The sequence below is a fragment of the Neoarius graeffei genome, chromosome 13, assembly GCF_027579695.1.
Source record: "Neoarius graeffei isolate fNeoGra1 chromosome 13, fNeoGra1.pri, whole genome shotgun sequence".
In the NCBI taxonomy this organism is placed as follows: domain Eukaryota; kingdom Metazoa; phylum Chordata; class Actinopteri; order Siluriformes; family Ariidae; genus Neoarius; species Neoarius graeffei.
In genome coordinates, this window is record NC_083581.1 from 45,051,687 (window position 1) to 45,123,775 (window position 72,089).

A 72,089-nucleotide genomic window follows, 5' to 3' on the forward strand; every position below is an offset into this window, starting at 1 on the left:
GTACATGGACTGGCATTTAATGTTGTATTTGTTCCTTTCTATTTGTTTTTTGTCTGTTCATATTCTTTTTGGGGGAGTAAAGTCAGTTTAAAAATGCCGTTAAATGCATAGGCCTATGGAGCACTTGCATGTGACGTCACAGCCGATCCAGATTGTGACAGACGCCATCTTGTCGGTCAAACGCCATATTCCGCCTTCTACTTCTACTTCTGGTTCTACTTCTGCTTTTACTTCTACCTTTTCTTCTGGAAAACCCTACTATATACAATTCTACTACAACAGCTGCGGCTACAAGCTCTCCCTACCTGTGCACGTTTTTTATGTTTTTTGTGTGTATTTTTGCGTGTTGTTCGTCTGTACTGGACTTCAATATCCACTACAACCGTATGGACTTACTGGACATTGGTTTCCAGCAGAAAATGACGGTTTGTAGCGATTTCCATCGCATGCACAACATTCCGGACGAGAAAAAAAAAACATTCCGGACGAGATAGCGAGACCAGCGGGGTCTCCGTGGATTGTTATCGGAAGCAAAGCGAAGGAGGCAGTGCCGGGAGCGGAAACAAAAGCGAGGCTGCAGACAGGGCTCGAAATTAACTTTTTTCTTTGTGTCCCCCAGTGGTCCCGAATTCTGTGTTGTATTGTCCCGAATGGAAGCAATAGTGTCCCCATTTTTTTCCTCTCTGAAATAACCAGTGGTTAATATTATCATATGAAGTTACTATTATATTTGTAACTATGCGATTTTGAACCCTTTATATCATTTTTACAATAAGTCACAAGACACAAGTGACACATGTCCTATACATCATCTACTTCAAAATTACAGTTATTGCATTTTCAGTTTATTAAACTTTGGCGATCTCACTGTATGAATAGATACCTGTTTATTTAAAGGGGCCAACTAGCTCATTCAGAAAATGTTTCAACTCCCTACATCTGCAGTACACTTTAGTTGAAAATAAGACCCCTTTTATGTTCATTTCATCTACTTATACCTTGAATATCTGTTGGCACTTATAAGGCCAACTTATAATTTTCACCATTACCGTTATCCATAGCCCTGTGATGACCTGGCGACTTGTCCAGGGTGTACCCCGCCTTTCACCCGTAGTCAGCTGGGATAGGCTCCAGCTTGCCTGTGACCCTGTAGAACAGGATAAAGCGGCTACAGATAATGAAATGAGATGAGATGAGACCGTTATCCATTTTTATGAACTTTCCGTTATCCATTTTATGAACTTTCGCTGCCGAAACGTGGGTGCAAATGTTAGCAACATCAACATAGTGCCAGGTCCTAGCCTAGTTGTGCTGCTGACTGACTAAACTTTCTGAACTAGAAAGACACCAAGAAAACTCACTTATTCTGTTGAACAGTATCTTCCGTCAATATTATCCACATCATTCCTGTTGTATTTTATAACGTGTCTAACAGTGTTCATTAAGTTCATTCAGTTGCTAGCGTTGCCTGCAGACCAGGCGATGACACTTTGGATCCTGAAGGTCCCGGAGACGTTATGTCTGGGCTTTCAGTTTCTTCCCCGCGGTCGGTCCGCTTCAACCACTTAAGCATTTTTGTTCTGGTAAGAGTCGGCGCAGCGTGTGCGGTAGCAATTCCATTCCAAGTCCATATAATGCGGACTCCGGCCGAAGATTCTAGAACAGAATGCGCTGCTCTGTAGCCTACTGATGCAGGTGCATCGAAAGTGTAGCTACTATGTATTTTTCGCTGTTAACGTTTTAAAATTAAAATTGACAAATTAGGTGAATGTCTACGTATGTGTTACGGCTTTGTAAATAATATTAATGTAGAACTTTTTTTCTAGATCTATTTTTTTCCATTGTCCCAGGATTGTCCCAGATATGATAATTTTGTGTCCCGATGACATTTTTTATGGTCCCCGGGACGTCGGGACACCGTTAGTTTCGAGCGCTGGCTGCAGAGCCGGCCTGTTGACTAAGCTCAGAAAACAGCCACTCAAATCTCCACTGCCAAACCTCTACCTCTCCAATGCCAGATCCATGTAAACAAGACGGACGATTTGGAATTACAGCTGGAATTACCTTATTCTATTCTATAATCGGCTGGTCAGTGCTATACTCAATACTTAAGTGACTTACCCATCCAATGAGGATTCTTGTTTACAAGATGCCACATCTGAGTCGCTGACAAATCCTGAATTTCTGTAGCGATAACTGTCCAGAGATTTATAAGCACGCAGTGCTTCACCACTGAACAGCGAGGGAAAGTTAATGAGGTAATTATACACGTCCGGGTATTCCGCTGACAGTTCAAAATCCGGTCCGGTAAGCCATAAGGGTCACAAATCTGTAGATCGTTTATTTTAGACATATATCTAGTTATCTGTTCATTAGAAAAATGAGCCGTGTAGTCCGTCGGTTGAAATTGATCGATTCTGTACACGAGTGCAGCAGTATTCAGCGGTGTTTTTGACCGACAAGATGGCGGTTGTGTACTTTCCGGTCACGTGACTGCAAGATCTCTATAATATGTCGTTTTACAAATGAAAAATGAATTCAGCACCCAAACATTTAGCAAACAAGGCCATTTGCTAACTCCATTAATCATTTTAGTACATTTCATTCCTTAGAAAGCTGAGAAACTGGGTTCAGCTGAGACGTTTACAGGCCCAAAGTTCAATGACCTCTAGAGGTCAACAGAGGTCAGATAGAGCTCGGCATATTGCAGATTTGAATTCGGCACACCCAAATTGACAAAATAAGACTGTTTGCCGACTTTGTCTCAAAAATGCCTTTAACTCCTTAAATAAGCACTTTTTTGAATTTTGGTACCAGTCTAATACTTGGTTGGGGCTCCTTCACCATGAATTACTGTATCAATGCGGTGTGGCATGGAGGTGATCAGTCTGTGGCACTGCTGAGGTGTTATTGAAGCCCAGGTTGCTTTGATAGTGGCCTTCAGCGTATCTGTATTTTTGGGTCGGGTGTTTCTCATCTTCCTCTTGACAATACCCCATAGATTCTCTATGGGGTTCAGGTCAGGCAAGTTGGCTGGCCAATCAAACACAGTAATATCATGGTCAGCAAACCATTTGGTAGTAGTTTTAGCACTGTGGGTAGGTGCTAAGTCCTGCTGGAAAAGGAAATTAGCATCTCCAAAAAGCTTGTCAGCAGATGGAAGCATGAAGTGCTCTAAAATCTCCTGGTAGATGGCTGTGTTGACTTTGGACTTGATAAAATACAGTGGATCAACACCAGCAGATGACATGGCACCCCAAATCATCACAGACTGTGGAAACTTCACACTGGGCTTCAAACACCTTGGATTCTGTGCCTCTCCACTCTTCCTCCAGACTCTAGAACCATGATTTCCAAATTAAATGCAAAATGACCTTTCATCTGAAAAGAGGACTTTGGACCACTGAGCAACAGTCCATTTCTTTCTCTCCTTAGCCCAGATAAGACGCTTCTGACATTGTCTCTGGCTCAGGAGTAGCATTAGGAATGCGAAAGTTATATCCCCTTTCTTGAAGATGTCTGTTCATGATGGGTCTTTCAGTCCACTCCTTGTGAAGCTCTCCCAAGTTCTTGAATCAACTTTTCTTGACAATCCTCTCAAGACTGTGGCCATCCCTGTTGCTTGTGCACCTTTTCCAGCCACCCTTTTCAGCAATGACCTTTTGTGGCTTACCCTCCTTGTGGAGGGCATCAGTGATCACCTTCTGGACAACAGTCATGTCAGCAGTCTTCCCCATGATTGTGGTTGTGTGTACTGAACTAGACCGAGAGATACACTGTGTTCATACTGTTTTTTACTCAAACTCGAAATGAAATATTCTAATATTTTGAGATGTTTTTTTTGTTTTTTTACTGTATGCCATCCTGATTAAAATTAAAATAGAAAAATGCTTGAAACATTTTAGTTTATGTGTAATGAGTCTATAATATATAACATTTCACTTTCTTAAATAACTGATGGAAAATATTGAACTTTTTCACAATATTCTAATTTTTTGAGTTGCACTAGTACATACGTACCAAATTTGGTATGCATAGCTGAAACTATATGCCAATCCAGGGACTCCATGACATTAGGGGGGCGCTATGAAGTCCCGGGGCCACGCCCGGGGCCAAACGTCTGTGGCTGAGAAGCAGTTACAATGACTGATGTGTGTATCAAATTTCATGAGTTTTCATGCATGGGAAATGCCTCAAAAAAAAAAACCCAGCATGACAGAAAAAAAAAAAATCCTTCGAAAAACAATAGGGTCTTTGCACCGAACGGTGCTCGGGCCCTAATAAATATTGTTGAAGAGGATACTGTGCTTGATTTAATTTAGTGTAAATGCTTTGTCTTATTTTAAGACAGAAAACGTAAAAACAATTCTTGAATTCAGACTATTCATCTTGTTTAGTTGTTCCTGTTTTAAGATCTTTTCTTTCAAAATTAGAAAGAAACAACAGTCAAAGAAGCACTTACAGGCTAATTTTGAGTTTATTTAACTTAATGAAAAGCTTGAAATGAGTGTTTAACCACTTGTTTTAAGATATTTCTCACTTGTCTAATGCCTATATATTTTTTCTTATTTCAAGAGATCTTACTAAGTGTAATTATCTTACTGCACTGGCAGATTATTTCACTTGATTATAGTCTAAATGTTCTCAAATTTTTACATTTTTCCTTAAATTAGGATGGCTAGTTTTTGCAGTGTTGTACTTCTATCTTTGTGGGGATACTCACTGATGCATTCCCTAGCCCCTTACCATAACCATCACAACTAAATGTCTAACCCTTACCCTAACCTAAGCCCTCAAACTAAGTCTTACCCCTCAAATAGCCCTCTAAAGAAGTGGGGACCAACCAAAATATCTTCACTTCCCAAAAATGTCAACTCTGATTAAAAAAAAAAAAAAGTATTCCAGACATCAATATGTAACAAGTACAAGCATGTGCACGCGCACACACACTTCATATTAGTGATCACTCTAAGCTATCTTTAATTTACTTGAACTATACTGTGATGTTTTCTAAACAATCAGTAATAAACACCTCTCCTCTAACAGCATGTCCTCAAGTGATTTTTTTTTTTACTCTTGTACCACTGGAATTTACAGAGTACAATGTTTTTGTGAAGGAGTGTGTGTCCGTGTGAAGGAGTAGGTGTCCCTTGTAGAGAATGGAGTCCCATAATTCTATGCACAGGACAAAGAGTTCCAGACACATGCACACAATCCGTGGCTTGAGGTTTGTTTTTACACTGCAGTATTTCTCTCTCCATGCTGTCCCTCGGTGTGTGAATGTGCTCCTTCATGTCTCTGTGTTGGTTCTCTTCTCCAGCTCCCACTGTGCAGCAACACGACTGCCATAGATCACAAACCCCCAGGACACCAACACTACCACCAACATAATCTAACACAGAGAGAGAGAGAGAGAGAGAGAGAGAGAGAGAGAAAGAGTTACAGCCTGTTACACTTGAACACTCCTCACACGCACCTTACACTCCTTGCGTGCATGCCCACACACACTTTGTTCGCTCGCCTGCCCACACACGCTTCTTTTGCCTGTTTGCCCCCACCACTACCACCACACACACTTTACACCTTCTCATACAGCACAGTGAACCAGTCTGCACTGATCTGAGGGTGGTGAAAGAAAGAAAGTAAACAAACAAACCAAACTTATAGACAGCTTGATATACACTGCAAAACTTGAAAACTTAATTTGAAGAGAAAAATTCCTTAATCCGAGTGAAATTACCTTGCTGCTTTGACAGATAATTTTACTTGACAAGGCACCTTAGAATAAGTTGGTTACAATCGAGAACTAGATTTAATCTCAGAGCTGGTGTCTTGTATTCTTTTAATAGGAAATGCTAGATCGTTTCAACTACATTCAATATATTCTAACTTGCTAAAATGTCATTTTTTGCAGTATAAACAAAGGAAACAGATAGATAGATAGATAGATAGATAGATAGATAGATAGATAGATAGATAGATAGATAGATAATCTCCCATAACCCGGTACAGAAAGCATGAACAGGACGGTACATTACAATAATGTTACGTTTTCTAAATATTCAGGGGTTTCATACTTAACATCTTGTACACCACACGTACAGTACAGTGGTGCTTGAAAGTTTGCGAACCCTTTAGAATTTTCTATATTTCTGCATAAATATGACCTAAAACATCATCGGATTTTCACACAAGTCCTAGAAGTAGATAAAGAGAACCCAGTTAAACAAATGAGACAAAAAAAATATTATACTTGGTCTTTACTCAACTGAGGAAAATGATCCAATATTACATATCAGTGAGTGGCAAAAGTATATGAACCTTTGCTTTCAGCATCTGGTGTGACCCCCTTGTGCAGCAATAACTGCAACTAAACGTTTCCGGTAACTGTTGATCAGTCCTGCACACCGGCTTGGAGGAATTTTAGCCTATTCCTCCGTACAGAACAGCTTCAACTCTGGGATGTTGGTGGGTTTCCTCACATAAACTGCTCGCTTCAGGTCCTTCCACAACATTTCCATAGAATTAAGGTCAGGACTTTGACTTGGCCATTCCAAAACATTAACTTTATTCTTCTTTAATCATTCTTTGGTAGAACAACTTGTGTGCTTAGGGTCGTTGTCTTGCTGCATAACCCACCTTCTCTTGAGATTCAGTTCATGGACAGATGTCCTGACATTTTCCTTTAGAATTCACTGGTATAATTCAGAATTCATTGTTCCATCAATGATGGCAAGCCGTCCTGGCCCAGATGCAGCAAAACAGGCCCAAACCATGATACTACCACCACCATGTTTCACAGATGGAATAAGGTTCTTATGCTGGAATGCAGTGTTTTCCTTTCTCCAAACATAATGTTTCTCAATTCAACCAAAAAGTTCTATTTTGGTCTCATCCATCCACAAAACATTTTTCCAATAGCCTTCTGGCTTGTCCACATGATCTTTAGCAAACTGCAGACGAGCAGCAATGTTCTTTTTGGAGAGCAGTGGCTTCCTCCTTGCAGCCCTGCCATGCACACCATTGTTGTTCAGTGTTCTGATGGTGGACTCATGAACATTAACATTAGCCAATGTGAGAGAGGCCTTCAGTTGCTTAGAAGTTACCCTGGGGTCCTTTGTGACTTCACCGACTATTACACGCCTTGCTCTTGGAGTGATCTTTGTTGGTCGATGATCGACCACTCCTGGAGAGGGTAACAATGGTCTTGAATTTCCTCCATTTGTACACAATCTGTCTGACTGTGTATTGGTGGAGTCCAAACTCTTTAGAGATTGTTTTGTAACCTTTTCCAGCCTGATGAGCATCAACAACACTTTTTCTGAGGTCCTCAGAAATCTCCTTTGTTCGTGCTATAATACACTTCCACAAACGTGTTGTGAAGATCAGACTCTGATAGAGCCCTGTTCTTTAAATAATACAGGGTGCCCACTCACACCTGATTGTCATCCCATTGACTGTAAACACCTGACTCTAATTTTACCTTCAAACTAACTGCTAATCTAAGAGGTTCACATACTTTTGCGACTCAGAGATATGTAATATTGGATCATTTCCCTCAATAAATAAGTGGCCAAGTATAATATTTTTGTCTCATTTGTTTAACTGGGTTCTCTTTATCTACTTTTAGGACTTGTGTGAAAATCTGATGTTGTTTTAGGTCATATTTATGCAGAAATATAGAAAATTGTAAAGGATTCATAAACTTTCAAGCACCACTGTATCACTGTCATGTATTCTTTGATTATCATATCCCGTCACATTGTATTAACATTATATTCATGATATTTTCAATCGAAATTGATCTAAAAGCCTGGAACTCCAATTACGGAATATACCTCAGCGTGACATCACAAAGAAATCCCGTGTGGTGGATAAAATTGTTGAGAAAACTGATAGATATTGAACCGTTCATGTAGAAAGGCTTTCCTGTAGTTGTAAGCTATAAGTTGTATAAGTAAGTTATAAGTTGTAAGTTGTAAGATTCAGATTTGCATTTTATGTGCAATGAATGTAAAATGTGGTTTCACGCTGATTGTGAAAACATGGGTCATAAAACAGAAGCACACATCAAGAAAGATAAGAACTTGAAATGTATACAATGTCAGCTAAAGAAACGAAGAGGTAGAGGTAGGGGAAGAGACAAGAAATTGTCAAATAGATGAATACGGTAAATAGTTAAGTTACATGTTTTGACAATAAAACAATATATTTTATTTTTCTTCTAACTTTATTAGTGTGCTTGCTCAAGCACACAGCAGCCTTGGCAAGCACACTATTGTTCTTCTTAAGTTTACTTATTCTGCCTTATTCCAACACGTTTTTTGGATCCGCTACTCCTCCTAGGGCATTAGAGATAGAGACACCATTCCAACCCTGAGACGTCTGGCCCGAAGTGGTGTAGTGTGCTTGTATACAGCTTTTGGATCAACGCGCCCATTCTCTTGTTCTTGTCATTTTTCTTTTGGCTTTTTCCCATAGAGAATGAATAGGGCTCATGAATTGAATCGACCTAGCTGTTAGCATGTTACCCATTACGATATCATGCCTACTGTTAGCTCGCGAGTTGTTAGCATGTTCACCATTAGCATGTTATCATGAGAGCTGTTAACATGTTAAGATTAGCATGGTAGCATGCAGAGTTCACATGTTTGCTGTTAGCGAGTTCTCCTGAGCATGTTAGCATGTTTAATGTTAGCATGTTAACTGTTAGCATGTCACCCTCAGCGTGTTAGCATGCTAAAAGTTAACATACTAGCCATTAGCATGTTAGCCAGTTAGCTGTTAACATGATAACTGTCAGCATATTAACCTTAAAGTGTTAGAATTTTAACAAATAGCATGTTAATCATTAGCATGTTAGAATGCTAGCTGTTAGCATGTTATCTATTAGCATGTTAGCATTAACATGTTAACATGCTAGCTTTTAGCATGTTAGTATGCTAACTGTTAGCATGTTAGTATGTTAACTGTTAGCATGTTAGCATTAACATGTTGGCATGCTAACATGATAGCTGTTCTGCTACAGCTCAGCAAGCACACTGCATTTTCTCTGCGGAAATGCAGTCTAGTTTATCATATGTGATGGGACGGGTTCAGCTATAAAGATGGGATGACTAATGTAAGAACTGATTAATAAAATGGTGGACGTCTCTGTGAAACTGGAACAAAAAAAGGCAAGATTATACATTACATAAATAAAGGTCACAAAAATGGTATTGTGGGACGGAACACTTGTTATACGTGGGATGGAACAGTATATAAAAACCCGGAAGGCAAATGCATACAATGTTATTTACCAGCTGGGAGGTCCATATCATGAAATACCGTGACCGAGGTCTTAAAAGTACTGAGCGAGGCCCTCTGGGCCGAGGTCAGTATTCAAGGCCGAGGTCACGATATTTCACCATACGGACCAACCTTAAGCTGGTAAATATTTTTTTCTTTACCAAATTCTAAACAGAAAACGAGAGCGCCCGAAAGGGAAAACCGAGCCGAGCCACCATTTTGAATCCTCATTCATGGCTGTAATGCAAATGGCTTCCTCCTCGGTATACAAGTGCACTTCCATGGCAGGAAAAAAAAACTAAATTTTGCCTCCTATGTAGTCCCCTATTTATACAAATAAGAGTCATTCAGGATTCAGCCATGTTTTTGCTCGGCGTTAGCAAGTTAGAAGTTTTTAGCTTTCTCATGAAATGTTTTATTTTGTCTTCCTCAGGGTAGTAAAACTCACTTTCGCTGTGAACACTGTCATTATCGCTATCCATGCTGTAAAATTAATGCTATTTTGAATCCTCATTCATGGCTGTAATGCAAATGGCTTCCTCCTCGGTATACAAGTGCACGTCCATGGCAGGAAAAAAAAAAAAAACCTACATTTTGCCGACTAAGTAGTCTCCTATTTATACAAAATTGAATTATTCAGGATTCAGCCATGTTTTTGCTCGGCGTTAGCAACGGTTACAGGTTTTTATTTTATTTCTTCTTCCTCAGGGTAGTAAAACTCGCTTTCGCTGTGAACACGCTGTAAAATTAATGCTATTCTCCTGAGAAATGCTGGCAAAAATTTATAAGATTTGATACTTATAAATCTTGTCTCGTCTTCTTCCGCTTTATCCAGGACCAGATCACAGAGGCGGCAGTCTAAGCATGGAAGCCCAAACTTCCCTTTCCCCAGACACCTCGGCCAGCTCTTCGGGAAGAACACCGAGGCGTTCCCAGGCCAGCCGAGAGACATAGTCCCTCCAGCGTGTCCTGGGTCTTCCCCGGGGGACATGCCTGGAACACCTCCCCAGGGAGGCGTCCAGGAGGCATCCAAAAAAGATGCCCGAGCCACCTCAGCTGATTCCTCTCGATGTGGAGGAGCAGCGGCTCTACTCTGAGCTCCTCCCAAGTGACTGTGCTTCTCACCCTAAGGGAGTGCCCAGCCACCCTGCGAAGGAAACTCATTTCGGCCGCTTGTATCCGCGATCTTGTTCTTTCGGTCATTAACCAAAGCTCATGACCATAGGTGAGAGTCGGAACATAGATCGACTGGTAAATTGAGAGCTTCGCCTTTTGGCTCAGCTCCTTCACCACGATGGACCGGTAAAGCGACCGCATCACTGTGGAGGCTGCACCGATCCGTCTGTCGATCTCATGCTCCATCCTTCCCTCACTTGTGAACAAGATCCCGAGATACTTAAACTCCTCCACTTGAGGCAGGACTTCACCAACCTGGAGAGGCCAAGCCACCCTTTTCCAATCGAGAACCATGGCCTCGGACTTGGAGGTGCTGATTCTCATCCCAGCTGCTTCACACTCGACTGCAAACCGCCCCAGTGCATGCTGAAGGTCCTGGTTTGAAGAAGCCAACAGGACATCATCATCCGCAAAAAGCAGAGATGAAATCCTGTGGTTCCCAAACAGGATTCCTTCTGGCCCCTGGCTGCGCCTAGAAATTCTCATCTCATCTGTAGCCGCTTTTATCCTGTTCTACAGGGTCGCAGGCAAGCTGGAGCCTATCCCAGCTGACTACGGGCGAAATGCAGGGTACACCCTAGACAAGTCGCCAGGTCATCACAGGGCTGACACATAGACACAGACAACCATTCACACTCACATTCACACCTACGGTCAATTTAGAGTCACCAGTTAACCTAACCTGCATGTCTTTGGACTGTGGGGGAAACCGGAGCACCCGGAGGAAACCCACGCGGACACGGGGAGAACATGCAAACTCCGCACAGAAAGGCCCTCGCCGGCCATGGGGCTCAAACCTGGACCTTCTTGCTGTGAGGCGACAGCGCTAACCACGACACCACCGTGCCGCCCGCCTAGAAATTCTGTCCATAAAAATTATGAACAGAACCGGTGACAAAGGGCAGCCCTGCCAGAGTCCAACATGCACTGGGAACAGGTCTGACTTACTGCCGGAAATGCGAACCAGACTCTTGCTCCATTCGTACAGGGACTGGACAGCCCTTAGCAAAGAGCCCCAAACCCCATACTCCCGAAGCACCCCCAATAGAATACCACGGGGGACACGGTCGAATGCCTTCTCCAGATCCACAAAGCACATGGGGACTGGTTGGGCAAACTCCCATGAACCCTCGAGCACCCTATGAAGGGTATAGAGCTGGTCCAGTGTTCCGCGACCAGGACGAAAACCGCATTGTTCCTCCTGGATCCGAGGTTCGACTATTGGTCGAATTCTCCTCTCCAGTACCCTGGAGTAAACCTTCCCTGGGAGGCTGAGAAGTGTGATTCCCCTATAATTTGAGCACACTCTCTGGTCCCCTTTCTTAAAAAGAGGGACTACCACCCCAGTCTGCCACTCCAGAGGCACTGTCCCTGACCGCCACGCGATGTTGCAGAGGCGTGTCAACCAAGACAGCCCCACAGCATCCAGAGACTTGAGATACTCAGGGCAGCTCTCATCCACCCCTGGTGCCTTGCCACCGAGGAGCTTGCAAACCACCTCAGTGACTTCGGCTTGGGTAATGGATGAGTCCACCTCTGAGTCATCAGCCTCAGTCTCCTCAATGGAAGACATGATGGTGGGATTGAGGAGATCCTCAAAGTATTCCTTCCACCGCCTGACAATGTCCCCAGTCGAGGTCAACAGCTCCCCACCCGCACTGTAAACAGTGTTGGCAGAGTACTGCTTCCCCCTCCTGAGGCACCGGACAGTTTGCCAGAATTTCTTCAAGGCCGACCGATAGTCCTTCTCCATGGCCTCCCCGAACTCCTCCCAGTTCCGAGTTTTTGCCTCCGCAACTGCCCGAGCTGCAGCACGCCTGGCCTGCCGATACCCGTCAGCTGCCTCAGGAGTCCCGGAGGTCAACATGGCCCGATAGGACTCCTTCTTCAGCTTGACGGCATCCCTTACTTCTGGTGTCCACCACCAGGTTCGGGGATTGCCGCCACGACAGGCACCGGAGACCTTGCGGCCACAGCTCCGAACAGCTGCATCCACAATGGAGGTAGAGAACATGGTCCACTCAGACTCAATGTCCCCCGCCTCCCTCGGAAGCTGGGAAAAGCTCTCCCGGAGGTGGGAGTTAAAGACCTCCCCAACAGAGTGCTCGGCCAGACGTTCCCAGCAGACCCTCACCATACGTTTGGGCCTGCCAGGTCTGTCCAGCTTCCTCCTCCGCCAGCGGATCCAACTCACCACCAGGTGGTGATCAGTTGACAGCTCAGCCCCTCTCTTCACCCGAGTGTCCAAGACATAGGGCCGGAGATCAGATGAAACGACAACAAAGTCTATCATCGACCTCCGACCTAAGGTGTCCTGGTGCCACGTACACCACTCGGGTTCAGATCGGGGAGGCCGTTCCTCCCAACCACGCCCCTCCAGGTGTCACTGTCGTCGCCCACGTGAGCACTGAAGTCCCCCAGTAGCACAATGGAATCCCCAGTCTGAGCACCCCTCAGTACCTCTCCCAGGGACTCCAAGAAGGCCGGATACTCTATACTGCTATTCGGCCCGTAGGCACAAGCAACAGTAAGAGCCCTCTCCCCAATCTGAAGGCGCAGAGAGGCAACCCTCTCGTTCACTGGGGTAAACTCCAACACATGGCGGCTGAGCTGGGGAGCTATAAGCAAGCCCATACCAGCCCGCCACTGCTCACCATGGGCGACTCCAGAGAAGTGGAGAGTCCAGCCCCTCTCGAGGAGCTGGGTTCCAGAGCCTAAGCTGTGCGTGGAGGTGAGCCCGACTATCTCTATTCGGTACCGCTCAACCTCCCGCACAAGCTCAGGCTCTTTCCCCCCCAGCGAAGTGACATTCCATGTCCCAACAGCTAGCCACTGTGTCCGGGGATCAGGTTGTCGAGGCCCCTGCCTTCGACTGCCACCCAATCCACACTGCACCAGTCCCCTACTGCTACCTCTGTGGGTGGTGAACCCACAGAAGGTCGGGCCCACGTCACCTCTTCGGGCTGAGCCCGGCCGGGCCCCATGGGCAACCCCGGGCCTGGCTCCAGGGTGGGGCCCCGGCTGCGCCATACCGGGCAACGTCACGGTCCTTGATTGTTTCTCCATAAGGGTTTTGGTGAACTGCTCTTGGTCTGGCCTGTCACCTAGGACCTGTCTGCCTTGGGAAACCCTGACAGGGGCATAATGCCCCCGACAACATAGCTCCTAGGATCATTCAAGCACACAAACCCCTCCACCACAATAAGGTGGCAGTTCTAGGAGGGGTACTTATAAATAAATCTTATTAAAAAAACCCAAAAAAAACCCCAATAAAACGTTTGGACAGTAAACCTGTTGGTACAGTTAAACGCAGCACATGAATGAGGCATCTTTATTCTCGGCTACTGTCTAGACGCTATACCAGAGACGGTCGAAGAATCTCCACTTTGCCACATCCAATATGGCGGCGAGGATGACGTATGATTCTACGCAGAAGGCGGCGTCTACGTTTATATGTCTACGCGGACCCCAGTTACGGACCTCTGGCGACTCGCTCGTTCACAACAAACAGCATGGGTGCATTTTTTTGTCAACATTTTTTTTATAAGATTTATTTATAAGTATTATTAAAAAAAATTTGACAAAAAAAATGCACCCATGTTGTTTGTTGTGAAAGAGCGAGTCGCCAGAGGTCCGTAACTGGGGTCCGCGTAGACATATAAACGTAGACGCCGCCTTCTGCGTAGAATCATACGTCATCCTCGCCGCCATATTGCATGTGGCAAAGTGGAGATTCTTCGACCGTCTCTGGTATAGCGTCTAGACAGTAGCCGAGAATAAAGATGCCTCATTCATGTGCTGCGTTTAACTGTACCAACAGGTTTACCGTCCAAACGAGATCACATGGGATTACCTTTCACAGGTGAGACTGGAAAAATACTTTTCATTGTATTTGGTCATTATAACGTAATTTTACGAACAGATTTTTCTGACTTTGTGGCTAATATGAAGTCTCGCGCATAATAGCCGCTCGGTGAAACCTGTCTCCAAACAATGAAGTATTTCCTTCGTAACTACGCTGATTGTTGTTAGTTGCTTAGCTAACTTTTCACATACTATGTAGGTTTCCCAAAAATAAAGACATGAAAAAGCAGTGGGAGACAGCTGTGCGATGGGAAGGGTTTTCTGCTACTCCGTCATCCATGCTCTGCAGTGAACACTTCAGAACGGAGGATTTTGACAGAACAGGTCAGACAGTCAGGATCAGAGAGGGAGCTGTTCCTTCAGTCTTCAGTTTCCCAGCTCATCTAGGTCACACCTCCCATGGAATATTGACGGGTATTTCGCAGACTATTTATAACCATCACATTAAAAGTTATATATGTTGTTTTGATGCCTGTTTGTTTCCCAGATATATACGTGTGTGTCTTAATGGGTGAATAAAAGGCATCGAGTTAAATATTATTGTAGAAAGGGGCTTTATGAAGTTCAGTACATTTACTTGCATTGGTTTACGGGGAAGATTTGCCACATCCAATATGGCGGACACGCTGACGTATCCCAGCAACGGGCCACCAGCTCAAAGCGGCGTCTATATGTCTATGGGGGTCTGTACCGTAGGATACGGACCCGTTCGCCAGCCAATCAGAGCGCAGGATTTGATGAAAACCGCACCGCGAAAAAAATAAGAAAATACATCACACCACATTAAAATACGTGATGGTACAGTTCCGTACCGGGTTATAGCATACATACATACAACCCCTGGCAAAAAGTATGGAATCACCAGTCTTGAATGAGCACTCATTCAGACGTTTTATTCTGTAGAACAGGGCTTCCCAAAGCGTGGTGCACGCACCCCCGGGGGTGCGCGAGCTGCCACTAGGGGGTGCGCGAGCTGCCACTAGGGGGTGCGCGAGATAAAAAATGTAATGGCGATTTTTAACTCCTTCTACGCTCTAATGGTTCTGCAGTAGTTTGTGGCTTCATTCATTCATTCATTCACGATGCTCAACTGGTTGAAATCGTCAAAACTAAATGCGCCACCACAAATCAGGGATGAAGGCGGAGACTGGGAGATGTTGAGAAAGATTTGAGGCTGAGACTGTCTTCAATTACCCCAAACATCGGAGAGCTCTGTGCCAAGATGCAGGCCCATCCGTCGCATTAATATTGGTATGTATTTGGCCAAATGACATTGATCTTGCTAAAAATATATACTGCTACTGAAAATAGGACCTATATAGCCTACTGACCCACCCACCGTCTGCCTGTCTGTCTCTCTCGCTGCAGACTGAGCCGCCAGCGCTGCACTTCACAATCAGATGGATCCTCTTCTTTATCTGTTCCTGATATGCTCCTTAATTGTTGTATCTCTTTAAAATGCATATGTTCATAATTATCATTGCTATTTTTACTGTTATTATATGTTAACTTTTTTGCAAATTAAATTCATTCTCAATTCATTTTCATAACCTTGTAATGACAGGGTTGTGTTGCTAGTGTTTTAAACGCGGATGAAAATCATATATTTTCCCCATATCTGGCTGGTAGACTACATGCCTCAATGTGATCTCCCTTTGTAATGAATTTGCGCATTTACCGTGTTGCAACGTTTTAAAACTGTTACATTTCAATCAAATTCTAACTAATTCAAATACGAGAGCGCATAATATGTTAATGTGATTCGATGTTCTCATTCGAGCACGACATGCTGCCTTTAGCTTCGGTCACAACCGGCCGTACGTGCTCCTACGGCCGGTCTACGCGCAAGAAATGCACGGAGGGCGCGCGTATGATGTGCTGATTTTCGAGCCGCAGACCGGCCGCAGAAGTTCTTTGTCATGTCAAACAAACTCTACGGGCGCTTATGTTTTTTTCCAGGTTGCAAGACAAACTTACGGCCAATGCGCGTCTTTCTCCATGAACAAAAAAAAAACGCAGCGATTTGGGAAACACCAAAAATCGCACGGCCAAAAAATCGTACGTCCGGTTGTGACCTAGGCTTTTGTAAGAAAGCTTTGGTGTTTTTTTTTTTTTTACTTTTGTGGTTTCCTGCAGGTGTTGCAAATGATGTTTGTTATCATTTTAGCACGATTAAAGATGCTGCCTTTATAAGAAAGCGTGTGTTTTTTGAAACTGGGGGACTGGGGGTGCGTCAACCTGGTTGGAGTATAGAAGGGGGTGCGCGGCCAAAAAAGTTTGGGAACCGCTGCTGTAGAACAAACTGAGATCACAAACATGATACAATAATAAAGTCATTCCAAAGTGCAACTTCTTGGCCTTCAGAAACACTAAAATAAATGAAGAAAATACATTGTGATAGTCAGCAAATGTTACTTTTATAGACCAAGCACAGGGAAAAAAAAATATGGAATCACTCAATTCTGAGGAAAAAAATATGGAATCACTCAATTTTCAGGTAGAAAATAAGGACTCACCCAGTCAATTTCCTTTCCCTAAATTGACACCTGCCTCAGATTAGATCTGCTCGTTAGTCTGCAGTTAGAAACAGCGCAGTTATCACACCTTGGAGGGCTGCTGGACCAAGTGGATTGGCAAGAATCATGGCTCCAACAAGAGAGATGTCTCTTGAAACAAAAGAGAGGATTGTCAAACTTCTTAAAGAAGGTAACTCTTCACGCATGGTTGCCAAAGATGTGGGCTGTTCACAGTCAGCTGTATCCAAGATATGGACCAAGTACAAACAGCATGGGAAGGTTTTTAAAGCCAAGCGTACTGGTAGACCAAGGAAGACATCAAAGCGTCAAGACAAAAAACTTAAGGCCATATGTCTTGAAAACCGAAAAAGTACAACAAAACAAATGAAGTATAAATGGGAGAAAACTGGAGTCAATGTACAAGTATGTGACTGAACTGTGAGAAATCGCCTAAAGGAAATGGGATTTTCATATAGGAAAGCTAAAAGAAAACCATCATTGACACCTAAACAGAAAAGAACAGGACTACAATGGGCTAAGGAGAAGCAATCATGGACTGTGGATGACTGGATGAACGTTATCTTCAGTGATGAATCACGAATCTTCATTGGACAAGGTGATGATGCTGGAACTTTTGTTTGGTGCCGTTCCAGTGAGATTTATGAAGAGGACTGCCTGAAGAAAACATCCAAATTTCTACAATCCTTGATGATATGGGGCTGCATGTCAGGCAAAGGCACTGGGGAGATGGCTGTGGTTACTTCTTCCATAAATGCACAGGTTTACATTGACATTTTGGACAGTTTTCTTATTCCTTCAATTGAAAAGATGTTTGGGGATGATGAAATAATTTTCCAAGATGACAATGCATCATGCCATAGAGCAAAAACTGTGAAAGCATTCCTTGGTGAAAGACACATCCAGTCAATGTCATGGCCTGCAAATAGTCCAGATCTCAACCCAATAGAAAACTTGTGGTGGAAATTGAAAAAAATGGTCCACGACAAGGCTCCGGCCTGCAAAGCTGATCTGGCAACTGCAATCAAAGAGAGTTGGCACCAGATTGATGAATACTGTTTGTCACTCATCAAGTCCATGCCTAAGAGACTGCAAGCCGTTATAAAAGCCAGAGGTGGTGCAACTAAGTACTAGTGATGTGTTTTGAATGTTATTTTGTTTGTCTGTTTTTCATGATTCCATATTTTTTTCCCTGTGCTTGGTCTATAAAAGTAACATTTACTGACTTCCACAATGCTTTTTCTTCATTTCTTTTAGTGTTTCTGAAGGCCAAGAAGGTGCACTTTGGAATGACCATTATTGTATCATGTTTGTGATCTGAGTTTGTTCGACAGAATAAAACGTGTGAATGAGTGCTCATCCAAGACTGGTGATTCCATACTTTTTGCCAGGGGTTGTACATACAGAGTGAGAAACACAGACTAAAAAGATGGAGACAAAAAGACAGACAAAACATGAAGTACAGATACAGACAGATAGAAAAAGACAGAAAAAAGTCAGAAATATAGAAAGCTTTTCTAATTATATAAATTAAGATAAAATTGACAGTATGCTATTATTATTATTATCGAAAGTAGCGTTTCAAGCTAGCAGGAAAAGTTAGCTAAGCTAGCACAGTTAGCGTAACTGCTACTATAATACTCACTATTGACTGAATTCTGTCCAGAGAGCGCTGACTTACACACATCGTCTCTAAAACTACACACGTCACTTTAATAACAAATTTAACATAAATAAATCTCTGTTGAATATCTCCAGCTACAATAATGCAATCAGCGTCGCCATGACAACAGGCGGAAGTAAGCTGAACGACAAGCGGAAGTTTTGCGCCCCCACGTGGACGCGTGGCGCATGACACTGTTCTGGAAAAAAAAAATGAAGAAGCCGCTGCAAAATTATCAGTTTTTCTGGTTTTACTATTTATAGGTATGTGTTTGAGGAACATTAACATTTGTTTTGTTACAGAAGCTACTGATATTTCCCCAAATTCCACATTAAAATACTGTCAGAGCATTTGATTGCAGAAAATGACAACTGGTCAAAATAGCAAAAAATAAATAAATAGATGTGTTTTCAGACCTTGAATAATGCATAGAAATCAAGATCATATTCAGTTTTTAACCACACAATAATGTTTGAACTGAGGATGAGTTCAGAAATCAATATTTGGGGGAATAACCATGGCATTTAATCATAGCTTTCATGTGTCTTGGCATGCTCTCCACTACTCTTTCACATTGCAAAAATTAAATTAGCTCAGCTTTGTTTGATGGCTTGTGACCATCCGTCTTCCTCGTGATCATATTCCAGAGGTTTTCAATGGGGTTCAGGTCTGGAGATTGGTCTGGCCATAACAGAGTCTTGATCTTGTGGTCCTCCAGCCACATCTTGATTGACCTGGTTGTGTGGCATAGAGCATTGTCCTGCTGGAAAACCCAATCTTCTTTGCTTCTCATTGATGAAGGGCTTTTTTTCTCACGTTGCATGACTTCAACCCTGCCTGGAGGAGCCTCTTTCAAACCATTCTTGCCATGCACTTAACCCCAGCTGCCATTTGCCATTCTTTTTGTAGGTCACTTGATGTCATTTTACGGTTGCTGAGTGACACTCAAAGGCGTTGATGATCATCCCAGTCAGTAGAGAGTCATTTTCATCCTCTGCCAGTCTGTAACTTTGTTGTTTACAATGTCTGCTGCTTGACCTTGTTCTGATGAACTGCCATCTTTGAAATTTTGAGGATGGAAGCAACCTGACACTCACTGTATCCCTCTGCCAGTAAAGCCAGAATTGAACCCTTCTTTTTCTCACTCACAACTTTTCTTTTTAACTCTTTTGGCATTCTGAATAGATATTTTTGTATTCCAATTAAATTTAAGTTACTACTAGCACTGTTTTTGCTATCCAAACTGGTCCTACTGCAAGAGAATAGTGATGACCACAGCAGTGGTTTTGATACTTTTCCTCGTTAAATAAGATTTGGTTCAAGTGATCACCTAATCAGTACCTCATTAAGTGAAATGAGGTGTGCTTGTGTTGGAATTCCAGCACAGACACTGGAATGAAATAGCTGCCATACATAGAGATGCTGATTTAAGAAAAAATGAAGTGGTCTCTTAATTTTTTTCTGGCGCTGTATATATAAATTAAATATTTTGTAAAAACTTTCCCAAACATTAAATACTTTAAATCTCAGTTAAAGCATTTTCTAAGGTCACTACTTTTTCAAATGAAGGAATAAATAAATAATAAGGACCATCACAAAAGTCGAATAAAATAAATGTATCAAATTTTAATTTAATTAAAATCATGAAATTAAACAAAACCAGATGAATCATACTTGTGAAAATACAGTTAACTGTAGTGTTTGTAAAAATCTAGAATTTAATGTAGAATGTATAACACTGATTACAAGTTGTGACGCTTTGAAAAAAAACGTAAATAAAAACAGAATGCAATGATTTGCAAATTTTTTCGAACCTACAATATATTCAATTGACTACAATATAAAGACAAGATATTTAATGTTCAAACGAAAATATATATATATTTGGGGTTTTTTTTGTACAACTCCATTTCCAAAAAAAATGTTGGGACATTGTGCAAACTCCAAATAAAAACAGAATGAGATGATATACAAATCGTGGAAACCCTATACTTCATTGAAAATAGTACGAAGGCAACATGAGAGATGTTGAAACTGAGAAATTTTATTGTTTATATATATATATATATATATATATATATATATAGGTTGGCGCGGCGGTGTAGTGGTTAGCACTGTCGCCTCACAGCAAGAAGGTCCTGGGTTTGAGCCCAGCTGGGTTCTGTGTGGAGTTTGCATGCTTTCCCCGTGTCCGCGTGGGTTTCCTCCAGGTGCTCTGGTTTCCCCCAAAGGTATGCAGGTTAGGCTAATTGGTGGCTCTAAATTGACCGTAGGTGTGAATGTGAGTGTGAATGGTTGTTTGTGTCTATGTGTCAGCCCTGCGATGACCTGGCAACCTGTCCAGGTTGTACCCTGCCTCTTGCCTATAGTCAGCTGGGATAGGCTCCAGCTTGCCTGTGACCCTGTAGAACAGGATACGTGGCTACAGATGATGGATATATATATATATATATATATATATATATATATATATATATATATATATATATATATATAAAATTAGATGTCAGCCACTCATTTCAAAAAAGCGGGGCAGGGGCATGTTTACCACTGTGTTGCATCACCTCTTAACAACACTCTAAACGTTTAGGAACTGAGGAGACCAAATTGAAATAAAAATATTGTCCCATTATTGCCTGATATACAGTTTTAGTTGCTCAACAGTTTGGGCTCTGAATTTTGCATTTCATAATGCACCAAATGTTTTCAATAGGATACAGGTCTGGACTATAGGCAGGCCACTTTTGCAACCAGACTCTTTTAGTATGGAGTCATGCAGTTTTAATATATGCAGAAAGTGGTTTGGCATTGTCTTGCTGAAATAAGCAAGGCCTTCCCTGGAAAAGATGCCATCTGGATGGCAGCATGTTGCTCCAAAACCTGTATATATCATTCAGTATTAATGGTGCTTTCCCAGATGTGCAAGCTACCCATGCCATGTGCTCTAATGCCCCCCATTCCATCACAGATACAGGCTTTTGAACTGTGCACTGATAGCAAGCTGGATGGTCCCTCTCCTGTTTAGCTGGGAGGATATGGTGTCCATGATTTCCAAAACGAATTTCAGATTTTGATTTGTCAGACCTTGGGACAGTTTTCCATTTCGCCTCAGTCCATTGTAAAAGAGTTCAGGCCCAGAGAAGGTGTCGGTGTTTCTGGATATTGTTTATATATGGTTTTAACTTGCATTTGTGAATGCAGAGACAAACTGTGTTCACAGATGATGGTTTTCTGACATGTTCCTGAGCCCATACAGTGATTTCCATGACAGAATTGTGTCTGTTTTTAATGTATTGTCGCCTGACGGCCTGAAGATCACAGGCATCCAATGGTGGTTTTCAGCCTTATCTCTTGAAATTTCTCTGTATTTTCTGAATTTTTTTTAATGATATTATGTATCATAGATGATGTGATCCCCAAATTCTTTGCAATTTTACATTGAGGAATGTTATTCCTAAATTATTGCACTATTTACCCACACAGTCTTTCACAGAGCAGTGAACCCCTCCCCATCTTTACTTCTGAGAGACTCAGTGTCTTTGGGATGCTCTTTATATACCCAATCATGTTACTGACCTGTTACCAATTAACCAAATTAGTTTTTTATATGTATGGGGTGGCACGGTGGTGTAGTGGTTAGCGCTGTCGCCTCACAGCAAGAAGGTCTGGGTTCAAGCCCCGTGGCCGGCGAGGGCCTTTCTGTGCGGAGTTTGCATGTTCTCCCCATGTCTGCATGGGTTTCCTCCGGGTGCTCCGGTTTCCCCCACAGTCCAAAGACATGCAGGTTAGGTTAACTGGTGACTCTAAATTGACCGTGAGTGTGAATGGTTGTCTGTGTCTATGTGTCAGCCCTGTGATGACCTGGCGACTTGTCCAGAGTGTACCCCGCCTTTCGCCCGTAGACAGCTGGGATAGGCTCCAGCTTGCCTGCGACCCTGTAGAACAGGATAAAGCGGCTAGAAATAATGAGATGAGATTACACAACTTCCCCAGTATTTTGTTGCCCCTGTCCCAACTTTTTTGAAATGTGTTGCTGGCATTCAATCATAATGTGAACTTGTCGATCACAACAGACTTTTCCACTTTGTGTCAGTCCATCTCAGATGAGCTTGGGCCCAGAGAATTTAGGAGCATTTCTGTATGTTGTTGATATTTGGTCTTCACTTTGCATGGTAGATGCAGCAATGAAAATGTGTTTTCCGACAATGTTTTTTTGAAGTGCTCCCAAGCCCATGTAGTAATATTCTTTTGTTCACTCATATCAGTTTTTATTGCAGTGCCACCTGAGGGAAAGTCATGGGCATTCAATGCTGGTTTTTGGCCTTGATCCTCAAATACAGAGATTTTGCTGGATTCTCTTAATTTTTTGATGATATTATGGATTGTTGATGGTGAAACCCCTAAATTCCTTGCAGCTGTACGTTGAGAAATGTTGTTCTTTAACTTTTGGACTATTTGCCCACGCGGTTTTACACAAATTCATGAAAATCTCTCCTCCTTGCTTATGAATGACTGAGCCTTTCCAGTTACCCTGTTTGCCTGCTGAATGTTCCAAACAGGTGGTTTTTTGACCATTCCACAACTTTCCCTGGTTTTCATTGTCTGTCTCCCAACTCTTTTGGAATGTGTTGCAGGTATCAAATTCATTATCAGAATCAGAATTAGAATCAGAATCAGAATCAACTTATGCCAAGTGTGTTCTCACATACAAGGAATTTGCTTTGGTGATTGGTGCTTGAACCAAATGTTTAATGGTTAGAGTATGGTTCTAAGACTATATTTCCAAAAAACAAAGTTTATCAGTTTCAACATTAAATATCTTGTCTTTGTATTGTATTCAGTTGAATAGGATTTGCAAATTACATTACAGGCATTTAGCAGACACTCTTATCCAGAGCAATGTACAACATACCCAGAGCAGCCTGGGGAGCAGTTAGGGGTTAGGTGCCTAACTGACAACCTCTCATCTCATCTCATTATCTCTAGCCGCTTTATCCTGTTCTACAGGGTTGCAGGCAAGCTGGAGCCTATCCCAGCTGACTACGGGCAAAAGGCGGGGTACACCCTGGACAAGTCGCCAGGTCATCACAGGGCTGACACCTAGACACAGACAATCATTCACACTCACATTCACACCTATGGCCAATTTAGAGTCACCAGTTAACCTAACCTGCATGTCTTTGGACTGTGGGGGAAACCGGAGCACCTGGAGGAAACCCACGCGGACACGGGGAGAACATGCAAACTCCGCACAGAAAGGCCCTCGTTGGCCACAGGGCTCGAACCCGGACCTTCTTGCTGTGAGGCGACAGCACTAACCACTACACCACCGTGCTGCCCAACTGACAACCTTTTGGTCCCAAAGCTGCTTCTCTCACCATTAGGCCATAGCTTCCCCATGCAAATCATTTCATTCTATTTTTATTTATGTTTTACCCAGTGTCCCAACTTTTTTAGAATTGAGGTTGTATCAGTAACAGCAATTAAATCTCAGTTTTTCAAAAACAAAATGCCTGGATTCAAGATGCAATAAATAATAGCCTATTGGCAATCACAGAAATAAAATAATCTAACATTAAATATCATTCCATTTAGAGCAACAACAATTATAAATCATAAAAACTGCCAGGGCCAGTTATTGTTTGTTGTTGTTGTTTGGTTGTTTTTAAAATTATTTTATTCTGTTTTTTTAACAAAAAATGAATAGAGCAAGAGTTTCAAGACATTCAGTACAGTACTAGTTAAAAGTTTGGACACACCTTCTAATTCGGTGGTTATGGGGAAGCTATGACCTAAAAGTTAGAGAGACCTGGCTTGGTCCTGGTTCCTGCTGGTTTGAGCTCCTGGACCCACAGGAAAAGTGTGTGGGAGTGAATGAATAGCATTTTCTCATGGCTGAAGTGCCCTTGAAGAAGACACCTAACCCCCAACTACTCCTTGGGTATGTGTGCTCACATCTCCAGATGGGTTAAATGCAGAGAAAGAATTTCACTGTGCTCTAATGTACATGTGATGAATAAAGGCTTAAAAATAATACATTCTTTTATTAATTAAAAGACACCTCATGTCTTTAAATGCTTAAAAATAATAAATTCTTTACTTTTATTAATTAAAATACACTTTATGTCTTAAAGTAACGATGGATGTCGTTTCTCTTTACTTAGTTGAATGGTTCTTGACATAATATGGATTACTACAATTGTGGAATAGGGTTACTTGTTGTATTTTTATTATTTACTGTTTGATCTCAAACACATTAAGAAGGCAAGAAATTGCACTAATTAACTTTTGACGAGGCACACCTGTAAATGGTGGCTACTTTGAATAATCTAAGATATGAAACATTATTTTGATTTTTTAAAAAACTTTTGTTTACCACATAATTTCATATTATGTTCCATGTTATTTCATAGTTTTGATGTCTTCAGCATTGTTCTGCAATGTAGAAAATAGTCACAATACAGAAAAAAACTGTGAATCGGTAGGTGAAATTCATGGTGTAACAATTTAAAGTATACTTAGTTTTATTTTATTTTGTTTTATTGCACCGCCTGGCCGCTAGGGCGCGCATGCGCGTTTCGTTCCTTCTGATATCCGGTTTTCTTCTGCTAATTCCTCCATGTTTTTTCCTCTGTGGCAGAACTGGACAACAAGCGAAACGATGGCATTAATAAAGTTATTAACTTGATATGATGGTCCTGGGATAAATATAATGTTTAGATCTTGATGGATGTGTGTAATAGCACGGCTTTAATAGCTTTACTGTAGCAGGAGCTCGCGCAGCAGCAGTCGTCTGAGGTAGGAAAGCTAACATGCTAGTTGACAATTTGCCTGTCTAATTTTTATCGCCATGTTTCTGTTTTTAATGCCTAAAACGTCACCCGTTTTCTCCTAATTAAAGTCGTTTCTCCAAACAGATTGAACTGATTAATGAAAAGTGAGCTAAAATATTAGAAAGAGGCCGATTGGTCAGCTGTAGATCAGGGGAGTAAACAGGCTGGATCTGGCTTATTTGTCTCTACATAATAAAAATGTTGTGTGTCTCAGTCGCATCTTTATAGAGCTCATGTTGGTGTAAAAAACAAACAACCTTTAATATCCAGTGAGAATTATACTGGTGTCTAGTAGTAACAGTGAAGCTGAATGTGTTAAAACTAAGACGGGAATATTCTCACAGTCTTATATTTTCACAGAATTTAACACAATATCAAAGTTACAGCTAAGTGCAAAAAAAATGCCCACAGAAGACAAATTGGACAACACTTACAAGTATTAGAAATACATTTACGAAAGATGCACGTGACCCATTTATTCCAGTTCCATATTTATATCCAGTGGAACTTCCTGTTTGAGGTGGTTATTGTGTGACTATTTAAACTCTGTGTGCCTGACTGGCAGAGTAGTGCATATGCATTTTCTCAACATACCCAAACTACTGAGTTCTTGGCTATTGGGTGTAAAGAAAACAAATGACACAAGGAGATTGTTTCTGAAAATGTTATCTGGAAGCTTAACTATAACATAGTCTGGGGAAAAGACTGCTCATTCTGCATGTGTAGTGTTACAGAAGTGCTGATAATATGCAAAGTGACATGGTGTGTAATTTGATCTTAAAGATGATGGCGCCCACAAAGATGAAGCTGCGTGTGAGGCGTCCCGAGACGTCCCCGGACTCAAAATGTCCGATCTGCCTGGACCGCTTTGTGAATGTGGCGTCTGTGGAACGCTGCTTGCACCGTTTCTGCTTCCGCTGCATCCGCGAGTGGGCCAAGAACAAAGCAGAGTGCCCACTATGCAAGCAGCCTTTCCGCTCCATCTTCCACTCGGTGAGGGCTGAGAATGACTTCAAAGAGTTTGTGGTGCTGGAGGACAATGCACAGAGTGCGACCACATCAGCGTCAGTTACAATGACTGCAACAGCAGCAGCCCCTGCTAACCAAAATGACACTGAAAGCACAGGGCCACGAACTCGGCGTTCCAGAGCAACAAGGACCAGGCAGAGGCGGAGTCAGAGAGGACAAGATCCTACCCCTTCTGCTTCCTCGATGGATGGCGTGGGACTGGATCATGTGACATTGATGCAGCGAGATCAAGCTTGCCTGCAGCAGCAGCTGCTGCCATGGTTACGCCAAGAGCAAGTCATGGGAACCAATCCCAGTGAGCTCCGCCCCTTCCTGCTGGCACGCACTGACCACATCCTGCATGAGTTGGTGAGCTTTGCACGTTCCATCGAGGCCATGCAGTTTCCCCAGGCCCAAAGCTATGAGGACGACACTGGCTCCCAGTCCTCTATAATCAACATCTCGGAGGTCGGTTTTTCTCTCATACACACACTTGGAGTGGAGCTGTTATTACATTTAACATTATAATGTAAAGTTATGTACACTGTAAACATAAAGGGACAAAAGATGGATGGATTGATGCCTCGATCTTGGGGGTTGAGTGAATGCATGGGTGAGAGAATGGATGGATAGAGTGATAAATCATTGGTGGGTGGATGGAATGGTGGCTAGATGATAGCTATGGACAATGAATTAATGTTAGGGGTTGGGTGGATGGATACATCAGGACAAATGGACAGGTCCTGTGTGAATGGTGGATGAATAGAACAGTGGATGAATGGATAGCTGGGTGTTGGGGTTAGGTGGCAGGATGGTTGGATAAATCACTGGGAGACTGAAGAATGAATGGAGTGGTAGGTTGCTTCTGTGTAAACTGTGGATAGATAGAGAGGTGAATGATGGATGTTACGGGTGGATGGATTTTTTACGCACTGTGTTATGCTATCATTACAGGATGAAGATACCGAGGAAGCAGATGTTGCTGAGGACACCACCCAGGACTGCGTACCCATGGGTCCCATGGCAACTAGCAGTGAAATCTCTCTCAGCCAGTCTGCTTGGGATGACGAGACTCCAGGCCCCTCCTACTCCACTCTCAGCCATCCACAGTCGGAGGAAGTGGAGCCTGAGGGGAACCAATTAGGAGGAACCATCTCTGCCACAGAACAGCATGAACACAATGATGAAGAAGAGTGTATCATTGTTGGTTATGTGAAGCCGATGGCTGAGCGAACTCCTGAACTCGTGCAGCTCTCATCTGACTCTACTGAGGAGGAGGAGGGGAACAAGGTGTCTGCCACGGAGACAGTAATGAAGGCGGAGACGTCACTGCCATCTCAGGAGCAAGCTCCAATCTCTCCGAAGCCGTATCCCTCCACTTCACACACAGAGAGAGGAGGGAACGTGGAGCAGTTTCAAGAGCATGATGCTGGGAAGCACTCGCATCACAGGAGGAAGGAACACACTCCAAGGCGTGGCTTTAGGAAACCATCACACTCGCTTTCAGGGTCACATTCTCAGACGAGTAGTGAGAGTTCTCCCCAGAGTGGACATTCTGTAAAAATCAGAAGATCCCATCCAAGATTGAGCTGTCGAGAACCAAGGAGGCAGGGTCACCACTTATTAGGGCGGAGCCCCACCATTTTTGCCAAAAGAGACGGCTCCTCTTCGGAGGAACTCATTCCAACTCGACCCATTTCTACACGAGAAAAATCATCCAAGTCTTTCTCCCCATGGGATTCAGCCAGTCATGACAGTGAGCGCAAAAAGAAGAGGAGGAAGAGGAGGAGAGAGAGAGAAACTGAGAGGAGTAGATCTCCTCATTGGGAGTCACGGCATCGCCACAGTGACCGCGAGCTCTGGCTTCATAGCAGCAGTAGCAGCAGTGATGCGGATTCACGTCGGGAAAAACCTGCTGGGAAACGTAAATACAAAACACGGCACCTAGAGAGAACGGCCCACCGGCGAAGCAGCAGAAAATTGAGGGAGAGGGAACGAGAGAGGGAGCGAAGCCCAAGCGTGGAAATCATCTTTGAGCGCCGGGTCTCCAACACACACTCGAGGGGCAGGAGGCACAAAAAGAAGAGTCGCAGAAAAGAGAGAGTGCAGAACTCCCCTACTGTTATCACTATAGATAGTGACAGCAGCAGTGATCACACCGCTGGCTGTCAGAACCATCACACGGAGACTAACAGTCACACTGCTGACTATCAGCACCAGCTTATGGATGATGACCACAATGACGGTGCTAATGATCACATCATTGACTATCAAGACAACACTGCTGACGACAATGAGCCCGTTTCAGACTGCAGCGATCACACCATTGATTATCAGGAACGTCTTGCTGAGTTTAGCGATCGTTCCATCGATGATAAAGACTGCAATACAGATGGTAGAAACTGCACCAATGGTTATAAAAATCATGTTAACGATCAGAACTGTGGAACAGTGTTTAATGACCATATGGCTGAATCTAAAGACTGCGTTGCAGGTTTTAGCAGTCAAACCTCTGATTATGAAGACAAAATTATGGAGGTTGGCGATAACACCACAGACAACAAACATGGTGTTCAGAAGACTAGTGATCAGACCACACATCAAGACCATGCAGCAAATGTTGGCATTCATGCTGCTGGTTATAAACATGGTGTTACGGAAGTTAACGTTAACCGTGGTGACTATAAAGATCATGTTAAAGTGGTAAGTGGTTATCCGGCTGACTCTAAATGCCATGATGCAGAAGTTAAAGATCGCACCACTGACTATCAGGAATCCCTTTTAGATGTTGACGACAGTCCAGATGATTTTCAGGATTCCGTTACGGATATCAGGAACCGAGGTGAGCCGAATGCGAGTGTTTTAGACATGCTGAACCTGGAGCACTGCTTGGTGGATGTGGTGCAGCCAGTCAGGAGAGACAATGACAACAGCCGCAGGGCAACGTCCCCATTCTCAGACACCCGGCTGCTGGAACTAGAGGACAGTCTGTTGGGGGAGGGGCAAGGGACGCTTGGGAATGTTACCGTGGACCAACAGGAGGTGGGGCTTGTGGCTCACAGGGATCAGGCAGAGGTGGAGATGGAGCACACTGATCTTATGAGGGACTCGTGGGTTGGTGCAGAGATGAGCCCTGATGTATAGAACTACACCCATGCATACATTTTCATATGCGCCTTTATCGACTCATGTTAATTAGCAAAACTGTTTTTTTCGTAATTGTCTTTTTCATGTGTTTTTTTTTTTTTTGTTAAAAGTTAAGCCAAGTGTGCAGGAAACATTTAGATTTTTTATTATTGTCACTATTTTATTTATAATGCCTGTGATGAAGTGAGTAAAAAAGAACTTGCTGTGCCACAAGACACATGTATACACACATCTACATTACTGTCTTAAACTCAGGGAACTTGTGGCAAATGTCCACTTCCTTAATAACCACCATGCCTCTTACACTGTGTGTGGGGGTGGGAAAGACTGTCTGCCTCTTCATCAGTACAGTGGGAAAAAGAATAAAACAAATGGTGCAAACAATAAAAAAAATCAAACCAAATGAGTTTCTGACTGATGGAAGTGTCTTTGAGACCTCAGGTGTTGTTGGAGTCTGAGAAAGAGTTATGTACAATGTGAGTTAAAGGGGCTAGCTCATCCTTCCAGGAACCCTCTTCACTGTTTTTGTTTACATACATTGCATTTTGAAAGCGTATGACAGCTTCTCTGTACAGCAAAACCTCCAGAAATTCACTGTTAGTAATCGCTTTGAAAATATGCCTTATCTTTTAGTTTCCTTTCCTTCACAGCCGCCTGCAAGATGGCTGAGGCCAGTTCTGAGTTGTTACCATGGAATCACCATATGAAAATGGAATGGATTGGTCGAAAGAATTTAAAATATAGATACTTTGACAAAATATCTCCAATTTCAGGTTAGAATTTAAGATCTATGGCCTAGGATGTCACTGGGAATATTTTTGCAATATTGCTAATGTTGAAAATGGTGACTTGCTTCTTGGTGCAGAGGATTCTGGGAAGGTTGAGCCTGCTCCTTTAATGAAGATCTTATTACATCTAATGTCCAGTCTAGCTGAGCTGAGCCGCTGTCATACCTCAGTATTATGTAACTGCATTACATTCTGGAACTTTGACACCAGTGTTTGCACCAGTGTCTTCACTGCTTTTATATTTTTAGGTGCAAACAGCCAAACCTGATTTAGGTTGTTGAAACATGTTCTCCTGTTAATTGCCATCATAACTGTGCAAACACTATGTCCTTCTGGGACATCAGAGAAACACGCAGTGTTTCTCCGTGCGGCAGACCCGACATATGCGCGTCTAACCTGTAATTAACAAGGGAGAAAAACAAGACCGCACCCACCAGGGGACACCAAAATAACTTTAAAGATGTAGGAAGGCCCCTGTGATGACCTGGCGACTTGTCCAGGGTGTACCCCGCCTTTCGCCCGTAGTCAGCTGGGATAGGCTCCAGCTTGCCTGCGACCCTGTAGAAGGATAAAGCGGCTAGAGATAATGAGATGAGATGAGATGTAGGAAGGCCACCCCAAAATGGTAACTTGTCGCCATAATGTTAGATACAGAAATAACATTTCAAGCATTCCATACGTTTAGCCCATTACTTGAGCCAACATGGACTACAGAAATTAGGAATCAGCTTCACAACCCCTGATATAAATCATACCATCAGAAAATTAAGGCCTTGACATTACTTCCCATTTTTAAGTCAACAACTAAAAATTAAGACATACTGCCATGCCCGCAACCTAAGGTTTTAAAGTTACTGGGGAAAATAAAGGTCATTATAAACAAAGGTGTTATACAAACCATCACCCGTGTTTTTTTTTTTTTTTAATTTATTTAACATTACATATATAGTAAACCAGCCGTCAGGCTTACAAAGTTAAGCGCCAACCCTAGACAGGGCATCCGCAACGACATTATCCTTTCCACGAACGTGATCAATTTGGAGACTGAATGGTTGTAACAGTAAACTCCAGTGCATCAGTCTTTGGTTCGACTTGTACATTCGACCGAGGAACTTCAAGGGATTGTGGTCTGTGTACACCTTAATTGGATAAGGTGTAGATCCCAGTCAGTGCCGACGAGCTGTAACACACAGGAATCACAAACCTACAACACCAACCAAATGGGCGGCATGGTGGTGTAGTGGTTAGCATGGTCGCCTCACGGCAACCTCACAGCAAGAAGGTTCTGGGTTCGAACCCAGCGGCCGGCGAGGGCCTTTCTGTGTGGAGTTTGCATGTTCTCCCCGTGTCTGTGTGGGTTTCCTCTGGGTGCTCCGGTTTTCCCCACAATCCAAAGACATGCAGTTAGGTTGACGTGGGGTGGCCTTAGGCTGAGGTGCCCTTGAGCAAGGTACCTAACCCCTGACTCCTCCCCGGGCGCTCTGGTGTGGCTTCCCACTGCTCTGAGTGTGTGCGTATGTTCACTGCTTCAGATGGGTTAAATGCAGAGGATGAATTTCACTGTGCTTGAAGTGTGCGTGTGACGAATAAAGGTTTCTTCTTTCACTCAACAAACTAGTGTCAGGATTATTAAACATCACTATTTCAGTATCAATATAGATCATGTGTTTCAGGCTGGAGTTTAACTCGTTCCAGTGTTTGGGTTCAGTCAGAATAAACATTATATTATGAACACTATATGGGCATCGATATTCATTTTCATAAGAGGAGCCATTTTGTTTTGCAGGTTCTCTCAGTTTTCCTGTTCTGAGAGTGTTGGCCCAATAAAACGCTTTCCTTTCATCGCTACACTGTGAGTTTCACTTTCGTTTCTCTCAGCTGCTCTGTCCTGCACATATCCGTGTGTGAGTGAAAGTACAGGATCAGTCAGTGAATCATGTCCGAGCTGGAGAAGGAGTCACTGCGGCGATACAGCAGCTACATAGTCCACTTCTTACGACCCTCTAACATCCGGACATTTTTGATAACCTACCTGGATGAAGGTAACACTTCTTGATGATAAAACCGCTGTGTGTAATCCTTATCAGGTTTCAGCTGATTTAACGCTTGCAATTAAAATGATGCTAGTTTATTTCGAACATGTAAACAAACAATGAATAAACAAGCAGAAAACAAGAAAAGCAAAACATTTGTAACAAGAACACGTGAAAAGCCACTAGGTAATAATAATATATCAAAACAAAACAAAAATACAAACAAGGACACACTAGGCAGTTTTGAGTTTACATGCCCGAAAAGGAGTGGGCTGAAGTAAAAACTTATTTAAAATACCTGGAAAATTGTTTATTAACCGGTGCCTGATATAAAATGGAGCTCGAGACAATATATTTATGACTGTTTGTGTGGACAAAGTCGCAACACTGAATATTTTCATGCTAAATACTATGTTGTGTTTAGAAAACTACCTGTAGCTATCACGTGACCTTATCACCTCATGCGTGTGGTTGTTGTGGAGGCCGTGGCCTGCTCTCCAGCTCATCATAACATCTTCAGTAAATACTTGGAGTTTACAGGGAATTCCGTTTCCAACATGGCGGCGCCCACGGTTTAAAATAAAAACAAGAAACAGGAGCGTGTTTTAAGGCTTTTTGATGATTGTTTTGCTGATTTATTAACTTTGTGATCACTACACACACGAGAATAGTTTGGTAATTGAAAGGTTAATTCGTTTTGCGATCTTTATTCCGCTATGCTTAAATAAATAAATAAATAAATAAACTAACTAACTAGTGGGAATTGGCTTAATACTTTTCATTAGAGATTTTGTGATGGTATTAAATGCTACCAAACCCCTATGAGATCTTCAGTTTGTGAAAAACTGTAACCTTCAGAATAAAATTAGATAAGGCATCAAGAACAACACCATTAAACTACCACAACAAACCACCAGAAACATATTAAATATGAAAGGTTAATTCGTTTTGTGATCTTTATTCAGCTCATCTCATCTCATTATCTCTAGCCGCTTTATCCTTCTACAGGGTCGCAGGCAAGCTGGAGCCTATCCCAGCTGACTACGGGCAAAAGGCGGGGTACACCCTGGACAAGTCGCCAGGTCATCACAGGGCTGACACATAGACACAGACAACCATTCACACTCACATTCACACCTACGGTCAATTTTAGAGTCACCAGTTAACCTAACCTGCATGTCTTTGGACTGTGGGGGAAACCGGAGCACCCGGAGAAAACCCACGCGGACACGGGGAGAACATGCAAACTCCGCACAGAAAGGCCCTCGCCGGCCATGGGGCTCGAACCCAGGACCTTCTTGCTGTGAGGCGACAGCGCTAACCACTACACCACCGTGCCGCCCTTTATTCAGCTATGCTAATAAAAAATAAAAAACTAGTGGGAATTGGCTTAATACTTTTCATTAGAGATTTTGTGATGGTATTAATTGCTACCAAACCCCTATGGGATCTTCACACTGCAAAAAATGATTTAAGTGAAAATATATTTAATATAGGTGAATTTATCTAATATTTCTTATTAGATGATTATTAGAACTCAAATATAAGTTTATTTAGCTTACTTTTAGATTCTTTACTCATTGCAAGCTTTAAATTGTCATTGGCAGATAATTTTGCTTCTTTCTAGAATTAAATGCTTAAAATTAGCAAGATTATCTGCCAATAGAATAAGAAAATTTCAAGTTTGAAATGAGGAAAAGTGTCTAAAAGTTAGCTAAATGATCTTATATTTGAGTCCAAATAATCTTCTTATAAGAAATATTTGATAAATTCACCCATATTAAAGATATTTTCTTTTAACAAGAAATCATTTTTTTGCAGTGCAGTTTGTGAAAAGCTGTTTACCTTCAGAATAAAATTAGATAAGGCATCAAGAACAATACATGCCATTAAACTACCACAACAAACCACCAGAAACATATTAAATCTTATTAGGAACCGGTAGAATGATATTAAAGGTACATGTAATACTTGAGATCTCATTTTTCATGAATTGAAAGACACATTGATGGACTTGTGTCCTGTTCAGTGTGCATTCCCAGGAGGCTCCAGATCCACTGCCACCCTGGCCAAAGTGTTTACTGAGGATACATGAACAAATAACCAATGATCCCACCTGGGTGTATAGCCATTGGAGAGGTTATATCTCCAGACTGAGGTGAAAACATGCTGTAAGCATTCACCCTTAATACCTTATTTAAGGTGGTGAAGTTTAGAGTGGGAAAATACTCATTCACTATTGTTATGAACTTTATGGAAATTTCTTTTTTTTTCTTCTGAAAACAAAAACCTATCGTATCAAACATTGTAACATATAACGGTGTCGAAATGGTACACGCTGGAGACATCTGCTGGCCAAACATGTGCTGTGTAAATTGTGAACAGCCTTTATCATCTCAACATTACTAGTGCATCTCAAAAAATTTGAATACCATGAAAAAGTTCATTTTTTTTCATAATTTAATTCAAAAAGGTAAACTTTCATATATTCTATATTCATTACATGTAAAGTGAAATATTTAAAGCCTTTTTTGTTTTAATTTTGATGATTGTGGCTTATAGCTAATGAAAATCAGAAATCCAGTATCTCAAATTATTAGAATATTCCCTAAGGTCAATCAAAAAAAGGATTTACAATGCAGAAATGTCCAACTTCTGAAAAGTATATTCATTTAAACACTCAATACTTGGTTGGGGCTCCTTTACCATGAATTACTGTATCAATGCGGTGTGGCATGGAGGTGATCAGTCTGTGGCACTGCTGAGGTGTTATTGAAGCCCAGGTTGCTTTGATAGTGGCCTTCAGCGTATCTGTATTTTTGGGTCGGGTGTTTCTCATCTTCCTCTTGACAATACCCCATAGATTCTCTATGGGGTTCAGGTCAGGCAAGTTGGCTGGCCAATCAAACACAGTAATATCATGGTCAGCAAACCATTTGGTAGTAGTTTTAGCACTGTGGGTAGGTGCTAAGTCCTGCTGGAAAAGGAAATCAGCATCTCCAAAAAGCTCGTCAGCAGATGGAAGCATGAAGTGCTCTAAAATCTCCTGGTAGATGGCTGTGTTGACTTTGGACTTGATAAAATACAGTGGACCAACACCAGCAGATGACATGGCACCCCAAATCATCACAGACTGTGGAAACTTCACACTGGGCTTCAAACACCTTGGATTCTGTGCCTCTCCACTCTTCCTCCAGACTCTAGAACCGTGATTTCCAAATTAAATGCAAAATGTACTTTCATCTGAAAAGAGGACTTTGGACCACTGAGCAACAGTCCATTTCTTTCTCTCCTTAGCCCAGATAAGACACTTCTGACATTGTCTCTGGCTCAGGAGTAGCTTGATATTAGGAATGCGAAAGTTGTATCCCCTTTCTTGAAGATGTCTGTTCATGATGGGTCTTGATACACTGACGCCAGCCTCAGTCCACTCCTTGTGGAACTCTCCCAAGTTCTTGAATCAACTTTTCTTGACAGTCCTCTCAAGACCATCCCTGTTGCTTGTGCACCTTTTCCAGCCACCCTTTTCAGCAATGACCTTTTGTGGCTTACCCTCCTTGTGGAGGGCATCAGTGATCATCTTCTGGACAACAGTCAAGTCAGCAGTCTTCCCCATGATTGTGGTTGTGTGTACTGAACTAGACCGAGAGATGCACTGTGTTCATACTGTTTTACTCAAACTCGAAATGAAATATTCTAATATTTTGAGATGTTTTTTTTTTAATGTTTTTGTACTGTATGCCATACTGATTAAAATTAAAATAGAAAAATGCTTGAAACATTTTAGTTTATGTGTAATGAGTCTATATTATATAACATTTTCACTTTCTTAAATAACTTATGGAAAATATTGAACTTTTTCACAATATTCTAATTTTTTGAGATGCACTAGTACATGCGTTTTGTCTGTAAAGTGGCCAGTATTGAATTTATAATGACAGAAATAGAAGTAAACCTCGATTTTCAAACATATTTTAAGTTAAGCTTTGTGTCTCTACAGTCAGAATGTCTTCTAAAGAATGGAATAGCAGCAATGTCCCTGATGAAACATCTGACTGATTAAAACTAAGTAAGGGGATCTAGCTGAAGACTGAATTTAGGCAAATACAAAAACAATGTGACCAGTGAGTTTTACACCACCAGTGTATATAAGAAATTTAAATACATTTTAAAAAGTCGATAAAATGCCTTAAACAAGTTTCTGAGGCAAATTTTGTTTTGGTTTTTAGCATGCTTGATATTTTCCTCACTGAAAAGATATGAATTGAATATAAAACTACTTTTTAAAAATTGTGTGTGTGTGTGTGTGTGTGTGTGTGTGTGTGTGTGTGTGTGAAACTCCTGCATTACACTTAAACAGAGTCTGTAGAGAAGATCTTATCGGAGGAGAGGTCATCAAGGATGGTGGCAGCTCAGATGATGCTGGACAAGATGTTGGCCATGGATGAGGCCGGCTGGTTCCAGGCCTTCCTGGACACGCTAAAGGTTTTGGGTTAGTCCACCAGAGTAGGCTGAAGCTCTACTTTACAGTTTATACAACTCCAAATCAGAGAAAGTTGGGATGGTATGGAAAATGTAAATAAAAAAAGAAAGCAGTGATTTCTAAATTTACTTTGAGCTGTATTTCATTGCAGACAGTATGAACCCAAGATACTGCATGTTTTGCCTGGTCAACTTCATTTAATTTTTTAACATGTACATCCATTCATTGCAACACGTTCCAAAACAAGTTGGGATGGGAGCAATTTAGGGCTAGTAATGAGGTAAAACAATTAAATAATGATGTGATTTGAAACAGGTGTTGTCAGCAAGTAATTGTAATCATGATTTGGTACAAAATCAGTATCCAGGAAAGGCCAAGTCTTTGAGAAACAAAGACAGGGTGAAGGTCTGCAGTTTGTCAACATATGCATGAGAAAATTATTGAAATGCTTGGTTCCTTAAAGAAAAATTTGGACATTTCACTCTCTGTAGTGCATAACATCATTAAATGATTCAAGGAATCTGGGGGAATTTCGGTGCATAAAGGGCAAGGGCATGAGCCTAAGTTTCATCATCACTGATCCCTCATATGGCACTAAATCAAAAACCATCGTTCATCTATAGCTGATATAACCACATGGGCTCGGGATTAATTTGGCAAACCTTTATCAAGCACTAAAATATGGAGTTATATCCACAAATGCCAGTTAAAACTTTACTGTGAAAAAAGGAAGCCTTATGTTAACTGTGTCCAGAAGCGCCATTGACTTCTCTGGGCTTGAAGGCATCTGGGATGGACCATCACACAGTGAAAATGTGTATCGTGAACAAATGAATCAGTATTCCAAGTCTTTTTTGTAAGAAATGGACACCATGTGCTCCAGATCATCCAGACTGTTACCAGCAACAACTCCAAAAACCAGGGTCTGTCATGGTATGGGGTTGTGTCAGTGCCCAACACTTTTGTGATGACAACATTAATGCAGAAAAGTACATTGAGATTTTGGAGCAACATATGCTGTCTTCAAGATGACATCTTTTTCAGGGATATTTCAAAAAGATAGTGCAAAACCACATTTTTTACACATTACAGAAGCATGGCTATGGAAGAAAAATAATTTTGAAACAACAACAACAAAAGACAATGACGACCCCATACTGTTGCACACCTTAAGACCTGTTTGTTGGAAGAATGGGACAAAATAACACCTGAAACGCTTCATCACTTGGTGTTTTCAGTCCATAAACATATTTTAAGTATTGTGAGAAAGAATGGCAACATTATAAAGTGGTAAATGCTTTCCCATCCCAGCTTTTTTTGAAATGTGTTGCAAGCATCAAAAGTGAAGTGTTTATTTTGAAGAAAAAAAGTTAGAGGTAAAACATCAAATAATGTTCTTTTTGTATTGTTTTGAGTACAATAGAGGTCAAATATTATTTATAAATGATTGTTTTCAGGTTTAATTTCAATTTCAACATACTGTCCTAACGTTTTCTGATTTGGAATTGTAAATTAAATTTCGAAGAAATTCATTACCTCTGGATACACTTGTTAGGATATTCGACTGCTATAATTAGTCATGTTTAATATGCAGTGGGTTGCTAAATTCAGAGGTGGTAGGCTGTAACGCGCATGTGTGTGTGTGTGTGTGTGTGTGTGTGTGTGTGTGTGTGTGTGTGTGTGTGTGTAGAGTACACAGGTCTCCACATGGCAATCACGAACTGGGATTTTAGCGAGCTGGAGGCTCTGAGTCCTGCCAGGAAGTTGCTGGATCAAGTCGAGATGTCCATCACCAAAAACATGAAACCCAGAGAGCTGCTGCCACACATGAGTGACTGTCTCACACAGCGAGAGTGTGAGGAGATCATTTCGGTGAGTAATATACGCACACACACAAAATAGTGTTTCAGTCTCACTAACACAACCTTCATCAAAGTACAGTGTAGTTGAAGTCTCAGGCTGGGCAAACAGAGACCCAGGCTGGGCAGAGGAAGCCCAATGGTGTCAGTATTGCATTAACTGAGTGCCAAGTGTGTGTTAGAGCAGGAAATTACACATAGAAACACACTAACATATACTGTTTTAAAGCATGATGTTAACCTGTGTGTGTATGTGTCTCAGGTGGAGAACCAGAGGGGGTGTATTGCAGCGAGTGAGCGGTTAGTGGAAAGTCTGAGATACTGCGATAAACCAAACTGGTTTAAAGTGTTTAAACTCGCACTGGAGAACTGCAGCCAGACTCTCGCTCTCCAGCTGCTCGAGCCTGGTATATACATACATACATAATTTATATAACCACATGCTCTATATGCATGCTTTAACACACACACACACACACACACACACTATACACACAGCCACCATTAGCGAACTTCAACAAAGTTCAAAACATTATTGATGACACATTGTGATCTTTAAAAACTAGATAAACTTCAGACTATTTACATCAATTCTTTGTGTGTATTTTACAGATGAGAATGGGAACAGTGTTCAGGACTGTGTGGAGGATGACATAGTTATGCCAATGGTGTGTTTTGAGTACAGAGAGGATGGTGAGAGTGACAACCTGATGAGCAGCAACAGTGAGACGAGTGTGACTGAGCAGTGTGTCGAGGGTGCTCAGGGTATATATACACACACACACACACACACACACACACACATACACACAAAAAGTCTCCCTTGTGGTTCCTGGTGACCTTTAACCTCTGTACAGGGGGCATGGCCAGTGTGTGTGAGAGACATACAGAGAAGAAATTGAGAGAGTATCAGAAAGAGCTCGCTACAACCGCATACAATGGCCTCAACACCATCATCTGTGCTCCAACAGGTACCTCTACATTTGTGTTTGTGTATGTGAATATGTATGTGTGTGTAATAATTCTGTGTGTGTTTCCAGGTTGTGGTAAAACTATTGTTGCTGTGGCGATCTGTGAGGATCACCTCAAGAAATATCCTGAGAAGGCCAAAGTGGTTTTCATGGCAACCAAAGTAGAGGTTTATAAACAACAATACAACCTGTTCAAGGATTACTTCAGCAAGGAGCCAGACATCAGGTACACACACACACACACACACACACACACACACACACACACACACACACACACACACACACACACTCTTTTATAATTACCAAGGCCTGTAGTACTCTGGTGTTCATCTGGTGTTAATTGTTTGTTTACAGAGTGTGTACATACAGTATAACAATGTGTGTGTGTGTATCCGTGCGCGCAGGGTGACAGGCGTGTGTGGGGAAATGGAGGACGTGCACCTTCCCACCCTGGTGTCCAGCAGTGACGTGCTGGTGATGACTCCTCAGATACTGGTGAACGCTTTACAGCGTGGTGAGGTGGCTTCTCTAAACACCTTCACACTGCTGCTGCTGGACGAGTGTCACAACACCACTGGCAAACACCCGTACAACATCATCATGAGCCACTACATCGACGCCAAACACAGCATGCCCACACACACACTGCCTCAGGTCAGCGTATACAGACACACACACACACACACACACACACACACACACACACACACACACACACACACACACACACATGCGTGCGCACACACACTCACTATCTCTCTCTTTCAGGTGGTTGGCTTCACTGCATCTGTTGGTATTGGGAGTTTTAAGAATGTGCCAGAGGCTGAGAACAACATCTGCCAGCTGTGTGCTAACCTGGATGCCCGGGTCATCACCACGGTTACCAAGAATATCAATGAGCTGAGGTCATTTGTGCACACACCTGAGAAAGGTGAGTAACTGTTCTCTCTCACACACACACACACATACTTGCTTTTGTACCAGCTAGTGTTTTACTTTAATTTGCAATCTAAATAATAGCTTGTGTGTGTAGACTTTTTTCCGGTCACACCGCGCACCTCAGATCCCTTCATCCTCATCATCAAAAACATCATGAAGGAAATCGAACGGCTGGCAATAAATGTCTACAAAATTGGTAACTTACACACATATGCCTGTGGGAGCACAGATGATGGTGTTGAACACACATACAGTAGATAATGTTAAATCTTGCTTTCGTACCATCGCGTGTTTTAATTTCATTTCCAGTCTAGATAATAGCTTGAGTGTGTGTGTGTGTGTGTGTGTGTGTGTGTGTGTGTGTGTGTGTGTGTGTGTGTGTGTGTCAGACACTCTGTCCCAGGTACAAAGAGGTGATTATGGCAGCCAGATGTATGAGCAGTGGATTGTGGATGTACAGAAACGTTGCAAACTGCTACGGTTCACTGACCATGAGGAAGAGCGCAAAATCTGCAGAGCACTATACACCTACACTGAACACCTCAGAGTGGGTCACACACACGTTTACTTCTTGCTAGAAACACTGTGCATTACAATACTAAACCCATAGTTCCCAAGTTTCTAAATTCCAAATGCTGGTCCATTTCTTAAGTTATACCGGAGGCTGAGGCATTTTTTAATGGCATTGAAATACACAATTTCCAAGCATTTCAGTTTATTTTTATGACACATTTATATTGATTTCAAAACTTGCAAATGGATCATGTATCTGTGGACAGTTTATAACAGCATGTGTTCAGCGTCTGACAGCACAAAGCATTGTTTATTTTGATAGGGAAACGACCTTGACATTTGATAAATCACACGTTAGTCTTAGACCATTACAGACATTAGGCTGTTATAGGCCTACACAAGAGTGTAGGAGGCTGAGGACTAGTGAGCGTCAGAGCCACTATCCAAGGTGAAGCAACAAAGATCCACGAGTACATCAGGGAGATGGGCCAGAATGATGACGTGCTTAGTGAGTACCTCAGGCAGCAGAAACCCGAGAAGGAAATGCAGGAGGAACCATCATGGAAAGACAAACCACTGCATGGGATGTACCACCGGCAGATAGAAGAAGTGACTGATATTGAAAAATCCTACCAGTGGCTGGATAAAACTGAACTCAAAGACTGCACAGAGGCACTAATCATAGCTGCACAGGAACAGGCCCTAAGCACAAGATCGATAAAGGCTGGGGTCTACCACACGAGGCAGGACCCCAGACGCAGACTGTGCAAAAAATGCCCCCGAGACAATCCAGCACATAACAACAGAGTGTAAGATGCTAGCAGGAAGAGTGTACATGGAACGCCATAACAATGTGGCTGGCGTAGTGTACAGAAACATCTGTGCCAAGTATGGACTAAAAGTCCCAAGGTCATAGTGGGACACACCTCGGAAGGTGGTTGAGGATGGCCAAGTTAAGATCCCGTGGGACTTCCAGATACAGACAGAAAAACTGGTAATGGCTAACCCACCGGACATGGTAGTGGTGGACAAATGGGAGAACAAGGCTGTGGTGATAGATGTGGCAATATCTGAGGTCTCTGTCCAGAAAAGCACAGTTCTAGGAACAGCTAAGACACTGCGCAGGACCCTCAAACTCCCAGGCCTCTGGTAGAGGACCCGAGCTTGAGGGGAAAAATACCACCCAAAGGAGAGGCACATTTTTTTAACTATGTTTAATAAGCTGTTAATCAGTCCAAGCTTAGATAAATCCTGACAGATCAGTGATATTCACGCTTCAGATTTTTCTGATGCGGGTTTCTTCATGTTTTTGTGGGTCAACTGGCTTGAATATCATTTCTGACTTGGTTACTTGGGAGGTCTGTAAACTTAGAAACACTAAGAAATATAATACTGATTCTAGAAAGAGTACAAAAATACAATATTTATCCTCCCAACACTATGAAATATAATATTTATGCTAGAAACACTGCAATATAAATGCAGTTTAGTGTGCTTTCCTTTTCAATGACACAAGAAACAGATCACTAGTTAACTTTAATGTGAAAAGTAGCCGATCACAGAAAGGAATTTAGCTTCCAGTAGTAGTTAATGAAACATTCCCTGAGATGATGATGACAGGGAAGTGGACTATGCTGCATTAAACTCAGTATTAAACACAACCTTTGTATTTTGTGTTTATTAGAAATATAATGATGCTCTGATCATTAATGAGGATGCTCGCACTAAAGATGCACTGGACTACATGGACTTGTTCATCAAGGACATCAGTAACGCCACCCCAGACTCCACCGAGTGCAAGCTCATTAACTTGTATAGAAGTCAGTTACTCGAATTGACTACATCTTGGAGACTGTGAACATTCTCTATTTTTATGAATTATTCCTTTAACAAATTAATTACGTGTTTGCTGACATACACTGTTGTACTGATGTGCATTTAGATTAATGATTTATAATCATATATATATATATAATTCTGTAGTGGAGCATGAGCAACTGCGCAATTTAGCCACTGAAGGACAACAAAATCCCAAACTGCAGGAGCTCAAATTCATCCTGGATGAAGAATACAGCAATAACGATCAGACTCGCACGGTGTTGTTTGTCAGGACCCGCGCCCTTGCTGATGTTAGTCCACCTCTCTGTCTGTCTGTCTCTTCAGCAGCACCAGTCCTCTGGCAGATGTCACTCCATTTGTCTGTCTCCCTGTCTGTCTCTCTGTCAGTCAGTCTGTCTGCCTATTCATCAGCACCTGTGCTCTCACTGACATCAATCCTTCTGTCTGCCTGTCTGACTATCTGTCTGTCTCTCTTTTCTGTGCCCTTGCTGATTTCAGGCCCCTTGTCTGTCTGCCTATGTGCTATGTGTCTATCTATATTGAAATATCTCTCAAAAATGAAAAATTGTTCTCTCTCTCTCTCTCTCTCTCTCTCTCTCTCTCTCTCTCTCTCTCTCTCTCTCTCTCTCAGGCTCTGAAAAAGTGGATTGAGGAGACAGATTCACTGAGGTTTCTGAAGCCTGGAGTTCTGATTGGAAAAGGAAGAAGATCACAACTGACAGGCTCAGGTACACACACACACACACACACACACACACACACACCCCTCACTATGTTGTGCTACTAAAATGCTGTGTGTGTGTGTGTGTGTGTGTGTGTGTGTGTGTGTGTGTGTGTGTGTGTGTGTGTGTGTGTGTGCAGGTATGACTCTGACAGGACAGAAGGGTGTGCTTGACTCCTTTAAGAGCTCTGAGTCCTCTTCCCAGAGTAAGATTCTCATCGCCACCTCCGTTGCTGATGAGGGTATCGATATCCCACAGTGCAACCTGGTGCTCATGTACGAGTACGTTGGCAATGTCGTAAAGATGGTGCAGGTTCGAGGTACTGTAGCACATGCAGGCACACACACTTATTTTATGCATATTTATAGTAGATTATATTAAAGAGTTACTGTACACTTAAATATGTTTTTGAGCTGCAAACTGTATTGTGATGAAACACATCAATACTGGTGTTAATATTGACTTTATAGGTTCAAAATCACTCAAAACACCATCTACTGGTTAAAATCACTGTGAACCTCATCAGTTGATCATTTGGTATTTCTCTATGTGATAAAAAATTTTTATTAAAAAAAGAAAGTTAATGCCTTCTAACCAGAAGTGGGCAGCCCACCTCCCTCAGCCCACGCCCTTGAGTGGGAGTTTGTGAAACTGGACTCATTTATGCTGATTGAGAGCAACTCACTGAGCTCACTGAGCCTCACACATCCACATACCCCTCCCTGCCCCCTCTCAGCCCCTTGCCTACTGTTTAGCTTTTTTCAAAATTATGCAGTGGGTGAAGTTGGGCTCAGAGCTGGAGGTGAAGTTAGACATTTAAAATGCTATGAATATACTGTATATATAATGTTCTGTCACGCAGTGGCCACTAGGTGGCAGACTCGCTCTGAAGGATTTTATTAAAACACGGTTTCTTTTGTGTTTGTGTGTGTTTGCGTTTGTGTGTGCGTGCGTCTGTCCATCCGTCTATCCGTCCATGCATGCGTGTATGTACAGGTCGGGGCAGAGCTCAGGGCAGCAGGTGTTTTCTGATCTCCAGTAGACAGGAGCGCATTGACAAAGAGAAACTAAACATGGAGAGAGAGAAGTTGGTGGAGGTGGCTATTAAAAAGCTGCAGAACTCACCTGACGACCTGTGTGCCAAGGTATCTCACTCCTCTCATCTGTCTCACCTGATCCCAGTTCCATAATCAGATACTCACACGTGCTCTGTGTGTGTGTGTGTGTGTGTGTGTGTGTGTGTGTGTGTGTGTGTGTGTGTGTGTAGGTGGATCGGTTCCAGAAGGAGGATGTGGCCCGGAGAGCCCATATGAACTTGAGTGTAGAGAAAACTCGGACTGAGGGCAGTTACCAGCTCCTGTGTGGAAGGTGCAAGAAGTTTGCCTGTTTCAGTGATGACCTGCGTGTGCTACAGGTGCCCTACACTCTAAACTTTATAATCCTACACCCTAAACTCTATAATCCTACACCCTAAACTCTATAATCCTACACCATAATCCATACACCCAAAAACCCTACACCCTACACCTTAAACTCTATAATCCTACACCCTAAACTATAATCCTACATCCTAAACCATACACCCTATAATCCTTCACCCGAAATTCTATAATCCTACACCCTAAACTCTATAATCCTAGGCCATATACCCTAAACTTTATGATCATACATCCTACACCATAATCCATACACTCTATAATCCTACACCCTACATCATGAATTCTATAATCCTACACCCTACACCATAATCCATACACCCTATAATCCTACATACTACACCTTAAACTCTGTAATCCTACACCCTACACCCTAAACTATAATTCTACACCCTATCGTCATACACCCTGGTATATGTGAAGAATGTTACTGTAATGTATGTCTTCTTCTTCTTCTTCTTCTTCTAAATCTTAAACACTTTGTCTTTAAACCCTAAATCCCATAGTCCACTCCAAATCCTACACTCCACACCCTAGTCATGACACTTTACACCCTTACCCTCTACATCCTAATCCCTACACTCCACACCCTAACCACTACACTCCACATCCTAGTCATGACACTTTACACCCTTATTCCTACCCTCTACACCCCATATCCTACACTCCACACCCTAATCACTACACCTTACATCCTAATCCCGCCCCTCTACATCCTATACCTTACACTCTACACCCTAAATCCTCTAGTATATACCCTAATCCCTACACTCTACACCGTTCTCCCTAAACTCTACAGCCGACACTCTATGCCTTAAACCCTACATTGTAAACCCTAAACTCTACGCCCTAAACCCTATACTCTACATAATACACTTTAAACCGTACACCATACACCCTAAACTTTCCACCTACACCCTAAATCATACACCCTAAACCCTATACTGGTTTCCCAAGACCTCTTACACTAAACTGTGATATCTAACAAAGAGGGAGACAAATAGATACATACACCGATTAATGAATTATAGAATAAAAAATTTAATTAAACAATACTTAAATGAAAATGTGCTGAGGCATAAACTCTAAATGAATTACTGAATGAATGTTTCAGGAATCTCACCACATCGTGCTGGATCACTCCATATTCAAGCGCTGTCTCACTAAACCACACGATAAAATCAAGACCTTCAACAACATTACCAAAAAGGATAAGATGTTTTGTTCTGATTGTAACCATGACTGGGGCATCATTGCCTCCTACATGAATATACAGGTACACACACACACACACACACACACACACACACACACACACACACACACACACACAGGCTTTCACTTTATCACATATCGACACTTTGTTTGTCTTCATCTTTCATCTGTTCAAAGAATAATAAACAACACTATGATCAGGAATTTATACCGCAATTATGACTACACTTGCAACTGACTTGATGAATTGAGCTGTAACAGCGTGATGCAGTCAGATATTTGTGCCGAATCTCTTTATTAGCAACAGACACAGCTAACTTCCTGATTCTTGAACAATGATTCAGCAAGCTAGCGTAAAACTCTTTAATGTCCTTTGTACAGACAATATAAAGACCCAGTTACTGAAGAGAGCACATAGAATTATCAGTAGCATCGATATTTACCTCAGACATGTTGCTAGATTACTAAAAAAAAGGCTTGGTTTGACTACAATTGCACTCTAACTGAGCTGTATCATTATGCCTGGTACACACTAGAGGGTTTTCACATCTTAACTTATTTTAAAAACGTGGGGGACCACAGATATAATGAAAGATTTAACTGATTTTTAACATATTAATCATAAGAACGCACACACCAGGCGATTCAGTCAAGATGCAGGACCACACACTTGGTGATTATACTAAAGTGATTTCAGAGTGGCAAGTCCAAGGATGAATTGGGATCTCACTGAAACTCGCCTGATCAGATGTGACCTCAGAGCAAAACAAACTAGCGGACCAGTGTCATCAGATGGTTGCATTTGTATGTGTATTTGTATTTTGCACTGAAAAACAAAATATGAGGAAGAAAAGGGCATGAAGTCATGGCAGAGATATCTCTGATCATGGCTGAGAAGTTCAGAGCCATGAAAGGACATTGTTAATTAATTAATTAATTAATTAATTAAATAAATAAATAAATATGTAATTTTGTAATGCTGCAAAACATACATCTTTTTTCCAACCATGTCCTTTCTGGGGCTCCGTAGAGAAAAATAATTTTGCACCACATGTGGCGGGGAGAGTGAAGCCTTTGATCATTACAAATGTAGTCATTTTAATACATTCTCCAACCTTCCACTGCCATGGAGAATTACACATCCGCTTCCCGGTCCGTTCACTTTCATTGGCCATTGTAGATTTCTGCTCAATATTCCATTGCTGTTTCTTTCACACGACAGGATTTGATATTTATGATTCGAAATCAGGGAGACTCCGATCCAGTCAATGACCTTAAGATTATGCCTGTAAATCCTTCACACTACAGGATTATTTGGGCAGATAATCAGCTCCAACCAGCCTTGAATCGGGAACACCCCTGTGATTTATTGAAAGAAGCAAATCAGACCCAAAATCAGCCCAATTATCCTCTCATATGGGACGTTCATTAGCCACTAACTGAATTTCATGGGCTCTGCAAAACTGAGAAACACAAGAAATCATGATCTCAAAGCTAACTGGTGGTTTCAGTGGAAGATTTCATTCAGCTCTTGCCAAAAGCCTTTTATCTATAAAAAAAAAAAGGTGAACTTTAATGCTAATGGGGGATGGACATTTAATTTCATTTAACTGAATGAAAGTACACACGTCGGATATTTAATCGTTTAATTCTGCAATATCCAAGAAATCTAAAAAATTATAAAATTAATTTGAGTGTGTGTTTGTAGGATTTGCCAGTGGTGAAGATTGAAAGTTTCATTGTTCAGGACCAAGTGACGAAGAAACAGCAGTTTTTCAGGAAATGGCGTGACGTCACATTCCATATACGAGAGTTTGATGTGACAGAGATGTCAGTGGAGAAGCAGGAGCCGAGAACATAGAGACAAAACTGAGATTATAAACATCTGAAACTGCCAGCCTCTCTCTCTCTCTCTCTCTCTCTCTCTCACACACACACTTGTGTTAATATCGTACGATCATATTTATTAAGACAAGTACTATTTACTGGAGTTTTAGTGATGTTTTGCACTGGTGGGCGGGGCCAATTTGCTAGGCAATTGTGAGGTTTTAGTTGAAATCACACACAGCTGATTGGCTGAAGCACTTTACTGAGTAAAGCTTCTGCTTGTTTTATTTCTTCAAATATTTCAGAAGGCACTATGTTTGCAAAATTGTTTTATGAAATTACAAAGTCAGTAATTATTGAACAACTATTGGCTTTGATAATTTTTCATTAAATTAAGCCATGCCCCCAATGCAGTCCTTTGAGAGGGAAATGAAAAAAGATCACAGATAAAGTGCACAACTGTAATAACACCGTTTGTGATGATTTCTACTTTATCATTTTACTAATGTAACATTTTTATCTCAAGATCATGACTTAAGCTAAAACCACAATAAATTGTTAATTTTTAAACACTTTTTGCTCATTCGTTTACAAAATCAGTTATCACACAAGATATGTTAAATAATTATGTAAACAGTTACAAAAAAACCTAGCCTAATGGGAACAACCTTTCAAGCAAACTTGAGGAATGGTTTTAATTACATGATAGCATATATTCTTAGAATAATGTTATAATAATGCTAGCCAGCTTTTCAGAGCAGTGCTCATGTAATGCTTCGAAACAAACGTATTAGTTATTATTAGTCAAATACATTAGCAGTTTAGCTACATAGTTACAGAGGTGTTTTTCCACAGAAACCTGACACAAACTGTTTTTTTTGTTATCTTCATCATGTTTTACTGCAGAACTTAACAAAATCCTTCAAGCATCTCAAACCTTCTCACGTTTGCACAGTAATAATTTCACTGCAGTAAAAACATGGATTAGCATCAGCGACACTGCATGCTGTACTGCTGTTGTTATTATTATTATTATTATTATTATTATTATTATTATTATTTAGTTAATAAAGTAGAAAATATTGTAGACAAATAACAAAATATACAGCAAACTGAAACAATAGTGCTAAAAATTATTTTTATAATCAGAAAATCACTCTTCTTTCATTCCTCCCTGTCTCTTACTCGCTCTCCCTATTTTTTTCCGTCTCTCCTGTAACCTTTTTAGTCTTCATTTCCCATCTCTCTCTCTCTCTCTCTCTCTCTCTCTCTCTCTCTCTCTCTCTCTCTCTCAGCATCATTCCGTCCCTCTCATTCTCTCATCTCTATTTCTATCCCTTCCTGTCTGTTTCCTGTCCTAATAATCTTTCCCTCTTCTGTCCCTCCTTTTTCTGCCTCTCACTCCCATCACTATATTTCTCTTTCCCCATAGACCTTATTTCTTCTTTCCCAACCCTCTCAGTTCCATATCCCTTTCTCTTTTTATCTGTCAATTTCTTGCCTCCATCCCTTAGTCTCTTCTTTCATTTTCTTCTCACCATCATCTCACTTCATCTTTGTTTTTCCTTTGTTCTCACACACACACACACACACACACACACACACACACACACACACACACACACACACACACACACAGAGTTCTTGTTCCACTTTTTTCAATATCCTTATTCCTTTCTCACATTTAAAAAAAATAATTCCCTTCTATTTTTCTTTGTCCTTCAATTCCCCATCTCTTTTCATCTTTTTTCCAGCTCTCTCTCTCTCTCTCTCTCTCTCTCTCTCTCTCTCTCTTGTATTCTGTTTGTAGCATTTACTTCATTTCCCCTTACATTATCCTACTGTATTTTTCTCCCCTTTTCAGTTCAGTCTCCATTCTCCTTCTCTCCATGTCTTTCTTGTTTTAGTCTTCTCCTGTTTCTACCCCTCTCCCATTTCTGTTTCTCTGTCCCTATTCCTTCTTTCTCTGTCCTTGTCTTTCTTTCCTTCGTTTTTCATCTTATTTCTGTCTATTTCCATTTTTCTCTCTGTGTGTCGTTAGTCTCTATTTCTCCCCCTCCATCTCTCTCTCCCCCTCTCCCCCCTCACCCCCTCTTTTCTGAGTGAAGGCATCCTGAAACCCCGCCCACATTCTAGAACACAGGCAGTGCATGTCATTGTAATTCATGTTGCCTGGCAACGCAGGGGTCGTCATAGAAGCGCAACAATAAGAGGATGACATGTACAGTGATGCGGCATGAAGACCGAGCTCTCCGCCATCTTCTCCTCCTGCTCCCTTCATTCTTCCTTGTGTGTGTGTATGTGTGTGTGTGTGTGTGTGTGTGTGTGTGTGTGTGTGTGTGTGTGTGTGTGTGTGTGTTATTAAAGCTGCTCACACACACACACTCTGCACAATAATCACCCCATATTATATTTCACACTCACTCTGAGATGGCCCCGTCTCCACACCATCACATCACACACATACACAGCACACTGCGGGCTTATCAAATCAAAATGGATTCCAGGAGATGGAGATGAAATCCATCTGTCGGCCTCAGAGAGAGAATAAAACACACAAGCCGCCATTCAGTCGCATGTGAACAACAGAGCTAGAGAGAGAGAGAATGCTAATTAAAATGGGGTGTGGTTTATCCTAACAGTCTTTTATTAATCAAGACAGTAAGGCATCACAACAGCAATGTACAAAGTCATTAAAGTCTTCAGGTCAAACCAAAACATACAGTTTTTTGTTTTTTTTCTACCCATGCAACAGTGAAGTGTGTGATGTGTCAAGAGTCCAGAACGTCCTCTGGGGGGCATGGCTTACACCCACCTCCTCCAATCAGACACTTCTGATCTTTATCTCAAATCTGTCCCAAAATGTCTAATAGTGAGAAAGAGTCCAGTGGAGACAGACAGCCATGACAGCCAAACACAGCGCTCCTCTCAGCTCCAGTTCCTGTCTTGCAGATTCACTGTGTCTCTCTTCCATACAGAGCTGAAGGGCCACTTAAAGTTGGAAGTGTTAGTGTTAAAGATGGGGCACAGTGTCTGCACTGTTGCACTCCTGTGTGTGTGTGTGTGTGTGTGTGTGTGTGTGTGTGTGTGTGTCCATCTGTGTGTGTATACAGTCTATGTTCTGGGATTTCCTTCTCTTAGAAGAACCAGCGGAACGTGTCTGCTGCTCCCACGGATGAGGCTCTCTGTGGGGACACACACACACACACACACACACACAGAGAGAGAGAGAGACAGAGGGTATGTTAGACACACTAGTGGTACTCACACACTCGTGAAATTAATCACATTGGTGTTCACTGTTGTGTTTTTATTACTGCCTTCATTAATGACACGGCCATCACTTCAGATTTGTCTCTTGAGAGAGAGAGAGAGAGAGAGAGAGACTGTCAAGAGAAAGAGATAGACAGAAATGAGAGACAGAAACAAAGAAAAAAGAAGGGAGACAGAAAAATGAACATCAGAGAAAATCTGAAAAGAAAGAAAAAAGAACAACCCAGCAAGATAAAGAAAGTCAGTGGCAGAAACAGAGGGGGAAAAGAAACAGACAGAAAGAGGGAGAAAGGAATCAAGATTTTATATATATATATATATATATATATATATATATATATATATATATATATATATACAGAGAGAGAGAGAAAAGAAAGAAAGAAAGAACTAGTTTACTTCACATTGAATTGGGGTGTAACCTCACAAAACCTCACAGAACCTCCAAAAACTCATAGAACCTCACAGAACCTCCAAAACCTCAAAAAAAAAACCTCATAGAACCTCACAGCACCTCAGAAAACCTTACAGAATCTCCAAAACCTAACATAGCCAAACAAAACCTCACAGAACCTCCAAAACCTCAAAGAACCTCCAAAAAGTCACATAAACAAACAAAACCTCACAGAACCTCCAAAATCTCACATAAACTCGCAGTATCTCACAGAATCTCACAAATAGAAAACAGCACAAACAAAGAAGAATGATCTCCATGCCTGTAGCTGTAGAGACATCAGAAAACACAACTCTGACTGGACTTAGCATTACTACATATTTAGTTGCTTTGTAGATACATAAGGAGTGTTTACCTCTGAACTAAATGAAAGTATTTGGTGCACACATCATCTGTTAGTTTATTTATGATATCTTCTGGTACAACCCCGATTCCAAAAAAGTTGGGACAAAGTACAAATTGGAAATAAAAACGGAATGCAATGATGTGGAAGGTTCAAAATTCCATATTTTATTCAGAATAGAACATAGATGACATATCAAATGTTTAAACTGAGAAAATGTATCATTTAAAGAGAAAAATTAGGTGATTTTAAATTTCATGACAACAACACATCTCAAAAAAGTTGGGACAAGGCCATGTTTACCACTGTGAGACATCCCCTTTTCTCTTTACAACAGTCTGTAAATGTCTGGGGACTGAGGAGACAAGTTGCTCAAGTTTAGGGATGATGATGATATTTTATTAATATCAATTGCAAACCATAAGTTTGAAAAATAGATATTTACAAATGTTAACCCATTCTTGTCTAATGTAGGATTCTAGTTGCTCAACTGTCTTAGGTCTTTTTTGTCATATCTTCCGTTTTATGATGCGCCAAATGTTTTCTATGGGTGAAAGATCTGGACTGCAGGCTGGCCAGTTCAGTACCCGGACCCTTCTTCTACGCAGCCATGATGCTGTAATTGATGCAGTATGTGGTTTGGCATTGTCATGTTGGAAAATGCAAGGTCGTCCCTGAAAGAGATGTCGTCTGGATGGGAGCATATGTTGCTCTAGAGCCTGCATATACCTTTCAGCATTGATGGTGTCTTTCCAGATGTGTAAGCTGCCCATGCCACACGTACTAATGCAACCCCATACCATCAGAGATGCAGGCTTCTGAACTGAGCGCTGATAACAACTTGGGTCGTCCTTCTCCTCTTTAGTCCAAATGACACGGCGTCCCTGATTTCCATAAAGAACTTCACATTTTGATTCGTCTGACCACAGAACAGTTTTCCACTTTGCCACAGTCCATTTTAAATGAGCCTTGGCCCAGAGAAGACGTCTGCGCTTCTGGATCATGTTTAGATATGGCTTCTTCTTTGAACTATAGAGTTTTAGCTGGCAACGGCGGATGGCATGGTGAATTGTGTTCACAGATAACGTTCTCTGGAAATATTCCTGAGCCCATTTTGTGATTTCCAATACAGAAGCATGCCTGTATGTGATGCAGTGCTGTCTAAGGGCCTGAAGATCACGGGCACCCAGTATGGTTTTCCGGCCTTGACCCTTACGCACAGAGATTCTTCCAGATTCTCTGAATCTTTTGATGATATTATGCACTGTAGATGATGATATGTTCAAACTCTTTGCAATTTTACACTGTCGAACTCCTTTCTGATATTGCTCCACTATTTGTCGGCGCAGAATTAGGGGAATTGGTGAGCCCCTTCCCATCTTTACTTCTGAGAGCTGCTGCCACTCCAAGATGCTCTTTTTATACCCAGTCATGTTAATGACCTATTGCCAATTGACCTAATGAGTTGCAATTTGGTCCTCCAGCTGTTCCTTTTTTGTACCTTTAACTTTTCCAGCCTCTTATTGCCCCTGTCCCAACTTTTTTGAGATGTGTTGCTGTCATGAAATTTCAAATGAGCCAATATTTGGCATGAAATTTCAAAATGTCTCACTTTCGACATTTGATATGTTGTCTATGTTCTATTGTGAATACGATATCAGTTTTTGAGATTTGTAAATTATTGCATTCCGTTTTTATTTACAATTTGTACCTTGTCCCAACTTTTTTGGAATTGGGGTTGTATATTTCACATTCTCGCATATATCCCTCTGTATAGCCATTCTCCTGTCAGAAACGCATCATCATATTTATGCATTTCAGGCTTCTCTCAGGTAGTTCCTTGCGCGCACGAGAAACTTTAAAAAAAAACGTGCATGTCTTTTTAGGGGCTCCATAAATTCACAATCAAATCTACAGTTTTTTTTTTTTTTTTAATCTTGATTCGGCTTACTACTTCAGATACATTAGCCACATTTACATGGACAATTATTCGCCAGAGGTGAAGTGAATATTAGTGAATAATGACGAAGACAAAGTTGAGGTTATTATTCGCTGATATTCACTGAGCCTGAGGGGATAATTGTTTTAGTATAAATACACCGGTGATTATTAAAAATACATGAAAAATCATATTTAAAAAATCATATATTTCAAACTTCAAAAACAGCATGCGAATGACACATAGTTGTGTCACTTATCTATGCCAAGTCACATAAAATACTGTTTTGAAATGGATAAAATAAATCACAACTCCACCTTACCTTTGAATAGTTTTAGACCAAACTTCATAGCATCTTTAGTGCTTTTGGGAGCAATGTTTTCTTTCATAATTTTTAATTCTTGCTTGCTTATGATGACAAAGCGATTGGCAGCCATTCTGCTGAGTCACTGGAGGTGACTATCAACAATTAATCTGAATCTCTCAACCAATCAGTGTGCGCGATTTCCTATATTCACCTCTGTATTTATACTAATTTGTTAATAATTTGATGCAAGCTTTAAGAGAATTAAATTTCTTCATGTAAACAGCTTGATCAGAATGAAATTTTGATTGAGAATTTAATCAGATTGAAAGAGGTGGTTTAGACTGCTGATAATTGGTTTGATAGGAAAATACTAGCCATGTAAATGCTCGAGTGGATTGCCTTCTGCACCTGTAACCCTGTGTGTGTGTTCAGTACACCTTCATGCAGTGATGAAGTCTGGGTGCTTTGTTTGTAGTCTCGTGGTAACAGCATGTACAATGTCACAGGCTGCTCCCAGAAGTATTGGACAATTGTGCCAAAATCCTCTTGTCTGTTGTCACAAGATAAAAGTTTATGTTGACTTATGTTCAATAAAAATAAATAAATAAAAATATCACTAAGACACATTTTCTAGTAATTCGGAATAGGCTGCAAAGGTATGGCTCTGTACGGTATGGTATTTTGAAACAAATTATCCTGTGCTCACTTTCTCCTGTTCAGCACGACTACAGATGGAGAACTAACGAGAAGGTTTCTTTCCAATTGTTTCTTCCATAAAATAGATAAAGAAACACGATAAGATTGGCTAAAATGCAAAATTTTTATTTAAATTTTTATTAATTAAAAGGTACTTCATGTCAAAGTAATGATGGATGTCATTTCTCTTTACTTAGTTGAGTGGTTCTTGACATAATATGGATTACTACAGTTGTGGAATAGGGCTATTTACTGTATTTTTATTATTTATTATTTACTGTTTGATCTCAAACACATTAAAAAGGCAGGACATTGCGCTAATGAACTTTTGACGAGTCACCTGTTAATTGAAAAGCGTTCCAGGTAACTACGTCATGAAGCTGGTTAAGATAATGCTAATAGTGTGCAAAGCGTCATCAAGGTAAACGCTGGCTATGCTGAAGAATCTAAAATATTAAACTTTTTTTTTACATTTTCTGTTTACCACATAATTCCACATATGTTCCACATGTTATTTCATAGTTTTGATGTCTTCAGTATTGTTCTACAATGTAGAAAATAGTCAAAATACAGAAAAAGCTATGAATGAATAGGGGTGTCAAAACTTCTGACTGGTACTGTATAAACACTTATCTATCAAATTGCTTTAATGTGAATGGTACATTCAGAATCGCCAATTGGAATGAATTCATTCTGAATGTAAACATTGTGTGCATGTAAATATAGCTATTGTTAGCTTGGCTTTGGTTTTCTGTTGTTGTGACGATACACCGATAATTTACCCTAAGTTCACACTGGCAAGAGATAATAGCTCACCTCTTGTAGGTATGTAGCTTATACTGTGTATACTGATACTTTTTGTTGTTTGTTTTGTTTGTTTATTTAGTTCTGATGAGAAACAGTAGTATCTCTCTATCTATTTCTGAAACTATTTAAAGACAAATTAAATAGCGCACTAATCACTGTGAATTTTTATTTATGTAACATGTTCAGTTTTGTATTCACTTCTTTTTTGTCATCTTCGGGACAGAATATGCCAAGCTGATTTTTTTTGTCTTATTAACTTCAAGAGAGAGAAAAACAGAGGTTGGTGAGGGAACAACTGTTTACAGCTGCTATAACGTAAGTGTCAAAAGGAACTAACCGGTTTCACTGACATTCTATTATATTAACTACAAACAGATAAAAAAGTAAGATGTGCTGTTCTTTACTAAAAAAAATTATTTTTGGTAAATTTCTGTGGGACATGACAAATAAAACACGTGGGAACGTGCTGTTATAGAAAAATAATCAACTTCAGAGTAGTGACTGTGACTCCGCTTCATCACACCACGCTTTGTTATTATGCCACCATTTTGTAATGTTGCTAAAACTTTATTATTCTGTATATATATATATATATATATTTTTTTTTTCAACTCACACCTGGCCTACAGGTGTAAAGTTCCATCTCTGGGAAAGGAAGACCCTATTAAAAATGCTTCTCCCCCACATCAAGATACCCTCCCCACAGCAAAATACCCCTCACCCCATCAAAACGCCCCCCACATCAAGATACCCTCTCCATGTCAAAACACCCCTCCCCCACATCAGAATACCCCCCCACAAAACACTCCTCCCCCACATCAAAATACCCCTCTCCCACATCAAGATACCTTCCCCACGTGAAAATACCCCTCTGTCCACAATAAAATACCCACCCCATAACAAAATTCCCACCCCCACATCAAAATACCCCTCCCTCCACAACAAAATACTCACTCACACATCAAAATGTCTCTCCCCACATTAAATATCCACTCCACATCAAAATACCCACCCACACATCAAATATCCACCCCACATCAAAATACCCACCCATCAAAATACCCACCCATCAAAATACCCACCCGCACATCAAAATACCCCTGACACATACACAGCAATGATCTTTGGTCTTGTGTGTGTGAAAGGGTGTCTGGCTCACTGATTGAACATTACAGCCAGCTTACAGCATATTGCCTCATCACAGCACGCAACACACACACACACACACACACACACACACACACACACACACACACACACATTCTTCCTCCCTGTGCGTGTGAGACAGACGCAGAGAAAAGAAGTGTGTGCGGGGAGAGTAAAAGTGTGTGCCGGCAGCATTCCAGTTCTAAAGGCCTTCAGGGAAATCGTCCTAGTCATCCACTTGTGCCCTCTACACACACACAGACACACACACGCACACAGACACACACACACACACAGACACACACACACTGTGAATGTCTGGTGGTTAATTAGCACAACGTGTGCCAGGCCCGGGCTGCGTTCCAAACCCACAGCATCGCCACAAGCAATTATAAGGCAGCGTGAAGAAGTGGTGTGTGTGTGTCTCTGTGTGTGTCTGTGTGTGTGTGTGTGTGTGTGTGTGTGTGTGTGTGTGTGTGTGTGTGTGTGTGTGTGTGTGAGAGAGTGTAACCAAGGAGGTTTCACGTCTAACAAGGTTCTTTCTAATCATATGGCAGCTACTAACACTCATAAAATAAAATAAAATAAAATAAAATAAAATAAAAACTTTCACCAAGGTACACCAAAGGTCCTTCTTTCTCAACTAACTCTACTTTATGAGAGCACATAGATAGCTTTTTGGTGTTACTTTTGAGGTAAATTTGACAGCAACATCACGTCAGATGCGCAGCTTGTGAACAGGCAAGGCAGGCAACTGCTTGGGGCCCCCTAGCCCAGGGGCCCCCTGAGAGTTGGGGCCCGAGGGCTTATTTATTTTGTTTTTTATTGTTTTTATTGTTCTTTACCATTGTATTTTCACATCTGGAATTTAAAAAAACTTTGGTTTCATACATTTTTTGTTGGTGTCAGATTATTTATAGCATATTGGTGATGAACACTGGTGAGAAGGGCCCCCTGGAAATTTTTGCTTGGGGCCACAACAGACTCTAGAATCGCCTCTGCATCACGTATGTCTTTCACACATGTGCAATCCCATAATTTCAGAAAGTCATGACAAATATTCCTAAATCTGACCGAAGAGACAATGATGAATGTGATAAAAAAAAAATTCTGAACACTCAAACAATAACCAAAAAAGGTTCTTCAGTTCTTTAGGTCTTTCAGGTAATAGCAGTTACCTATAAGAACTAAAAATCTCTAAAAAGCATTTTGATTGTTTTGAAAGATGGTTCTATAGTTATTTTTGATAACGTTGCAAAGAACTGAAGAATCGTAGCTCTGACAACAAACAGTTAACAAACTATCTACTGAAAGGTTCCTAAAGGAACCAAAAATGGTTCTTCTATGTCACCACTTCTGTGTCAAACACTGCTGAAAGAAACAAGTGTCAATTGATCCTAGTTCAGGATCTATCCTCAGGTAAGCTAATAACTAGCGAGCGATGATATATAAACAAATTTTATGTGTGCAGCACTGAAAAGCTTCCTGCAAGCAGTGCCTGAAAAGGTTATAGATTCCTACCAGGTATAGAACCTCCAGGATAGAATGCAGCTTGAAATGTTATTTGTATGTTATAATGTTATAATTTATGTTTGTGTGTGCATATGTGTGTGTGTGTGTGTGTGTGTGTGTGTGTGTGTGTGTGTGTGTGTGTGTGCTTACCTCCACCGTGCTCCCTGGTTTCTTCTTCAGCTCTTCACACTTCCTGAACTTGCAGATCTGGTGACCCGTCTTCCTGTTCCGGCAAGAACTGCACACGCCGCAGTTGATTAGCCGCCTACAGGGAGCGCAGACGCCGCACCGCTTCCTCTTCCTCTTTGCTGCTCCACCACTGCAGCTTGCGTTAGTGCTGACAGTAGCGCTAGTGCTAGCATTAGAGCCAGAGCAGGATGCGGAGCTACTGTGCTGGCAGTCGGCAGCGATCTGAAATGCGCTGTCCGTCATCGTTGCCACTGATGAGCCTGCCCCTGAGTGCAGTGTCGTCATGACGATAACTCCGGGGGGTAGCGCAAACCCTCCGAACGTTGCCCCACCCCTTTCAGCCTCACCAGCTCCACCTCCTCCGCCACTTCCACTGCTCTGTTGTGGCACTTTGAGGCGGTTCATGCACTCAGCTCCGCCCACCTGACTGAGCGGAGACAGGAAGTTGTCAGTGGACATCTTGGAGGGCATGTGCACATTAAGTGGCTCCGCCCGAGGCATGGCGGTCCGGTGTGCATGAGCATGTGTGTGAGCCCCGTTGACATTCACATTGACATTGACATTCACAGCGGGTGGCTTACGGCCCCAGAGCATTCCATTGTCACATGACCAGGGTGTCATTGGTGATGGGAAAATGGGTGTGGCCAAGCGAGCGATTTTTGCCGCCTGAGGAAACGGAGCGGCCCCGTTTTTGTAAAAGTTAGCAAAGGAGCGGTAGCGTTCCATTTGAGCGCTGTAGTCCAGCACCGGGTTCATGCACGAATCCATCTGCAGGGAAAAGTCCCGGCCTGTGGTGGGCGTGTAGCTGTGGGCGTGGCCGTGAGTGTGTGGAGTCTCCATGCACACACTGCTGCTCATGTTCGCCATGGGAAACGGAACACATACATACACACACACACAAACACGCACACACACCTACACTGATAACACGACCATCTGGGAAAGTGTTTCTGCACAGAGAGAGAGAGAGAGAGAGAGAGAGAGAGTTTCTGGTTAAAACTTTTTTGGTTAAAACATTTCCACCATAAAAGAAAAAGAAAGAAATAAAGAGTGATGAGTGTTGGAACAGTGATGCTGGAAACGAACTCTGAATTTCTATACAATTTATAATAATAATAATAATAATAATAATAATAATAATATGTATTAATTTATATGATTATTGTTAAATAATAATGTTATTTAAAAATGCTTTAAACATGAATACTTTTCTAGCATTTCTATTTTATGTTGTTTGGTTAGTATTTCTGCAGTCTCGTGTGAATAAATAAATACACGTCTGTACCTGGAGTACACAGTGTGTTGGGGTCACTTTCTGTCTCTGGGGTTAATCAGAGTGAACTAGTTCCTCATTGTGAGTGGAATGATCTCTCAGCTGGGTGTTTCAATGTGCATTATCATGCTGGATATCAACACGTTTGTTCATTTATGCAAGAAATATGTTAATGAAAATCCCCTGAGTTGGGAAAACCGTTTCTCTCCTGAGTGTGTGTAAATGTGCATATAAGGACACTCACTAAAGTGAACCTTGACTGATTAGCTTCAGATGGTATAACTGTTCATGAGTTCCTACAATGCTATAAACGAATTACACTGTCAAGCTTAAATCACTTATTTATTTCAGTGAAATGTTGTGAAACTCAGTTGCTTCATATTAATGACCTGAAAGAAAGCAATTCCAGACCAAAGCTGTTAATTAATATAAATGAGACTAACTGTAAAATAATGGCACCCTACAACAGGAGGAGGTGTTGCAGTTGCTGAGCTGCATTACTGGAATATTTAGCACACTTATGAGGTGCTCTTTCACCATTTTTGTCCAGTATGGCATTTGTGGGCGTGGCTAAATGTAAATCAGCTCTGCTGTTTAGGTAATTTATGGATGATTGACGTTTGTACTGTACTTTTGTAAATCTGACAGGTATGTATAGTTCGGTCTGGCAAAAAAATTTACATAAAATAATAATGAAATAAATACACACACTTTGATTAAAGATTGGTAAGGCACTGCTTACATGAGTGCACAGCAAGTCAGAGATTAACGAGAAATAAATAAGTGTGTGACTGGATGAGTGGAACACAACAGGAAGTGATCAGTATGAGTGATCTGGCCTCACACACTGTCCTGACACACTTAGTGCACGGATATAATAATGATGTGAAATGATATGAGTGATAGCTTTATTATTTACATCATGACGACATTACAGCTTCCTGTATAATTCTTATTGTCTACAGAGAGCAGGCCTCAGAAATGTATGTGTGTGTGTGTGTGTGTGTGTGAGAGAGAGAGAGAGAGAGAGGGAGAGAAATAGCAGTTGCGGCCAAATCTCTCCCTCCTCCTCCTCGCGCTGCCCCGCTCCCGTCGCCTCGAGCATCAATTACGGTAATTACTCTCCGCCTGCTGCGGCACGAGGGGGGGAGGACACGCGCGCGCGGATCAGAGGTCATTAACGGGGAGCGCCGGGGAGGGCGCGAGGCTGGACACCGCTAACACGCGTGCAATTAAAGGCGACGGATTAATTCGCCAGCCTCGCGAGAGAGAGACAGAGAGAGAGAGAGAGAGAGAGAGAGAGCATGAAAAACAGCGGGAGAAATAGGACGAGGGGGGAGGAGGGAGGGATGGGGGGGGGAGGGGAAAATGGACGAGCTGCTTCACCTACCGGACTCCCGACGCCTCGCGATCAAAGCCTCTTTAACGCAGAGCATCGGTGCGCTCCGGCCGCGGGAAAACTCACACACACACAAACATACTCACACTCACGCGCACACACATACACACACACATACATACATACAAATTAAACGTACAAAACAACAACAACAACAATAAACGGATGTGAGATTTTTTTTAGCGCGCGCGCATCAGTGGCGGCGGCGGCGGCGCTAAAACCCACCGAGAGGCTCCTAACGGGGATCATAAATAATATTGACGCTGCCAACGACACGACGCACCGTCCTCCGGGGGGCGGGCACGGGTGACGGAAGGGTAGACGGCTCCTCCCGGTGTGTGTGTGTGCGTGTGTGTGAGGTGAGGAAGCGCCGATGCGGACACCTACAGCTGATCATTGGCTGTAAATCACGCCGGAGGCACGCGGGGAGGCGCGAGGTGACAAACGCCCGGGGTGGGGGTGATGGGGAGGTGATGGGGGGGGTGTTCAGAAGACTGTGACGGAGAGAAAAAAAAAACCAAGAGCTCTCAGGGAGGGAGGAAAAAATCGTCTCCCAGTGTTATTCCCTGGGTTTATATATATATATATATATATATATATATATATATATATATATATATATATATATATATATATATATATATATATATATATATATTTCCCCCCTCTTCTTTCCTGCCAGTTCTGGAAATCATGAACAGATTAATCAGGGCTCGGAGGCGCGCGTGGAGCTGGGGGAGGTTTTTTATTTTGGGATTTTGTGGTTCATTACGGCCCTTTTAGCGCCTCGTTACCGTAATTAGCCACGGGGCACCGGGAGGCTAATTAAGGGAAAAGCGGTGCAGAGGCGTTTTCCCATTGGGGATTCTGTGTGTGTGTGTGTGTGTGTGTGTGTGTGTGTGTGTGTGTCCCTCACATCTATTCCCATAGATACCTTTTACTTGAAATAATAATAATAATAATAATAATAATAATAATAATAATAATAATAATAATCAGTAGAAATGACATAATACCATTTTTTCTTTTCCTGATACTGATAACGAATCTTTTCCATTTGTTACAGAATCTGATATGCTTTCTCCGATATTCAATCCACCATTTTGCTGGATTTGACCCGATACTGATATTGATACTGATTAAAAAAGAGAAAGAAAGAAAGAAAGAAAGAAAGAAAGAAAGAAAGAAAGAAAGGAAGGAAGGTTTTTTTTTCACCTGTGATAGCATGGCGACCTGCCCAGGGTGTACCCTGTGTCTCACCCGGAGCCAGCTGGGATTGGCTCCAGCTTCTCCCTCGACCCTGACGGATAAGTGATATAGATATTGTAATGGATGGATGGTTTTACTCTTGTCCATTTGCTCTTGTGTATGCAATATTAATTATAAATAATGAGGAAACTAATAAGAAACCTGTATATTGGATATTAGTTATCATCAGAGTAATGTAAGACCTCTTTGCTAGTCAGTTTATACTTTATACCAGTTATAATAAAAACACATTTTCTATGAATCCAAAACAATTTGGTTTTGAGTGTGTTAAAATAGTGAATGGTCTTGTAGATTCTATCTCATTTTGAAAAACATATTTTCTTCCTGTCTCTTCAGTCACTTGTTCATCATGGCTGTCAGTGCAGCTCTGTCCAGTAGGAGGCAGCAACTGACAGAATAATACAACTCAAACATCAATTCCAGTCGTTTATTCATTCACTTTCAGTAAACTCTTTTTCCTGGTGGTGATAGTTGACTGAGTCAAGGATAAGCCACGAATGAGGGTACCATCCAACATAAGCTCCACTTCCTGTATCCTCATTAAACCTCTGAACTGAAACCTGCATTCGAGGCAAAGTTGCAACATATAGGCTACAACCCCAATTCCATAAAAGTTGGGACTTTGGTAAACTGTAAATAAAAACAGAATGCGATAATTCGCAAATCACAGAAACCCTGTATTTCATTGGAAATAGTACAAAGACAACATATCAACAGTTGAAACTGAGAAATGCTATAGTTTTTTTTTGTTTTTTTTTTAAATATATGCTCATTTTGAATTTGATGTCAGCAACACATTTCAAGAAAGTTGGGGCAGGGGCATTTTTACCACTGTGTTGCATCACATCTACTTTTAACAACATTCTGTAAACGTTTGGGAACTGAGGAGACCGATTGCTGTAGTTCTGAAAGTTGTCCCATTCTTGCCTTATATACAATTTCAGTTACTCAACAGTTCAGGGTCTCCTTTGTCATATTTTGTGCTTCATAATGCGGTAAATGTTTGAAATGGGAGACAGGTCTGGACTGCAGGCAGGCTTAGCACCCAGACTTTTTTACTATGGAGCCATGCAGTTTTAATATGTGCAGAAAGCAGTTTGTCATTGTCTTGCTGAAGGATGGAAAGCCTTCTCTGAAAAATATTTTGTCTGGATGGCAGCATATTGCTCTGAAACCTGTATATCATTCAGCATTAATGCTGCCTTCACAGATGTACAAGCTACCCATGTCATGTGCACTAATGCACCCTCATACCATCACAGATGCTGGCTTTTGAACTGTGCACTGATAACAAGCCGGATGGTCCCTCTCCTATTTAGCCTGGAGGATGTGATGTTTCTAATTTTGATTCGTCAGACCTTGGGACAATTTTCCACGTCACCTCAGTCTGTCATGAAAAAGCTCGGGCTCAGAGAAGGTGGTGGTGTTTCTGGATATTGTTTATAGTTGGTTTTAACTTGCATTTGTGGATGCAGTAATGAACTGTTTTCACAGATGATGGGTTCCTGAAGTGTTCCTGAGCCCATACAGTGATTTCCACTTCAGACACATGTCTGCTTTTAATGTAGTGTTGCCTGAGGGCCTGAAGATCACAGATATCCAATGTCAGTTTCAGCCTTGTCTCTTGCATACAGATATTTCTCCAGATTCTCTGAAACTTTTAATGACATTATGTACCATAGATAATGTGATCCCCAAATTCTTTGCAATTTTACTTTGAGGAACATTATTCTTCAATTGTTGCACTGTTTGCCCACACAGTCTTTCACAGAGCAGTGAATCCCTCCCCATCTTTACTTCTGAGAGACTCCACGACTCTGGGATGCTCTTTTTATACCCAATCATATTAATGGCCTGTTGCCAATTAACCAAATTAGGTTTTTTTTAGCATTACACAACTTTTTCAGTCTTTTATTGCCCCGTCCCAACTTTTCTGAAACATATTGCTGACATCAAATTTAAAATGAGCTTCTGTTTTTCAAAAAACAATAAACATTTCTCAGTTTCAACATTTTGCGTGTGGTCTTTGTACTATTTTCAGGGTTTCAGTGATTTCCCGATCTTCACATTCTTTTTTTATTTATGTTTCACACAGTGTCCCAACTGGAGGCATGGTGGTGTAGTGGTTAGCGCTGTCGCCTCACAGCAAGAAGGTCCGAGTTTGAGCCCCATGGCCGGCGAGGGCCTTTCTGTGCGGAGTTTGCATGTTCTCTGCGTGGGTTTCCTCCGGGTGCTCCGGTTTCCCCCACAGTCCAAAGACATGCAGGTTAGGTTAACTGGTGACTCTAAATTGACTGTAGGTGTGAGTGTGAATGGTTGTCTGTGTCTATGTGTCAGCCCTGTGATGACCTGGCGACTTGTCCAGGGTGTACCCCGCCTTTCGCCCGTAGTCAGCTGGGATAGGCTCCAGCTTGCCTGCGACCCTGTAGAACAGGATAAAGCGGCTAGAGATGATGAGATGAGACAGTGTCCCAACTTTTTTGAAATTAGGGTTGCAATTGCATGTGTGCACATGCATGCATGCACGCACACAGTTAAAAACTACCCCAAACCTCCCTTGACGTGAAATTTTAACTCATCAGTAATATTCTCAACTACCAGTTCCATGATACTTATTTTTTCCAAGATGGAATGAAAGAATTGATTAAAATTCCTAACAAATCTAAACTCTGACGCATGTGACCACAGGAATAGAGGAATGAGAAATCTCATCTCATCTCATTATCTCTAGCCGCTTTATCCTTCTACAGGGTCGCAGGCAAGCTGGAGCCTATCTCAGCTGACTACGGGCGAAAGGCGGGGTACACCCTGGACAAGTCGCCAGGTCATCACAGGGCTGACACATAGACACAGACAACCATTCACACTCACACCTACAGTCAATTTAGAGTCACCAGTTAACCTAACCTGCATGTCTTTGGACTGTGGGGGAAACCGGAGCACCCGGAGGAAACCCACACGGACACGGGGAGAACATGCAAACTCCGCACAGAAAGGCCCTCGCCGGCCATGGGGCTCGAACCCGGACCTTCTTGCTGTGAGGCGACAGCGCTAACCACTACACCACCGTGCCACCTAAGAATTTATATATATGATTAAATTTCTATCCTTATATAGATCTTTGCTTAACTTGCTAAACTGTGTGTTTCTATAGTGACAACTAGCTGTTAACATGCAACATACCAGGTATTAGCTGTCATGTACTGCCTTTACTTTTTGGTGTAAGACAACAAATTTACCATCAAAATGGGTCACAAAAGTACGCACATTCTTTACTTAAGTAGAAGTACAGATACGTGTGTAAAAAGACTGATAAAAGTAGAAATACTGATTCAACATCTTTACTCAAAAGTACAAAGTACAGGCTCTGAAATGTACTCAAAATAAAAAAGTAAAAAGTAGCCCTTTGAAGGACATTTCTACTGGCTCTTTCTGTGCAAAGTTGGCTGAACCTCATCTCATCTCATTATCTGTAGCCGCTTTATCCTGTTCTACAGGGTTGCAGGCAAGCTGGAGCCTATCCCAGCTGACTACAGACGAAAGGCGGGGTACACCCTGGACAAGTCGCCAGGTCATCACAGGGCTGACACATAGACACAGACAACCATTCACACTCACATTCACACCTATGGTCAATTTAGAGTCACCAGTTAACCTAACCTGCATGTCTTTGGACTGTGGGGGAAACCGGAGCACCCGGAGGAAACCCACGCAGACACGGGGAGAACATGCAAACTCCGCACAGAAAGGCCCTCGTCGGCCACGGGGCTCGAACCCGGACCTTCTTGCTGTGAGGCGACAGCGCTAACCACTACACCACCGTGCTGCCTGACTGAACCTCATATAATATAATATAATATAATATAATATAATATAATATAATATAATATAATATAATATAATATAATATAATATAATATAATATAATATATAAAGAACACCTTTTCAGTGGAATAAAACATGTATTTTCTTCTCTTCTATGGGTTTCATTCATTTGGTTTGATAGCATTCAATATTGTTAGCATATCGCTTATCCTGCGTGCATTACATCACTCTACCCAATGGAGAATGAGCATTGAATATGGTTTACGATACTGCATGATTGTCAAGACCAGGGGTTCTCAACCTTTTCTACTTTGAGGCCCACCTTTTCATACTTGTAACGAGTCGGGGCCCATTAAAAAAGATCCTCAATTATTTTGGTTTATCTCTTCTATTAGAATCTAATAATCAATTGTAAAGTGTATTAATGGGACACAACATCACTCCCTGTTACAGATGGGAGCCCAGGAATTAAATAAGTGCAATAAAAACAAGCTGTTTTTAATTGTAGGTATTGTACTCAAAACTGTATGGATGTGCCGGAAGCCAACATGAAACCATGCATGCAGGGCATTCTCAATCAAAAGGGATTAATGATCCAAAAGTGGGGTCTGGGTGATTAGCACGAGAACTTATTGCCATGTTTGTGGACAGCAAACAAGCACATTATTAAAACCAAGAAGTGCACTCAAAAGAAGTGGATACAGAAACCACTCAATGGGATTAAATCCTTACACGCTAACAAAGAAGGATTTTTCCGATGAGTTGGAAAATTATCCATCTGTTAAGTTCCCCGACATCTCAAACTACCTGGTGCTGCAGACATCATTCTACATGGACAAACAGATGAAAACCTGGAAGAGCATGGAGGAGTATAACTTTTTATATGTGGCTGGGTTAAAGCTCTGGGGATCAAGACACAAGATAGACGGCAATTGACAGATCAAAGTGCAGGAAGAGCGTTTATTAGCAGGCGTGATATTCAAGTCAAGTTTATTTTTATAGCACTTTTAACAACAGACATTGTAGCAAAGCAACTTTACAGAGAATTAAAGACTTTAAAAATGAGCTAATTTTATCCACCATCTATCCCCAATGAGCAAGCCTGTGGCGATGGTAGCAAGGAAAAACTCCCTCAGACGACATGGGGAAGAAACCTTGAGAGGAACCAGACTCAAAAGGGAACCCATCCTCATTTGGGTGATAACAGATAATGTGATTATAAATAACTCACTTCTACAACTGTGTCCTATATAGTCACAAAGTATAACTGTGAAACCAGGAAAATCATAATAATTTTAACATGAAGTCTGTTTTGTTTAAGTTATAAACTGTTCACTGATGGAAACTTGAGTGCAAAACCGTTCATGACAACTGCAGTCGTAAAGTTAGTCAGTCAACTGTAGTCCTCAGAAATAAATGCATTATTGTAAGTATCCAGAGCATCTTCCAAGTGTTTTTTGTTTGTTTGTTTTTTTACAAAAGCAGAACAGAAAGCAGAGTATTTAAACAGTGTTATAAACATGGCTAGAAACAAACGTGACAGTAATAATGCTTTGCAAAGCCTCTATGAAAACAGCTTCCATATCTGTGCATGCTGATTGCGCTCAAATCAGTATCAGGCATTTGCCATAACGACTGGATCCCAAGCGCGCACACAACATGCTCCGTAAGCCCGCATGGCTGCTCGAGCTGCTCCAGACTCAAGCGCGCAAAGGCATGACAGTCAAGTGTTCACCTACTGTGTGACCACAACTGTTAGCTCACATGTATATCACCATCAAAATGCCTCATTTTCATCAATAACCCATTGCAAAGCATCGTGAGTTGTAGTGTGACCGCAGCTTAATGAGGCAGATGTGACGTTGGATGCAATCGTACCCTACTACAAGTAAAAATGAGCTTCAACTTGAAAAAAAAAATTCACGGCCCATTAGTGGGCCAGTGGTTGAGAAACACTGGTCAAGACAACATGGCATCACACGCTGGAGCTGATGCGAATATTCAGTGAGAAAGTTTTCTGCTGTGCATGCACAGAAGCATTTCTTTGTTTGACAGTGGCACCCACAGTAAACTGTAGCTGTGAATTGAAAATGCCATAAGATATATATTACACGTAAAACTTCCATGCTAGCGAGCGACTGTGACAATTTGTAATCAAACATGGCTGCCAGGTTTGTTTTGTTATATATGGAAGATTTTGAGAGAATTTTGATGTGTATGTATAATAATAATAATAATAATAATAATAATAATAGGGCGGCACGGTGGTGTAGTGGTTAGCGCTGTCGCCTCACAGCAAGAAGGTCCGGGTGCGAGCCCCGTGGCTGGCGAGGGCCTTTCTGTGCGGAGTTTGCATGTTCTCCCCGTGTACACGTGGGTTTCCTCCGGGTGCTCCGGTTTCCCCCACAGTCCAAAGACATGCAGGTTAGGTTAACTGGTGACTCTAAATTGACCGTAGGCGTGAATGTGAGAGTGAATGGTTGTCTGTGTCTATGTGTCAGCCCTGTGATGACCTGATGACTTGTCCAGGGTGTACCCCGCCTCTCGCCCATAGTCAGCTGGGATAGGCTCCAGCTTGCCTGCAACCCTGTAGAACAGGATAAAGCGGCTAGAGATAATGAGATGAGATAATAATAATAATAATAATAATAATAATAATAATAATATTGGCTGGCTTTTTTTCATGGTATATCAGATATATTCCATTCAGCTAACATGATATTGAACTTGTCTTTGACTCATTCAATGTCATGCTAACTGAATGGAATATAACTCAATGTCAGCCAATGTTATTTATTTAAATATCCATCCATCCATTATCTGTAGCTGCTTATCCTTTTCTACAGGGTCGCAGGCAAGCTGGAGCCTATCCCAGCTGACTATTCGTGAGAGGCGGGGTACACCCTGGACAAGTCACCAGGTCATCGCAGGGCTGACACAGAGATAAACAACCATTCACACTCACATTCACACCTACAGTCAATTTAGAGCCACCAGTTAACCTAACCTGCATGTCTTTGGACTGTGGGGGAAATCGGAGCATCTGGAGGAAACCCACGCAGACATGGGGAGAACATGCAAACTCCACACAGAAAGGCCCCCGCCGGCTGCTGGGCTCAAACCCAGGACCTTCTTGCTGTGAGGCAACAGTGCTAACCACTACACCACCGTGCTGCCCCCTTATTTAAATATCTATAATATAATATAATATATTTGGAGGGTCAGCGTAGAAGATGGCAAACCCATGCTTTTTTAAATTAATTATTAAATAATACCGGATACAAGATGCTCCACTGTAAATACTCTACGTGCTGAATACCTTGTGACAAATAAATAATCCACTTGCATGTACAGTCGCTATTGATTAGCAATGTTCAGCGCACGAACTGACACCCAGGTGGTGTATAGTAGTGCTTGAAAGTTTGTGAACCCTTTAGAATTTTCTATATTTCTGCATAAATATGACCTAAAACATCATCAGATGTTCACACAAGTTCTAAAAGTAGATAAAGAGAACCCAGTTAAAGGTCCCATGGCATGAAATTTTCACTTTCTGAGGTTTTTTAACGTTAAAATGAGTTCCTCTGACCTTCTTAAGTCACCCCAGTGGCTAGAAATTTCATAATGTGTAAACCAAACTATGCCCAACATTTGAGAAAGGCGCGTCAAAACGGCACATTGATAAGCTCTTCCCTTTACTACGTCAGCAAGGGAGATGATCCCCACGCCCCCCCTCTGGATTCCCACCCACCGTATGGATTGCCCGCCCAGTTGTAGTGAGGAGACCATAGAGGACACAACAACATGGCATCACCTAAGCGAGTGAAACATGGAAATTGCGCTGTACATAGATGTGACAACACAGAAAAGAGTCTGTTTTTACTGCCGACGGGAGAGCCCCTGAAGACGCAGTGGCTTAATTTTATTTACTTCAATAATACGCCGTCGAGTCTACCTAAGACCGTGTATGTTTGTCGGAAGCATTTTCCTGAGGAATGTTTCCACAACTTGGGACAGTACAGGGCAGGTTTTGCACATCAACTGTCACTGAAGCCTGGGTCCGTACCAAGCATCCCTGCCGCATCAGCCACAAACACCGAACAAGTAAGTGTATAACTGTTAAGTCGTTTTGCCGTGTTTTAAAATTGGTGCCATGTTAGCCTTGCAATGGCTACATTAGCTGTGCAGCTAACCACTTCCTGCAGTTAGTCAGGTACTCTGAGCTACAAAACCAAAAAGCATGCAGCATGCTCTGTTAAACTGAGTTTAGTCTGGAAATTGACTGTAACTTATGAGCTTATGTTTTGCCGTGTTTTAAAATCGGTGCCACATTAGCCTTGCAATGGCTACATTAGCTGTGCAGCTAACTGCTTCCTGCAGTTAGCCAGGTACTCTGCGCTACAAAACCAAAAAGCATGCAGCATGCTCTGTTATAATAGCCAATCAAAACAGTTTTTACAAAGACACCCACATTCTTTTTTAAGTCACTCGTTCATTTTATTTGTTTGTTTGTTCAGTAAAAACCCAAACATTTGTTGAATTTATTTTATTTCCTCGCGTCGCAGCTTAATGACATCAGTGCACGGTATTTTTCCCTTCGCGGTTTGTTCCTTCTCTCTTGCCATAGTAAGACACCCACATCCGCTTGTTCTGACCCACTGGAGGTAGCGTCACAGTGCTGTTAGCCAATCAGAGGTAACACGTTTACATGTCATGAATATTAATGATAAGACCCGCCCCCACCCTCTACCCTTCCCCGCCTCCTGCTTCTCATTAGCAAAATGACGCACTGGGAAAAGCGCTGAAATAGGGCTTTCTCCCAGGAGGCTATATCTACGTGCCGAGGGTTCATTTCGAGAAAGGCTGCGGATATAACATCCGGAAACCTCCACGAGCCCATTTAAAGCATCAACAAACCACCATGCCATGGGACCTTTAAACAAATGAGACAAAAATATTATACTTGGTCATTTATTTATTGAGGAGAATGATCCAATATTACATCTGTGAGTGGCAAAAGTATGTGAACCTCCAGGATTAGCACTTAATAATTAACTGCTAATTATGGGCCAGTGGCGGCTGGCCCATAGGGGGCACTCAGGCGCCGCCCACCCAGATGTGGAGGGGAAAAAATATAAAAAATATATATATATACAGTATATATACATTTTTTTTACAAATGTTATTATCAATGCTAGTTTTACTTAATAGTGTGTGCCTACATGCAATCTGAATTATTTAAACAACATTTCCACCAACTGACTCTCATTCAACAGTGAATTTCCACCGACAGACTCGTATCATTTCTCTTCTTGGGCACTCGTCAAAGCGCCCCAGAAGTGCAGCGAAATAGCCAATCGTGTATGGTTGCTAGGGAAAAATAATAAATATTTGGCCAATCAGCATCGCCAAATTTAATAGTTTTTGGGCACTGGAAATTTTGCCCCTGCTACAGAAAATGTGGGAAAGTTTTGGATTGCTATGGTGATAAACTTGACGTCTCGGGTCAGTCAGTC

The 72,089-nt window shown here is 41.7% G+C and overlaps 3 protein-coding genes across 6 annotated transcripts; 2 read left to right on the forward strand and 1 right to left on the reverse strand.

Annotated features, from left to right (window-relative positions):
- The first annotated feature begins 25,134 nt into the window (after nt 1-25,134).
- Nucleotides 25,135-29,916, forward strand: LOC132896760 (E3 ubiquitin-protein ligase Topors-like). The gene is made up of 3 exons (XM_060937807.1): nt 25,135-25,323; nt 26,142-26,834; nt 27,321-29,916. The coding sequence occupies exons 2-3, from the start codon at nt 26,142-26,144 to the stop codon at nt 29,508-29,510; spliced, it is 2,883 nt and encodes a 960-aa protein (XP_060793790.1). The 5' UTR covers nt 25,135-25,323; the 3' UTR covers nt 29,511-29,916.
- A 2,257-nt stretch (nt 29,917-32,173) lies between these two features.
- Nucleotides 32,174-48,711, forward strand: rigi (RNA sensor RIG-I). Of its 4 annotated transcripts, none has more exons than XM_060937809.1 (20): nt 32,262-32,343; nt 36,335-36,458; nt 36,695-36,826; nt 38,508-38,689; nt 38,939-39,083; nt 39,289-39,441; nt 39,534-39,647; nt 39,717-39,873; nt 40,055-40,304; nt 40,419-40,581; nt 40,684-40,785; nt 40,979-41,136; nt 42,787-42,922; nt 43,086-43,231; nt 43,573-43,669; nt 43,803-43,982; nt 44,660-44,808; nt 44,931-45,077; nt 46,214-46,375; nt 48,023-48,711. In XM_060937809.1, exons 3-20 carry the CDS (start codon nt 36,736-36,738, stop codon nt 48,173-48,175), a joined length of 2,685 nt encoding a protein of 894 aa, XP_060793792.1. In that variant the 5' UTR covers nt 32,262-32,343; nt 36,335-36,458; nt 36,695-36,735; the 3' UTR covers nt 48,176-48,711. The 4 variants fall into 4 exon arrangements, with proteins under 4 accessions (XP_060793791.1, XP_060793792.1, XP_060793793.1 ...); XM_060937810.1 differs by having other exon boundaries at nt 36,335-36,403; XM_060937808.1 differs by lacking the exon at nt 36,335-36,458 and having other exon boundaries at nt 32,174-32,343.
- Nucleotides 48,712-50,750: 2,039 nt separating this feature from the next.
- LOC132896762 (uncharacterized) lies at nt 50,751-59,704 on the reverse strand. Its single transcript, XM_060937812.1, has 2 exons — nt 58,769-59,704; nt 50,751-51,326 (listed from the first exon to the last, which is right to left on the reverse strand). Exons 1-2 carry the CDS (start codon nt 59,672-59,674, stop codon nt 51,279-51,281), a joined length of 954 nt encoding a protein of 317 aa, XP_060793795.1. The 5' UTR covers nt 59,675-59,704; the 3' UTR covers nt 50,751-51,278.
- Between the last annotated feature and the right edge of the window lie 12,385 nt (nt 59,705-72,089).

What these genes read in the sequence shown, in the direction of transcription:
- LOC132896760 (XM_060937807.1), top strand. Translation starts at nt 26,142, where the DNA reads ATGATGGCGCCCACAAAGATGAAGCTGCGTGTGAGGCGTCCCGAGACG. An exon ending in CTATAATCAACATCTCGGAG is followed by an intron (nt 26,835 to 27,320) that starts GTCGGTTTTTCT and finishes CTATCATTACAG; the next exon opens with GATGAAGATACCGAGGAAGC.
- rigi (XM_060937808.1), top strand. Translation starts at nt 32,238, where the DNA reads ATGTCCGAGCTGGAGAAGGAGTCACTGCGGCGATACAGCAGCTACATA. An exon ending in TCTCCAGCTGCTCGAGCCTG is followed by an intron (nt 39,084 to 39,288) that starts GTATATACATAC and finishes TGTATTTTACAG; the next exon opens with ATGAGAATGGGAACAGTGTT. An exon ending in CCTACACTGAACACCTCAGA is followed by an intron (nt 41,137 to 42,786) that starts GTGGGTCACACA and finishes TGTGTTTATTAG; the next exon opens with AAATATAATGATGCTCTGAT.
- LOC132896762 (XM_060937812.1), bottom strand. Translation starts at nt 59,674, where the DNA reads ATGGCGAACATGAGCAGCAGTGTGTGCATGGAGACTCCACACACTCAC. An exon ending in AACCAGGGAGCACGGTGGAG is followed by an intron (nt 51,327 to 58,768) that starts GTAAGCACACAC and finishes GTGTCCCCACAG; the next exon opens with AGAGCCTCATCCGTGGGAGC.